Below are 72,089 nucleotides of genomic sequence, written 5' to 3' on the forward strand. Positions count from 1 at the left end.
CATGTCTGGTGTTATCAGGGCCAGAGTAAACTCGCGGGCTATATAAAACCTATAAAGGAATGCTAATTCAAAGGGATCAGGACATTTTGCGGTAAGAATTTGCAGCATCCGTGCACGCACAACAATTTCACATATATATACTTTCTACCTGTATAGTAAATATATATGTATATATTCATTCGACCGTGACACTGCATACAGTGTGTGGTTTTGAGAGGAGGCGTGGTAAGCTTACTGTTAAACACAACACGGTGAAATTTCATTACACATATGCAACACGAGCGGTGAACTATATCTATCCCTTCCTCTGTCACACATCGACGTACTTTCAGCAGTGGCAGTGGTTCGCCTGTAAACCAGAGGTATGTCAAGTTACAAGAATATAGATGGTGTCTTTGCAGCGAACATCTCGGACAGGGAGAGAATAGACCGTTATTCTCACGTAGCTTCTAACTATGAACAGGTAGGTACACACATGTAGTATTTTTAACCTTTCACGCATAACACACGCTACCACGGACATGTACGTGTGTAATGCAGTGCATGTCGATGTGTGTGTTGATACAATGCAGATGTATGTGTGTGTAAGCGTAAGGTCGTAAAATGTACACGTGTTCTTGTTTACGATTCTGAAAAAAACAAATCCTGTGCAAAACATGGACGTTCCACATGAGTGGTGGACATCGAAGTGGGTCATTTGGAGCTGGCCGTTCCGTCCTGTACCACTAGCTTATAGTGCATTTGATAGGGGAACCAAGAATTATCTGGGAATTTGCGGGTGATTATACGTATATGCATTACTCTGAAATGTAAATTGAAATTGAATACAGGTGTATTTATTTGACATTGGTCGCGTCGTATGTTTTATGTTGGTTGTAAGTGTGTTTAATACATGTGTATGGATTTGTGAGTGAAAGTGTTCACATGTGTTACGGCGTAGATAGATCAGGCATTGACCGTTTGAGGAGTCTTACCTGAGCTATACGGAGCGCAGGTATCGCTGTTATTTCCCTTTTTTAGCCCACCATCATCAGATGGTGGGCTATTCAAATCGCCCTGCGTCCGTGGTCCGTGGTCCGTCCGTCCGTCCGTCCGTCCCTCCGTAAACAATTCTTGTTATCGCTAATCCTCAGAAAGTACTGAAGGGATCTTTCTCAAATTTCATATGTGGGTTCCCCTTGGTGCTTAGTTATGCATATTGCATATTGCATTTTGAGACCAATCGGAAAACAACATGGCCGACAGGCAGCCATCTTGGATTTTGACAATTGAAGTTTGTTATCGCTATTTCTGAGAAAGTACTGAAGGGATCTTTCTCAAATTTCATATGTGGGTTCCCCTTGGTGCCTAGTTATGCATATTGCATTTTGAGACCAATCGGAAAACAACATGGCCGACAGGCAGCCATCTTGGATTTTGACAATTGAAGTTTGTTATCGCTATTTCTGAGAAAGTACTGAAGGGATCTTTCTCAAGTTTCATATGTAGGTTCCCCTTGGTACCTAGTTATGCATATTGCATTTTGGGACCAATCGGAAAACAACATGGCCGACAGGCAGCCATCTTGGATTTTGACAATTGAAGTTTGTTATCGCTATTTCTGAGAAAGTACCGAAGGGATCTTTCTCAAATTTCATATGTAGATTCCCCTTGGTGCCTAGTTATGCATATTGCATTTTGAGACTAATCGGAAAACAACATGGCCGACAGGCAGCCATCTTGGATTTTGACAATTGAAGTTTGTTATCGCTATTTCTGAGAAAGTACTGAAGGGATCTTTCTCAAATTTCATATGTAGGTTTCCCTTGGTGCCTAGTTATGCATATTGCATTTTGAGACCTATCGGAAAACAACATGGCCAACAGGCAGCCATCTTGGATTTTGACAATTGAAGTTTGTTATCGCTATTTTTCAGAAAGTACTGAAGGGATCGTTCTCAAACATTTTTGTAAGTTCCCCTTGGTCTGTAGTTCTGCATATTGCATCTTGGGACCAATCGGAAAACAACATGGCCGACAGGCAGCCATCTTGGATTTTGACAATTGAAGTTTGTTATCGCTATTTATCAGAAATTGCTGAAGGGATCGTTCTGAAATTTCATTTGTAGGTTGCCCTCTGTGCCTAGTTATGCATATTGGATTTTGAGACCAGTCAGAAAACAACCTGCCCAACAGGCAGCCATCTTGTATTTTGACAATTGAAGTTTGTTATCGCTATTTTACAGAAGGTACTGAAGGGATCTTTCTCAAATTTCATATGTAGGTTCCCCTTGGTCCCTGGTGTTGCATTTTGGGACCAATCTGAAAACAACAGACAGCCATTATCGCTAAATCTTAAATTTTATATATAGGTTCCCCTTGTTTGAAAAGTACTAGAGGGCTGTTTCTGAATTTACACAGATTAGTAAGACTTAGAGGAAGGGAAAAGTAGAGAAAAGATCAATCTGACATGGAACCTATAAAGATCATTCAATGGTGGGCGCCAAGATCCCTCTGGGATCTCTTGTTTGTAATTAGGACATGTATGCCAAATTAGAAATGTATACATTGCAAACTATTATTGTTCATACCAGAGACGTAATTAAGTGATACATTTGTATATAGGCTCTGTTCATATCCTACTATGACAAAAGGGGGCGCGATGGCCGAGTGGTTAAGCTGTCCCGACACTTTATACTAGCCCTCCAACTCCGGGTTGTGAGTTCGAAACCTACGTGGGGCAGTTGCCAGGTACTGACCGTAGGTCGGTAGTTTTACTCCGGGTACTCCGGCTTTCCTCCACCTCCAAAACCTGGCACGTCCTTAAATGACCCTGGCTGTTAATAGGACAATAAACCAATAAACTAAACTCTGACAAAAATGAAAGATTTAGTTTCTCTGTGTTATATTCGTGTGCTCTCAAAAGTTTGTTGAAAGACTTGAACAAATTCTAAATAGTGTATAAGATTTGTTATGTTCCGTCATTTGTAAAATCTTTTGCTTTTTACGTGGGACTTCTTTTACAGACATGTATATTTATTTGAGAGAACAATAAAAAAAATCTGAAATCTGATGAACCTCGGGGCCTGTAGAGAATATACATGTTACTTAATACGCCTTACGAACTCTCATTAATTAAAAAGAGACCGTGCATATGTATACATTAAGTGATGACACTTGTTTTAGGTCAATGCCAAGGTGAGGTTATTTGTATTTATAAATATACATATTTTATTTGCTCCAAAAGAACAAAGTACAGGTAGATAGTGACAAATTGAACAACAATGTTAATGGTTTAAAAACAGTATTAGATGTGAATTTTAACGTGATTGTCATAACACCACACCGTATTCCTGGTACAAGTCACTTTATTATACGTCGATCATGGTCATACAAACGCTTAGCATAGTAGGACAGTATTGCTATAGTATACAAACATGTGAGCGACTTCCTTTATACTAATTGACCTACAGTATGGACAATAGACAATAGCGACAATTACCGACTGGTAAAATACATACATGACAGTGATGACCACCAGACGCTTTACCTAATTTCAAAATCTTCACCATCGTAAATACTAATACTGTCACGTACATATTGGACTATACTGAGTTGCTATCACCAACGTCTGTTATTGACCAAAATATAGACCTAAAATACATGTTTTATCGTGATTTAAATAAAAAAAATGTATATATTATGCGATATGGAGGTCATGTAACGAAGGAATGGTTTGTAGAGCCAGCTGAAGTTTATTTCGAACACTTTATATATTTAAATGAAAAATAGACAACTCGTTTGACCTGGGTTCGATTCGACATCCATGTTGATGAGCAAAAGAATAAATAATATTAAAGAAACCTAGATATGAAGTGCTTCATAATTCACGAAAAAAAAGGTATTGCTTAAGAAACAAACTCTAAAGTAACCAAAATTTGCCAACATTTTAGTTGGATTTTTACTAAAAACGACAAAAATGATTTAGGAAATCATCTGCTATAGACTTTTGTGTAAAATGTCCTAATCGCCACCCTATGACTTAAGTAGTCACTACCTTTATCAAAAGTGAATAAATAAAAACATATTGGGAAGCGAACGGTAATATCTGCAACTTTGAAATATGCAATTCAGCAGTTTGAAACAGTATACAGAAGGAAAAAAGAACAAAATTCAACTTACGTAAGAATAAAAAAATGTACACGGGTGAGATTCGCCTTAATAAACGTATCTCGATTTGATTTATATATGTAGGAGGAACAAGTGTGAGAGAGAAGAAATGTTTAAATCAAGACTTTTTACATTTGAATACTTACCAGAAGTATAGACTGTATTTAATACCATGCGAACACACAAACAACATTCATAAGTCTCTGAGTCAGTGCAAGTTTCCAAGTCGGTGGAAAACTGCTATAGTAACACCTTTATTCAAAAAAGGTGAACGTTTCTTATCCTCTAATTACAGACCTATTTCTCTTCTTAGTACTGTTAGTAAGGTGTTTGAGCGAGTAATCTACAAACATTTATATAATTTTGTCATCGATAACAATCTTTTATACAAATATCAGTCCGGTTTTATTTTAGGTCATTCAACTGTTACACAATTGCTAGAAATACATCATAACATTTGTTTATTTATCTTTAGAAAACAAAAAAGAAACCTGTATGGTATTTTTTGACATTTCAAAGGCTTTTGATAGAGATTGGCATGACGATGAAAGTTAAAGCATATGGTTTTAAAGGGAATATTTTTAATTGGTTGAAAGCTTACCTTAGGGGTAGAAATCAAATTGTTTATATATGCAATGCAGTTTCTTATACAGGATACATAAAGTCTGCTGTACCACAAGGTTCTATATTAGGTCCGTTTTTGTTTCTGTTATATATCAATGATATTTGTGAAAATTTATTTTCAATGCCAAGAATGTTTGCTGATGACACTTCGCTGGCATATTCTTCCAATAACAACGCAGATATTGAAAATTATATGAACTGTTATTTAGCCGTTATTGAGTATTGGTCGAAGAAATGGAATGTAAATTTTAATCCGAATAAAACAGACGTAGTTATTTTTAATGGTTCTCTAGAACAGCTTGATATTCGGTTGACTTTTAATAATACAACACTGACAAAGAGTGCTACACATAAACACTTAGGAGTAACTTTAAACGAAAATGGAAAGTGGGGAAACACATATTATCTAATATTGTCAGATCAGCCTCTAAGCATTTGTCTGTTTTACGAAAGTTGAAATTTACTGTTAAAAAAGAAATTTTATCTAAATTATATATTGTATTCATTAGACCTATTTTAGAATATGCTAGTGAAGTGTGGGATGGTTGTACCATTGTAGATATTGATAAGATAGAAAAAATACAGCTGGAAGCGGCCAGAATAGTAACAGGTTTGCCTTTATTTGCTAGTAGACAGTCCTTGTATGATGAAACTGGTTGGGAAAAACTCGAAGACAGACGAAAACAGAAAAAGTTGTTATTGTTGTACAAAATGCATAATAAGCTAGCTCCTTCTGATTTAAATGATATTTTACCCAGTAGAGTAAATGACAATAGTAGATATAATATAAGAAATGGCCAAGATTATGTACTACCCAAGTGTCGATATGTTTTGTATGAAAAATCCTTTATACCCAGTACTCTGAAAATGTGGAATTCGCTAGATATATCTACCAGAACTAAAGAATCGGTACACAAATTCAAAAACAGTGTTTCTCGGAAAGGCAAACCTGTTACTAAACTGTCTGTTGGCAATAGAAAACTTGATATTATACACACTAGACTCAGGCACGGCTGTAGCACGTTAAATGCAGATCTTTTCAAATGTAACTTAGTATTATCACCAGAATGTAATTGTTCTTATCCATTAGAAAATCAATTTCATTATTTTTTTCAGTGTAACGTATACAACAACTGCCGTGATATACTTTTTAGAAAATTGTTTAACTGTTGATTTAAATGTTTTGTTGAATGGTTCTATTAATCTGGACAGGTATGATAATGATAATATACGATTGTTTGTACAAGAATATATTAAGAATACCAATCGTTTTCCATAAACTGTCAAAGCTAAAAATAACTGTAAAATACTATGTATAGTAAAATTAGAAGTGATTAATTTACAATTTGCATACAATAACTTATTTATTCAATGTTTTGTACTTAATGATTACGGTACATTAATTATTCTTTGTATTCACTTTATTAAGTTTTACAAGTACTAGATACAAACTAATTTAATTCTATGCCATACTAAGTTAGTGTTATTTATGTATATATATGTTAAATATCAAATGAATAACTAGTGCTGATATAGGAATTAAGGATTGTGAATCTACACCAGAGTATGATAATGTTAAGTTTTTTGCTCTATCTAAATATATGTATATATCAAATTTCTACATAAAATGCTGCCATGTATTTACCATTGTATAATAGTTTATGAAAAAGGACGTTACTAAGTTGTATAACTTGTGTCCAATTTCATTTGAATTTTTCAAATAAAATATGTTTCAACTAAACTAGAAGGACCGTCAGACATAGACTGACTGACAGACATACATACTACAGATATATCTCTCATATACAACAACTGGAGGAATGAAATATGAGAAAAATGTCTAATCACGTTTTCTGGATGGGGGTGTGATCTTTCCCTACCCATGCGGTTAAGGACTGGCTAATCATTATTCAAAACATTCAACTGTTACAGGATGAGTTTATGTCGTGGTTCGCTGTTAGTCAGGCTTCAACCTTTAATTTCCTTTTAAAAACCAACTTCTCAAAAAAAAAGAAGAAAAAAAAGGCTCAGATTCAATATGTTTATCATGTTTGTTCCTGGGTTGAAGCCACACAAAGTTTGATGTAAGAAATGGTCCATTTCAAGGTCAGAGGGACCAAATTGGTAAGATACTTAAACGACTTCTTTTCAATAACCAAACATTCTAGAATCAAGATATTATGCTGGTAGGTTCCATGGAATTCTGATTAAAAGACCTATAATTGAAAAAAATTACTTGTAGGTTCCTGGTATAATGCCAAACAAAATTTGCTTTTGAAATTTACCAAAAATCCTTCAATAGATATGTTTAACAAAATGCTCCCTTGTGTGAAGTCCAGCATAGTTTGCGAAAAGAAATTATTTTGATCCATAGTCGATGTTACAGGAGTCTTTTTTGCTGAAGTTGAAAGTGAAAAGCCTTGTGTCATCAAATCAGTTAAAAACAGACGTGCCCACTAAGGTACATGGGACAACTGATGATAGAATGTTTAAGTTAAATATAGCTTGTATATGTATACATGTACATTGTACAGTGGAACCTCTATAAACCGAACATGCATGGGACAGGGATATTTGTTCGGTTTACAGAAGTTTCGGTCTGGAGAAGTTGATCGAAAAATGACCGGTCGAATTCCGGATATAATTGGTCGGGACGATGTTTTATTAGAATGTACCCAATTACAAACCGGCACGTACGTACGTAGACAATTTGGTTTGTCTGAATAATATGAATATTATGAAAGTTAATCAATGTACAATGTATATATTGCAGATTATATAAGAAAGACAAATAAGTATAACTGTAGATTTAAACAGTATTTTTACATTTATTAGGATTTATTAGGATAATTAATGGATGCAGGCTGGAAGCCTCTATATCCATATCAACAATATATGTACATAAAATAAATGAATGATTGATTTCCAGTATATCAATGGCTATGTTTCCTCAATATATCTAAAATGTTAAACTTTAAAATGAATATTTTTCCAGTGTTTATCTAGCATTACTTCAAAGTTGTATACAGTATCTGCATCTATAATATGTTGCGGCAAATTATTCCATACATCTATTATTCTGTTACTGAAGAAATTCTTTCTTAATTCTAGATTACAACGTTTCTTAAAATTTTACTCAGAGTGACCTCTTGTCCTACTAGAACTGTCCATTTGGAAAAAGTTCTCAGTTACTCTATAATCATAAAGTTTTTTTAACTATTTTAAAAACATTGATAATGTCCCCTCTAGTTCTCCGATGTTGTAAAGTTGGAAGATTTAGTCTCTCTAGGCGTTCCTCATATGTAAGGTTTTTGAGTCCCGGAATAAGTTTTGATGCCCTTCTTTGAACGTTCTCGATCAGGTCGATATCTGCTACTCGATATGGGTTCCATACACTTGCCGCGTATTCCAGGTGTGGTCTGACGAGAGCTTTAAATAATAACTTGAACATTGACTCATCAGGATATACAAACGATCTTCGTATCAGTCCAACTATGCTGTTCGCTTTGTTTACAATGTTATGCAGGTGAGTTTTGAAATTCAGGTCCTCATCGATGGTAACCCCAATGTCCTTTTCGTGTGTGATGTTTTCCAGCTGAATCCTCTCTCCTTCCTGTCCATTCATATAGTAATGTCTTTTCTTGGAAGCTTTTATTGATATTACTTTACATTTGTTAGGGTGGAATTTGAGTAACCATTTGTTCGACCAAATTTGGAGTTTATCCAGGTCCTCCTGGAGGATTCTCACATCTTCCTCGTTCCTAATCCGTCTGTATAACTTTGTGTCATCTGCAAATAGCGGCGACGAAGATGTTGGTATTTCAGGAAGATCGTTTATATATACTACAAATAAGATTGGGCCCAGTACACTGCCTTGCGGGATGCCGCTGATTACGGGGTATGTTTCTGACATCTCACCATTAACAATAACACGCTGACATCTATTACTCAGGAAATCCTCTATCCAATTTACTACTGTTTGGCTTACGCCATATCCTATCAATTTCTTTAAGAGGCGTTTATGCGGGACTTTATCAAATGCCTTCATAAAATCCATATAAATTACATCTATTTCTCCTCCATTATCTATAATTGCAGTCCAATCTTCTAAAACATTCAGCAACTGAAGTTGGGTTGATCGTCCCGAGATAAATCCAAAATGTTTAGAGCTTAAAAGATTATTCTTATCCATGTGATTAACTATACTGTTTCTAACTAACTTCTCTAGTGTCTTTACAACAATACTTGTGAGGCTGACAGGTCTATAATTTCCTGGGTCCGACTTCGATCCTTTCTTGTATATGGCAGTGATGTTAGCTTCTTTCCATTCTTGAGGTAGTTTTCCATCTTCCAATGACCGGGTGTACTGATAAAATGTCTCAATTCCTTAAGAACTTTCGGGTGAATACATGTACAACTGCACTTTACGATTGAACTACATTTTGTTACATCCTATGAAGCGGTGTACCATCTGTATACATGTATAACGATGCTGTTGTTTTTTTTTACGAACGATTGATACATGAATTACCGTTTTTCAAACTTATGTGTCTACGGGTGTGTTGATGAATGCATGCGGGTATATATATACGATGCGTGTAGATGTGTATGGATGGAAGCGAATGTGTTTGTATACGAAAGACATGACTTTTACATTTGTTACCGACATTCGTGTAGCTGAGTACATCCGTATTCGAGGGCGTGTTGGTGTGTTTACGGGATGCTTGCGTACCTATTTGGCACGTGATGATCTATAAATGAAATGATTGGTGAGCACTTTGGATGAACGTATTGAACGGAAACCGTGTTGTAGACAATGAAGAATTTGTTTTGTAAATGTTTTAGCCCATCATCAGATGATGGGCTATTCAAATCGCCATGCGCCCGTGATCCGTCGTCCGTCCGTAAACAATTCTTGTTATCGCTATTACTCAGAAAGAAGCAAAGGGATCATTCTCAAATCTCAGATTTAGGTTCCCCTTGGTTCTTAGTTGTGCATTTTGTATTTTGGGACAAATCGAAAAACAACATGGCAGACAGGCAGCCATCTTGGAGTTTGACAATTAAAGGGATCTTTCTTAAATGTTATATGTAAGTTTCCCTAGGTCCCTAGTTATGCATATTACATTTTGAGACTGATCGAAAAACAACATGGCAGACAGGCAGCCATCTTGGATTTTGACAATTGAAGTTTGTTATCGCTCACAAGATCCTAAAGGGATCTTACTCATATTTCATATGTAAGTTCCTTTTATCGCTAGTCGTGCATATTGCATTTTGGGACCGATCAGAAAACAATATGGCTGACAGGCAGCCATCTTTGATTTTGACAATTGCAGGTTGCTTCTGCTATATATCGTGTTGTACAATGTATCACATTTTTTGAAAGAAGAGTTCAAGAAGGGAAAAGAATAGAAAGACCAGTCTTTCATTTGACAGATAAGGATCATTCAATGGTAGACGCTAAGATCCCTTTGGGATCTCTTGTTTATTGTGCTAGTTAAAGGAGTTTGAATCGTCAGTGATGAGTGAGAATCAAAAGCTTGGACAAGGAGATCATTTTGAAAAATCTTCAGAAGTGGGATGCTCGGACCCGCTGATCTAATCAATTATTAAGTTTCGGATGTTCTGTAATTCTAAAACAACATGAATTATGTGTTTTCTGGATATTCAGATGGTAGAACATTACAGCCTCGATGCCTACAGATATGGCTTTCTTTTGGTTTTAGGATGTGATCGAGGAGGGATACACAGCCCACGTGACCACTGCCGGGGCCATTGGAGAAGTGTTTCCGGACGGGAGGGATACCAAAGAGATCCTGGATATTGCCGCTGGTACCGGACTCGTCGCTGAAGAGGTAAACGGTTCTCGCCTCATTTCTACTGGTTTAAAGTTCGTCACATAATCTACAGGGTTTTAAATGTTTTAAATGCAATGCTTAATTAATCAGAAAATGATAATCGAGGAGGTTGTTTTGAAATAAGATTTATAACTACTGAATGTCATATATAGAACATAGGCATTAATAACACCAAATAAAAACACAGTCATTGGTAGTTTCGATGTTTCACTTTGAATCTGTTTTAATGTTGCTAAAACTTTAAAGCGATCTTTCAAGATTTCTTGGCAAAACAGCAACGTTGCCAAAACGTCTAAATATCCCAACGGCAAATCGTACTTTTGAATATGGACGAAGGGAGTTCATATGCACACAAATAAAAACAAGACTTATTCATTGGTCAAATGTTAAATTTCTTAAATTTTCTTGTTTTTTTGTTTTGTTTTTGTTTTTTGTTTTTTTGCTTTATTATTTTTTTCATTAACTATCATCGCTTATATATTATTTCATCGTAATCAATGCAGCATATAATTAATTTTGACTTTTCCTACCAGCCATGGAGCATATGTGCTTACATAATTACTTAAATCTTTAGCTGAAGAAACTAGGTTTTCGCGTGATGGACGCCTTGGAACCTTCTGAGGGAATGATAGAGTTGGCTACAAAGAAAGGGTTATACCGGAAGTTATATAACATGGGACTCTCCGCGGAACCTATCCCATTTCCTTCCGGTAAGTATATATTTGTCAACTTCCGGTAAACGTATTGTTACCTGTCTGTTCCATCAGCAACCTTTTACTTGCAATTTTTCATAAATTAGCATTGCAGAATTTAGGGGGAAGTACCTTAATTTATATCTGCCCTTACTTCAAATAATAATTTCCCATGAGGAAAACACTTTAATGATTTTTCCCCGTTTTGAATGTTGATGAAACAGGGTCTGGTCACAAAACTACATGTACGGTAAGTCTACTTTACCGCATTCTGTTGATCAACATGGCGTTTAATTGTGCACAGTGTCATGCCATATGCTATCTTACCCGGTAAGGATAACGGGATAGTCACACATTAGAACTGCTTCTCTTAAAGTAAAGACATTCTACTGATATCGTCGTTTTGAAGCCACGGTGGTTGTTTGTCTGAGAAGTAAATCAAAGTTTATTTACGTAGAACTCTCAATTCCGTTTCAGATAAATATGACGCCATTACTATCTGTGGTTGGCATGGCAGCGCCGCCCCCCTAGCGGCTGCATTACCGGAGATGGTCAGGATCGTCAAGCCAGGTAAACCGTAGAATGAGTTAAACCACGGTAGATATGCCTTCTAAAAGCCAGCGTAATTGTGTTTTCTAATAGTCAGAGCCAGAGTAGGTATGCTTTATAAAAATCAGAAGCAGGCTATAAATGTTTCTAATAGTCAGAGCCAGAGAATAGCCAGAGCCAGAGAAGGTATGCTTTCTTAAAATCAGAAGCAGGCTATCAATGTTTCTAATAGTCAGAGCCAGAGAAGGTATGCTTTCTTAAAATCAGGAGCAGGCTATCAATGTTTCTAATAGTCAGAGCCAGAGAAGGTATGCTTTCTTAAAATCAGGAGCAGGCTATCAATGTTTCTAATAGTCAGAGCCAGAGAAGGTATGCTTTCTTAAAATCAGGAGCAGGCTATCAATGTTGCTAATAGTCAGAGCCAGAGAAGGTATGCTTTCTTAAAATCAGGAGCAGGCTATCAATGTTGCTAATAGTCAGAGCCAGATTAGTTTTGCTTTCGAAGAGTCAGAGCCAGAGTAGATGCTTTCTAATGCTCAGAGCCAGGGTAGCTACATGTATGTTTTCAAGTAGTCAGAGCCAGGGTAGCTATGTTTTCTAATAATCAGAGCCAGATAAAGTTTGCTCTCAAAGAGTCAGAGCCAGAGTGGATGCTTTTTAATGCTTAGAGCCAGGATAGCTATGTTTAAGAATAGTCAGAGCCAGGATAGCTATGTTTTCTAATAGTCAGAGCCAGGGTAGCTATGTTTTCTAATGCTCAGAGCCAGGGAAGCTCTGTTTTCTAATAGTCAGAGCCAGGGTAGGTATACTTTCTAAGAATTGGGGGCAAAGTCATCTAAACTCGGAGATAAAAAGGGTTGGATAGTAAAAAGTATGAGCGAATCCAATAATATACAGTTTGTTTAAAATCCGCCACGATGCATAGATCGGCCATTTTCATGTAGGGGGTCAGGACATTTTCATATTTTAAGAAGTTGATTATACATCCTGATTATTGACATGATATTTCTTTGTGTGTTCAGGTTTTTATCATTTCTATATGATTGCGCGAAAAATATGTTGTATTTCCAGGGTTTTCGAAAGGGAGGGGGGTCCAGTAAGTTAGTGATAATGCGAGCGAATTTTTTTTTTTTTGGCGAGGGGTCTGGGGGCCGCCAAGGCATTTTTAAGGCTATAAGAAATGTCCTCCTCCGAAAAAGGGTGGGGGTGGGGTGGGGGTGGGGGGATCCGCCAGTGTATAATACATATTTGTAAGACAATGTAATGACACTACCTTCCATCAATACTAATGTATTTGGATTCCAGGTGGCTACATCTGTATCGTGACCAGGATGCATTATATCAAGGAATTGCCAGACTACAAAGAAACATTTTTAACCCAATGTACCAAGCTGAAGGAGGACCTCAAGTGGAAGGAAAAGGAGAGTACAGGGTTCCAGGGCTATCCCTTCAACAATGAGGGCGTTAAAATGGTGTTTGAAGTCTGCTGAACGAAATCGCTATGATATATTTTCAGGTTATTTTCGATAATAAGTAAATCTCATTTGGCATATCATATTGTAATTTAACACTAGTGGGTTTTTTTTTGTTTTTTTTTCTTGTAACATCAACGAGGAGTTAAAATGGTGAAGTTTGTTGAATGAAATCGATACATCGCTAGGAATATATACACATGTACATGTTAATTTCATGTAACATATTTTGTATAACATCTTGTAATTTTACACGTTTTTTTTTCATTCCAACATTCACGAGGATACCTGTCCACATTTTATTTGTAAGAAAGTGATATGAATGTATAATTGAAGTGAAGGCGTTAAACGCTGTGAAATGTTAAATTTGATTTTCCTTTTGAAATAACCATACAGGAGTGTGGTATTTTAGTACATTATTCTAACAACGTTAACTCTATCCATTGTTTTAGGGGTCAAATGTCAGCTGCAATTCTAAATTACATATCAAATGTACATTATGTTATGTTAATCTGATCATAGGTAATAATTTGTCTAGAGAATAGTGCTATATATATATGACATTTAGTGCATACGCAGATGTACTTTTGAGGGTATGTTTCATATATTTACCTAGTGTTTACTCAGAATACAGTGTAAAATCATTCCGTGATGTCATTATGTTTCTGTACTCAAGTCTTACAAACAATTGTACCTCCAATCTACAACGACTAAGTAAGATCCGCATGTATCCTGGAACATTTCCTGATGGAAGTCCTAACGCAACCAATATGATAAATCAGAGATTTATTTTTACTATCTCGTCACACTGTTTTCAAATTCGATGTCAATATATAGGACCACGATAGAGACGAAACATCCTAAAAAAGTCGGTCGAGTCTATGACCATCTCGGTCACTAATATGCCACTGCTGGTACGCTTCACATTTGACATTAGTCTGATGAAAGTGACAGTGTAGTCATATTGGTTGTGTTATATAATGTTCCTTTAGCAATATGACATGCGGTTGTCTTTCCAAATACTCTGTTTTTAATCAACCTACAATGTATATTTATACATGTATGTATTCATATACCACTCGGTGTAAGAATAAATTGTGCTTGAACTGATGACCAATTATTGGCAAAGTTATCTAGCTTTAGAGGACAAGCTATTAATCAATTGTAGGAAGCCACCAACATTGTATAATATTACAGAGAGTGTGTTGAAAACGTCTTTTTACCAATAAAAAACCATTAAAGTGATTTTAATTTTAAACGTTATTTAATTAAAATGTCATCAGGCGTAATATTTGTCAAAAATACATCATAAAGCTAAGACTTTCCCTTTCTTAAACAAAAAGTGTCCACAACCAAGTTTTGTAAAAACCTATATCAGTGCAAAGCAATAACATAACAATTCAGTAGATCCTACAAGGATATATACGTTACTTCTTGTAAGCAGAACGCTGCGCGGACTCGTCACTTGTATTAAGGTGAACCATTTCTGGCTTTCTCCGTGTATCTCCGGCTTTCTCCGGCTTTCTACGTGTAGTATTGCTTACATACAATGTACATGAATCGAGGTAGTAATTGGTTTAAAACCCGAAAACTTTAGGGAAACAATGTTCATTAGTGAACATATGTATGCACTGGTGAGTTGATATTAACGTCTAAATTAACGAAAACTGTAGTTTGGTTAATCTTGAACATCCGTTGATGAAAACGTCTTTATTATCAGAATATTTCTTTTTTATCACTACCATACCCAATTCCAGACTTCATAAGAAAACCTTTCATAAGACAAAGCTACATGACAACGCTACATTAGACAAAGCTACATAAGACACACCTCCATTAGACAAAGCTACATGTACATAAGACAAAGCTACATAAGACAGAGCTACATAAGACAAACCTCCATTAGACAAGGCTACATAAGACAAAACTGCATTAGACAAGGCTACATTAGACAAAGCTACATTAGACAAAGCTACATAAGACAAAGCTACACTAGACAAAGCTACATAAGACAAAACTGCATTAGACAAGGCTACATTAGATAAAGCTACATTAGACAACGCTACATAAGACAAAGCTACATAAGACAGAGCTACATAAGCAAAGCTACATTAGACAAAGCTACATAAGACAAAGCTACATAAGGCAAAGCTACATTAGACAAAGCTACATTAGACAAAGCTACATAAGACAAAACTGCATTAGACAAGGCTACATTAGACAAAGCTACATAAGACAGAGCTACATTAGACAAAGCTACATAAGGCAAAGCTACACTAGACAAAGCTACATAAGGCAAAGCTACATAAGACAAAGCTACATAAGACAAAACTGCATTAGACAAGGCTACATAAGACAAAGCTACACTAGACAAAGCTACATCAGGCAAAGCTACATAAGGCAAAGCTACATAAGACAGAGCTACATTAGACAAAGCTACATAAGACAACGCTACATAAGACAAAGCTACACTAGACAAAGCTACATTAGACAAAGCTACATAATACAGAGCTACATTAGACAAAGCTACATAAGGCAAACCTCCATTAGACAAAGCTACATAAGACAAAGCTACATTAGACAAACCTCCATAAGACAAACCTCCATTAGACAAGGCTACATAAGACAAAGCTACATTAGACAAAGCTACATAAGGCAAAGCTACATAAGACAAAGCTACATAAGACAAAGCTACATTAGACAAAGCTACATTAGACAAAGCTACATAAGACAGAGCTACATTAGACAAAGCTACATAAGGCAAACCTCCATTAGACAAAGCTACATAAGACAAAGCTACATAAGGCAAAGCGACATAAGACAAAGCTACATAAGACAAAGCTACATTAGACAAAGCTACATTAGACAAACCTCCATTAGGCAAAGCTACATTAGACAACGCTACATAAGACAACGCTACATAAGACAAAGCTACATAAGACAAAGCTACATTAGACAAAGCTACATAATACAAAACTGCATTAGACAATGCTACATTAGACAAAGCTCCATAAGACAAAGCTACATTAGACAAGGCTACATAAGACAAAACTGCATTAGACAAAGCTACATTAGACAAACCTCCATTAGACAAAGCTACATTAGACAACGCTACATAAGACAACGCTACATAAGACAAAGCTACATAAGACAAAGCTACATAAGAAAAAGCTACATAAGATAGAGCTACATTAGACAAAGCTACATAAGGCAAACCTCCATTAGACAAAGCTACATAAGACAAAGCTACATAAGGCAAAGCTACATAAGACAAAGCTACATAAGACAAAGCTACATTAGACAAAGCTACATTAGACAAACCTCCATTAGACAAAGCTACATTAGACAACGCTACATAAGACAACGCTACATAAGACAAAGCTACATAAGACAAAGCTACATTAGAAAAAGCTACATAAGACAAAACTGCATTAGACAAGGCTACATTAGACAAAGCTCCATAAGACAAAGCTACATTAGACAAGGCTACATTAGACAAGCCTACATAAGACGAAGCTACATTAGACAAGGCTACATAAGACAAAGCTACACTAGACAAAGCTACATTAGACAGAGCTACATAAGACAAAGCTACATAAGACAAAGCTACATTAGACAAAGCTACATAAGACAAAGCTACACTAGACAAAGCTACATTAGACAAAGCTACATAAGACAAAACTGCATTAGACAAAACTGCATTAGACAAGGCTACATAAGACAAAGCTACATTAGACAAAGCTACATAAGACAGAGCTACATAAGACAAAGCTACATAAGACAAAGCTACATTAGACAAAGCTACATAAGACAGAGCTACATTGGACAAAGCTACATAAGACAAAACTGCATTAGACAAGGCTACATTAGACAAAGCTACATAAGACAAGGCTACATAAGAAAATCTTTCATAAGACAAAGCTCCATTAATCAAGGCTACATGTACAAGCTATATAAGACAAAGCTACCTAAACTTCATCACGCGTGAGACCGGGGCACCATTAATTGGTAGGTGAACACTTGATTAGGAATTCATTAAACATCACTGCAATTATGTCCAGGATTTAAAATGAAATGCAATTGTAAGCTACATATATCACTCAGGGCATACTTATCCACTTCGGGCATGTCAATCCTCCCAGGGAATGCCAATCCTTCCAGGGCATGTCAATCCACTCCGGGCATGCCAATCCACCCAGGACATGTCAATCCTCCCAGGACATACTCACCCACTCCGGGCATGCCAATCCTCCCAGGACATACTCACCCACTCCGGGCATGTCAATCCTCCCAGGACATACTCACCCACTCCGGGCATGTCAATCCTCCCAGGGAATGTCAATCCACTCCGGGCATGCCAATCCACCAAAGGCATGCCAACCCACCCAGGACATACTCATCCACTCAGAGCATGTCAATCCACCCAGGGCATGCCAACCCACCCAGGACATACTCATCCACCCAGAGCATGTCAATCCACCCAGGGCATGCCAATCCAGTCCGGGCATGCCAATCCACCCAGGGCATGCTAATCCACTCCGGGCATGCCAATCCACCCCGGGCATGCCAATCCACCCAGGGCATACCAATCCAGTCCGGGCATGTCAATCCACTCCGGGCATGTCAATCCACCAAGGGCATACTAATCCAGTCCGGGCATGTCAATCCAGTCCGGGCATGTCAATCCAGTCCGGGCATGTCAATCCACCAAGGGCATACTAATCCACTCCGGGCATGTCAATCCAGTCCGGGCATGCCAATCCAGTCCGGGCATGTCAATCCACCAAGGGCATACTAATCCAGTCCGGGCATGCCAATCCAGTCCGGGCATGCCAATCCAGTCCGGGCATGCCAATCCAGTCCGGGCATGTCAATCCAGTCCGGGCATGCCAATCCAGTCCGGTCATGCCAATCCACTCCGCGCATGTCAATCCACCAAGGGCATGCCAATCCACCCAGGGCATGTCAATCCAGTCCGGGCATGCCAATCCACCCAGGGCATGTCAATCCAGTCCGGGCATGTCAATCCAGTCCGGAAATATCAATCCAGGTTAGTACAATGCAAAACAAATATTGATAGATCATTTTGTTGGTAATTAAAAATTGTTTGAAATTAGATGATACATTTTTGCACGTCAGTATCTTCTATACGATAGTACTTCAAAGCAAAATCATATTAAACTTATAAGTTTTTATAGCAAAATATAATATTTATGAATTAAGCCAAGATTTTACAAAATTTACATTTGAACGTGCATATGTTCCTGGTATCTGTGTATCGTGACGAGGATGTGCTTTATCAAGTACATGCACAATTATAAGATATTCTTATATCCAAGTGTGTGAAGTTGAAGGTAGACGGAAAATGGAAACAAAAGGAATTCTCTGGTTTCCAGGGATACCTCGATAATGGCGGGGCGTCAAGATAATGTTTAATCTGCTGCAGGAAATGTAACAAGATGGTGTTCAGTATGAAATATTACAAGATGGTGTTCAATATGAAATATTACAAGATGGTGTTCAGTATGAAATATTACAAGATGGTGTTCAGTATGAAATATTACAAGATGGTATTCAGTATGAAATATTACCAGATGGTGTTCAGTATGAAATATTACAAGATGGTGTTCAGCATGAAATATTACAAGATGCTGTTCAGTCCGTTGAAGAAACTTTATGATGTTCAGTGTGCTGAGCGAAATATCTAAAAATGACATGAAAAATAAATTTAAAAAAAAAAAAGTTCAACAAAATTATTAAGTGTTGGTATGGGGCACATACGAGTTATCTCTCTTTGTACAGTTCTCTTAGCTCGAGAGATTGTACAAGTCATTTAAAAAAATTCCACGACTACAATTACATGTATATGCCATACGTCATCACATTGCCATACGTCATCACATGTAGCCAAACTTCTAACAAAATACTAGAGAGATGTTTACGGTCATTTCAACGAGTATAACGTTTAACAGCCATTACCCCCACTAAGACAAAGCTGCTTACTTAGACCGCATTCGTTTCCTTTGTCTCAGATTATCCCTCTTGTCAGAGCCATGACCAATATGGACCAGAGCAATTCGCAGACAAGATTCTATCTGATCTTGGTTTAAGTCATGTTTGGAGACGACTTGGTGAACTTGCCATCAATCACATGTAGGATATTCTTGGCCGAATGCTCCAACGTCGGCATTCTCGAGCTCGTCCCTACTCTGTACACAGCCCGAGTTTCCTCTGGCCCTGACACCATGTCTGCTAACATGGTGTCAGGGCCAGAGGAAACTCGGGCTACTCTGGTAAGAAACTTTGGCTTGTGATGTAGAACAAAACCCCAACCTATTGACAAGGCAGCACTTGTCATCCTTGAGGGATATATAGAGTGGGGGTACGTAATTTCGCACACTTTCGGTATGCATTTAAATACATTTCCATCAAATCAATTTCAAATCAGGAAAGAATACCTCACATTGTTAGATGTACAAATGCTTCGTAACATACAAGTGTATAACCTGATATGCGCACACGTATCACTGCGCATGGGAGCTGTCGTTAACTTGTGTTTATTGCTGGGTTTGAAGACGATCGGGAACGTAATTTCGCACACCCATCTAACTTCTTTAATTCTGTTGGTAAAAATAGTTGTCAGCCATTTTGTATACAAACAACATCCTAAACTAAGATTAAGCACAATGCCATGATTAAAAAAATCTTTAAAAACAAAATAATGTGAAATTGTAAAGTGTTAATTTACCGCCATTTTTGCTTTAAATAATGACCGCTCCCTACGGAGGTAATGTAAACAAGGCGGTGAAAATAACGGGGTGTCTGCAGGTCAGCGCTGTTATTAGTTATACTTAGTGGATTTGTATTCAGTTTTGTTTATAATCTGATCAAATGATATTTTCCCTAAATATTTGCAAATTCACATGCCAATCAACAACTGTGATTATTTTAAATAAAATATTGAATCATCCGGTATCAATTTTATCGGAAAAGAGTCGTATCAGTTAAAATTTGTTTTCAAAACGAACTGTATCTGAAAGGATGTACTTAAAATAGCAAATGTTCCACTAAGGTTGGCATTAGTCAACATATAAACGAAAAAGCACAGTCCTCGACCACTTGGAGGAAAAACGCAAAAAATCGTCAGGTGTGCGAATTTACGTACTGTGCGAAATTACGTACCCTTGCTCTACCAAATGCGGCCCCTAATATCATTGAGGAGTTCCAGACGACAATACAGCACAGGCGTCTGAAGTTCTGACAGTAAACTGAGATGTAATACCATATAAGAAATAAGAGTATCTACTATAAAAAAAGATAGTAGATACTCTTATTTTTTATATGGTATTATATCTCAGTTTAGTGTCAGAACTTCAGACGCCTGTGAATACAGCCTCTATCATCACTGATGAGTCCCAGAGGACAATTCGGCCCCTAACAGTACTGCATGACGAGTCCCAGAGGACAATTCGGGCCCTAACAGTACTGCATGACGAGTCCCAGAGGACAATTCGGACCCTAACATTACTGCATGACGAGTCCCAGAGGACAATGAATGGCCCCTAACATTACCGCATGACGCGTACGAGTCCCAGAAGACAATGCGGCCCCTAACATCACTGACGAGTCCCAGAGGACAATTATTTTAAGCCTAAGGTGCCGCTCACTTCTGATTTTTGTAGAATCCTTCCAAACCCCAAAAGATGCAATATAATGAGCATGGTTATGTACATTGTATGTGGGTAGGAGAAAACTTAATTATATTTGGATGTCTTTGATGTTTTGGAGTTATATATATAAAACAAAAAAAGTGCACTCTTATTATAAATTGAAGTGGTTTATGAAGAAAGTGCACCCTGAATTTTTAAGTTACATCTCCATATAACATCAAATATAATTATATTCAAGCTTATACATACAGGCATGTACTTATAACTTGATTTACTATACATACTCCCCGTGGAAATTAAATCTGCTTTTATTGATATACTCTTATATCTTAAGAAATTATTACACACTGTATCAAAAGGCGATTTTTAAGCCAATAAAAATGCTTGTTACATGCAATGTACATTTAAGATTATATTATTCAATCTACCGAGGTGGTAAATTAAAATGGAATGATTGAACTAACAAGAGATTCCAGAGGGATCTTGGCGCCCACCATTGAATGATCTTTATAGGTTCCATGTCAGATTGATCGTCTCTCTATTTTCCCCTTCCTATTACTAATCTGTGTAAATTGAGAAAAATCCCTCCAGTACTTCTCAAACAAGGGGAACCTATATATGAAATTTGAGATTTAGCGACAATGGCTGTCTGTCGTTTATGCTGTTTTCAGATTGGTCCCAAAATGCAATACGATGGACCAAGGGGAACCTACATATGAAATTTGAGAAAGATTCCTTCTGTACCTTCTGTAAAATAGTTATAACAAACTTCAATTGTCAAAATCAAAGATGGCTGCCTGTCGGCCATGCTGTTTTCAGAGTGGTTCTAAAATGCAATATGCATAACTAGCGACCAAGGGCGACCGATATATTAAATTATAGAAATATCCTCTTTAGTGCTTTCTGAGAAATAACGATAACAATATTCAATGGTCAAAATCCAAGATGGCTGCCTATCGGCCATGTTGTTTTTCAACTGGTCCCAAAATGCAATATGCATAATTAAGGACCTAGGGAAACCTACATTTGAAATTTCAGAAAGATCCCTTCAGTACTTTCTGAGAAATAGCGATAACAACCTTCAATTGTCAAAATCCAAGATGGCTGTCTGTTGGCCATATTGTTTTCCGACTGGTTCTTAAATGCAATATGCATAACTAAGGACCAAGGGGAACCTACTTATAAAATTTGAGAAAGATACATTCAGTACCCTCCAAGAAATAGCGATAAAAAACTTCAATTGTCAAAATCCAAGATGGCTGCTTGTCGGCCATGTTGTTTTCCAATCGGTCCCAAAATGGTATATGCACAACTAAGGATCAAGGGGAACCTGCATGTGCAATTTGAGAAAGATCCCTTCAGTACTTTCTGAGATTTAGTGATGACAAACTTCCAATGTCAAAATCCAAGATGGCTGCCTGTCGGCCATGTTCTTTTCCAATCGCTGCAAAAATGGAATGTGCACAAGGGACCAAGAGAAAGGTGCATGTGAAATTTTGTAATGATCCCTTCAATACTTTCTGGGCAATAGCCCACCATCATTAGATGGTGGGCTAAAAATGAAAACTAATACAATATTCATCATCCTTTATTTTATTAAAACGTTACATTTAACATACACATGTACATTCTTGATTTCTGTTGAACAGATTTTTTTTTACATCATACAGGTTCATGTACTTTCATTTACTGTGTGAAGTAGTACACATTTAATCAAAATTTGAAATCAGACCTTTGGTGTATGTAAGATTTCCAAAACAGGTGCCCTTAACTATTCCCTAGGCTAATTAATTAAAACTTTTTCCAAAAAGGACAATTACAGGACAAATAACCACAGGATAAGAGCACAGATACATTAAATGTTGTACATTAAATATGTAACAAATCAAATCCAGTGTCAACTCAAATGTCAATCAATATGTTGATATCGTTTGGGTTTCTGTTTCAAGATTGTAGCAAGTTTCAAGTAAATATTGTATGTAGTAATTTAGTCTCCCCATGATATTGGGACCGAATTCCAGGAATAATATGTGAAAATTCAATTTAACACAGCCAGCAACAACATTGCTTTATACATGTATGCCTGAACCGTTTATAGATTTCCGGGTAGTATATATATATATATATATATATATGATATGTTTAACGACTATTTTAAAATGTTCGGATTAATTTAGAGCCAATAATGCTGATAATGATACAGGATTTATATTGTATTCTAGTAGAGTATTCTACCAGACCATTTCATACCAGTACACTGACCACCAATCCCTGAAATGTATAATCTATAACTAATTAATTAACGATATGTTTGGCCATTACAGTATAATATACGGAAATCTTGGTCAGATTACGGCCAGAGAACATTAATGTATAACTTAAGCTTACAAACATGTACATAAAATATTGTACAAGATTTAATATAAGTATTTTTTCTAATGAAATTTCTGATAAAATATCTGAATATTTGTCTTTTTAAATAAAAATATCCATCTTCACTGGATACATAAGAAGTGTTATATGTTAAAATCATTTTTGATATATACTGACAAAATAGAAACATTCACTGCATTATAAATGCTGCAGATTTTAATTTTCTAAAACGCCACACAGTACATGTACACAATACAGCTGGTTTTGGTATACAAAAAATGTATTTCAATATCAATGCCATTCAAGTCATATTATGAACTACTACCAATTATTTGACATGGATTATTCCCCAGATTTCAAAGACAATTAAGAGGCCCATGTACCATAACAGTCGTCCAATTGCAATTTGACCCATTTTGGCCCTGCCCATCAGCCCCTGATGGTCAGTCTGGGCCAATTTGCATGTGCATACCATAAAACTGTCATCCCATACTGATAATCCTTACCAAGTTTTCAGAAAGATTTTCCATGGCAATACAACAAATGCTGCTCAAAAAGGTGACTTCAGCAAACTACAGGCAAGCTTTCCCGTCTCCAGGGAGAAACGCGAGACCGCAGGCTCATGAAATTAACAATTTCTGTAAAAACACCTTTTTAAGGCCCTTCCAAAGAGCATTATATTTGATTCTACCTTATATTTTGGTCGGAGAAGATTTTTGAAATTTCAGTCAATTTGACCCCATTTTGCCATGTCTCTTTATTAGGCACCCGAGAGGTACATGTTTATATAGGGACCATGCATATATAATTCACAATTTTGGTTGAAGTTTGGCCATGTTATAGGGTTCTGCAAAGTTTCATTGAAATTGCTTGGTTCTGGAGTTTCTAAGAAGAAGTCGAAAATGTGAATTGTTTACAGATGTATGCTAAATGACAATGGACAAAAGGTGATTAGAATGACCTAAGAATGTCATTTGACCTCTGAAATGTTAAATGTCAATTCAAGGTCACCTAGCTAGCAAAAAGCCTTGGGATGACATGAAAAATAAAATAAACTCTCGCACTCAATGACTCATGTATACAATTACAATCAATACAGGATTTCAAATGAACACAATTAACATCAAAACAATGACAAATCAAAACAAACATTATAAATAAAAGCAAATTCTGGTGTAATAGCAATATCATCATTGTTTTGTGCACCAAGAACAGGTTAATAAAACAGATTACCAAGCAAATATCTTGTTCATGTACATGTCATTAATATACACACTGAAAGTAATTAAGCTTCAAATAAAACTCCACTTCTAAATTAGAAGTTTAGGCCACAGTTGTGTTTTTTTCAGTTTTGCATCCTTTGAGATTTCAAAAACCACCAGCTAGCTAGCTATAGGTGAAAAAAAAAACACAAAAATAAAAACACAAAATTTTTATTGAGGATGTTTGCATTCTGTGACACACTTTAAATATGTATGTAATTGGGAAGAAAACATACAATGTACTAAAATTATAAATAAAAGCAAATTCTGGTGTAATAGCAATATCATCATTGTTTTGTGCACCAAGAACAGGTTAATAAAACAGATTACCAAGCAAATATCTTGTTCATGTACATGTCATTAATATACACACTGAAAGTAATTAAGCTTCAAATAAAACTCCACTTCTAAATTAGAAGTTTAGGCCACAGTTGTGTTTTTTTCAGTTTTGCATCCTTTGAGATTTCAAAAACCACCAGCTAGCTAGCTATAGGTGAAAAAAAAAACACAAAAATAAAAACACAAAATTTTTATTGAGGATGTTTGCATTCTGTGACACACTTTAAATATGTATGTAATTGGGAAGAAAACATACAATGTACTTGAAAATAAATAAATAAAATAACTTAAGCACCTTCAGGAACTGACTTTGAGCTGTTAAATTCAGGTTTGGTTTATTTTACTAAATGTCCTATTAACAGCCGGCTGGGTTATTTAAGGATGTGCCTGGTTTTGGAGGTGGAGGACAGCCGGAGTACCCTGAGAAACTTTAAACTGTTGAATATGGTTGTTTGGCCATGCATATATGGTAATAAGTGTTCTGGTCGACTGGTGGTTCATATGGGTACAGTTTGATGGAGTAAATTTTACCGATATACTTCTACTAAATTGTGAAACTCAGTTTGTGTTTGTTTTTGGTGAAATTGTCCAAAAACCACCCAGCACGCAGAGGCAAAACTGGAAACAAGAGATCCCAGAGGGATCTTGGCGCCCACCATTGAATGATCTTCATAGGTTCCATGTCAGATTGATCTTTTCTCTACTTTTCCCTTCTTCTAAGTCTTACTAATCTGTGTAAATTCAGAAACAGCCCTCTATAGCTAGTACTTTCCAAACAAGGGGAAGCTATATATAAAATTTAAGATTTAGCGATAATGGCTGTCTGTCGACCATGTTGTTTTTGGATTGGTCCCAATATGCAAAACTAGGCACTGAGGGGAACCTACATATGAAATTTGAGAAAGATCCCCTGAGAAATAGCGATAACAAACTTCAATTGTCAAAATCCAAGATGGCTGCCTGTCGGCCATGTTGTTTTCTGATTAGTTTCAAAATGCAATTTGCATAACAAGGCACCAAGGGGAACCTACATATGAAATTTGAGAAAGATCCCTTCAGTACTTTCTGAGAAATAGCGATAAAAAACTTCAATTGTCAATATCCAAGATGGCTACCTGTCAGCCATGTTGTTTTCTGATTGGTCTCAAAATGCAATATGCATAACAAGGCACTGAGGGGAACGTATGTATGAAATTTGAGAAAGATCCCTTCATTACTTTCTGAGAAATAGCGATAACAAACTTCAATTGTCAAAATCCAAGATGGCTGCCTGTCGGCCATGTTGTTTTCCGATTGGTCTCAAAATGCAATATGCCTAACTAGGCAACAAGAGGAACCTACGTATGAAATTTGAGAAAGATCCCTTCATCACTTTCTGAGAAATAGCGATAACAAACTTCAATTGTCAAAATCCAAGATGGCTGTCTGTCGGCCATGTTGTTTTCCGATTGGTCTCAAAATGCAATATGCATAACAAGGCACCAAGGGGAACCTACATATGAAATTTGAGAAAGATCCCTTCAGTACTTTCTGAGAAAAAGCGATAACAAACTTCAATTGTCAAAATCCAAGATGGCTGCCTGTCGGCCATGTTGTTTTCCGATTGGTCCCAAAATGCAATATGCATAACTAGGCACCAAGTGGAACCTAGATATGAAATTTGAGAGAGATCCCTTCAGTACTTTCTGAGAAATAGCGATAACAAACTTCAATTGTCAAAATCCAAGATGGCTGCCTGTCGGCCATGTTGTTTTCCGATTGGTCTCAAAATGCAATATGCATAACAAGGTACCAAGTGGAACCTACATATGAAATTTGAGAGAGATCCCTTCAGTACTTTCTGAGAAATAGCGATAACAAACTTCAATTGTCAAAATCCAAGATGGCTACCTGTCAGCCATGTTGTTTTCCGATTGGTCTCAAAATGCAATATGCATAACAAGGCAACAAGAGGAACCTACGTATGAAATTTGAGAAAGATCCCTTCATCACTTTCTGAGAAATAGCGATAACAAACTTCAATTGACAACAAGAGATCCCAGAGGGATCTTGGCGCCCACCATTGAATGATCTTCATAGGTTCCATGTCAGATTGATCTTTTCTCTACTTTTCCCTTCTTCTAAGTCTTACTAATTTGTGTAAATTCAGAAACAGCCCTCTATAGCTAGTACTTTTCAAACAAGGGGAAGCTATATATAAAATTTAAGATTTAGCTATAATGGCTGTCTGTCGACCATGTTGTTTTTGGATTGGTCCCAATATGCAAAACTAGGCACTGAGGGGAACCTACATATGAAATTTGAGAAAGATCCCTTGAGTGCTTTCTGAGAAATAGCGATAACAAACTTCAATTGTCAAAATCCAAGATGGCTGCCTGTCGGCCATGTTGTTTTCTGATTAGTTTCAAAATGCAATATGCATAACTAGGCACCACGGGGAACCTACATATGAAATTTGAGAAAGATCCCTTCAGTACTTTCTGAGAAATAGCGATAACAAACTTCAATTGTCAATATCCAAGATGGCTACCTGTCAGCCATGTTGTTTTCTGATTGGTCTCAAAATGCAATATGCATAACAAGGCACTGAGGGGAACGTATGTATGAAATTTGAGAAAGATCCCTTCATTACTTTCTGAGAAATAGCGATAACAAACTTCAATTGTCAAAATCCAAGATGGCTGCCTGTCGGCCAGGTTGTTTTCCGATTGGTCTCAAAATGCAATATGCATAACTAGGCAACAAGAGGAACCTACGTATGAAATTTGAGAAAGATCCCTTGATCACTTTCTGAGAAATAGCGATAACAAACTTCAATTGTCAAAATCCAAGATGGCTGTCTGTCGGCCATGTTGTTTTCCGATTGGTCTCAAAATGCAATATGCATAACAAGGCACCAAGGGGAACCTACATATGAAATTTGAGAAAGATCCCTTCAGTACTTTCTGAGAAAAAGCGATAACAAACTTCAATTGTCAAAATCCAAGATGGCTGCCTGTCGGCCATGTTGTTTTCCGATTGGTCCCAAAATGCAATATGCATAACTAGGCACCAAGTGGAACCTAGATATGAAATTTGAGAGAGATCCCTTCAGTACTTTCTGAGAAATAGCGATAACAAACTTCAATTGTCAAAATCCAAGATGGCTGCCTGTCGGCCATGTTGTTTTCCGATTGGTCTCAAAATGCAATATGCATAACAAGGTACCAAGTGGAACCTACATATGAAATTTGAGAGAGATCCCTTCAGTACTTTCTGAGAAATAGCGATAACAAACTTCAATTGTCAAAATCCAAGATGGCTACCTGTCAGCCATGTTGTTTTCCGATTGGTCTCAAAATGCAATATGCATAACAAGGCAACAAGAGGAACCTACGTATGAAATTTGAGAAAGATCCCTTCATCACTTTCTGAGAAATAGCGATAACAAACTTCAATTGACAACAAGAGATCCCAGAGGGATCTTGGCGCCCACCATTGAATGATCTTCATAGGTTCCATGTCAGATTGATCTTTTCTCTACTTTTCCCTTCTTCTAAGTCTTACTAATTTGTGTAAATTCAGAAACAGCCCTCTATAGCTAGTACTTTTCAAACAAGGGGAAGCTATATATAAAATTTAAGATTTAGCTATAATGGCTGTCTGTCGACCATGTTGTTTTTGGATTGGTCCCAATATGCAAAACTAGGCACTGAGGGGAACCTACATATGAAATTTGAGAAAGATCCCTTGAGTGCTTTCTGAGAAATAGCGATAACAAACTTCAATTGTCAAAATCCAAGATGGCTGCCTGTCGGCCATGTTGTTTTCTGATTAGTTTCAAAATGCAATATGCATAACTAGGCACCACGGGGAACCTACATATGAAATTTGAGAAAGATCCCTTCAGTACTTTCTGAGAAATAGCGATAACAAACTTCAATTGTCAATATCCAAGATGGCTACCTGTCAGCCATGTTGTTTTCTGATTGGTCTCAAAATGCAATATGCATAACAAGGCACTGAGGGGAACGTATGTATGAAATTTGAGAAAGATCCCTTCATTACTTTCTGAGAAATAGCGATAACAAACTTCAATTGTCAAAATCCAAGATGGCTGCCTGTCGGCCAGGTTGTTTTCCGATTGGTCTCAAAATGCAATATGCATAACTAGGTAACAAGAGGAACATACGTATGAAATTTGAGAAAGATCCCTTCAGTACTTTCTGAGAAATAGCGATAACAAACTTCAATTGTCAAAATCCAAGATGGCTGCCTATCGGCCATGTTGTTTTCCGATTTGTCTCAAAATGCAATATGCATAACTAGGCACCAAGGGGAACCTACATATGAAATTTGAGAAAGATCCCTTCAGTGCTTTTTGAGAAATAGCGATAACAAACTTCAATTGTCAAAATCCAAGATGGCTGTCTGTCGGCCATGTTGTTTTCCGATTGGTCTCAAAATGCAATATGCATAACAAGGCACCAAGGGGAACCTACATATGAAATTTGAGAGAGATCCCTTCAGTACTTTCTGAGAAATAGTGATAACAAACTTCAATTGTCAAAATCCAAGATGGCTGCCTGTCAGCCATGTTGTTTTCCGATTTGTCTCAAAATGCAATATGCATAACTAGGCACCAAGGGGAACCTACATATGAAATTTGAGAAAGATCCCTTCAGTACTTTCTGAGAAATAGTGATAACAAACTTCAATTGTCAAAATCCAAGATGGCTGCCTGTCGGCCAGGTTGTTTTCCGATTGGTCTCAAAATGCAATATGCATAACTAGGCACCAAGGGGAACCTACATATGAAATTTGAGAAAGATCCCTTCAGTACTTTCTGAGGATTCGCGATAACAAGAATTGTTTACGGACGGACGGAGGGACGGACGGACGGACGGAGGGACGGACGGACGACGGACCACGGACGCAGGGCGATTTGAATAGCCCACCATCTGATGATGGTGGGCTAAAAACCAAGATGGCTGTCTGTCGGCCATGTTGTTTTCCGATTGGTCTCAAAATGCAATATGCATAACTAGGCACCAAGGGGAACCTACATATGAAATTTGAGAAAGATCCCTTCAGTACTTTCTGAGAAAAAGCGATAACAAACTTCAATTGTCAAAATCCAAGATGGCTGCCTGTCGGCCATGTTGTTTTCCGATTGGTCCCAAAATGCAATATGCATAACTAGGCACCAAGTGGAACCTAGATATGAAATTTGAGAGAGATCCCTTCAGTACTTTCTGAGAAATAGCGATAAAAAACTTCAATTGTCAATATCCAAGATGGCTACCTGTCAGCCATGTTGTTTTCTGATTGGTCTCAAAATGCAATATGCATAACAAGGCACTGAGGGGAACGTATGTATGAAATTTGAGAAAGATCCCTTCATTACTTTCTGAGAAATAGCGATAACAAACTTCAATTGTCAAAATCCAAGATGGCTGCCTGTCGGCCATGTTGTTTTCCGATTGGTCTCAAAATGCAATATGCCTAACTAGGCAACAAGAGGAACCTACGTATGAAATTTGAGAAAGATCCCTTCATCACTTTCTGAGAAATAGCGATAACAAACTTCAATTGTCAAAATCCAAGATGGCTGTCTGTCGGCCATGTTGTTTTCCGATTGGTCTCAAAATGCAATATGCATAACAAGGCACCAAGGGGAACCTACATATGAAATTTGAGAAAGATCCCTTCAGTACTTTCTGAGAAATAGCGATAACAAACTTCAATTGTCAAAATCCAAGATGGCTGCCTGTCGGCCATGTTGTTTTCCGATTGGTCCCAAAATGCAATATGCATAACTAGGCACCAAGTGGAACCTAGATATGAAATTTGAGAAAGATCCCTTCAGTACTTTCTGAGAAATAGCGATAACAAACTTCAATTGTCAAAATCCAAGATGGCTGCCTGTCGGCCATGTTGTTTTCCGATTGGTCTCAAAATGCAATATGCATAACAAGGTACCAAGTGGAACCTACATATGAAATTTGAGAGAGATCCTTTCAGTACTTTCTGAGAAATAGCGATAACAAACTTCAATTGTCAAAATCCAAGATGGCTGCCTGTCGGCCATGTTGTTTTCTGATTGGTCTCAAAATGCAATATGCATAACTAGGCACCAAGGGGAACCTACATATGAAATTTGAGAAAGATCCCTTCAGTACTTTCTGAGAAATAGCGATAACAAACTTCAATTGTCAAAATCCAAGATGGCTGCTTGTCGGCCATGTTGTTTTCCGATTGGTCTCAAAATGCAATATGCATAACTAGACACCAAGGGGAACCTACATATGAAATTTGAGAAAGATCCCTTCAGTGCTTTCTGACGATTAGCGATAACAAGAATTGTTTACGGACGGACGGAGGGACGGACGGACGGACGGACGGACGGACGACGGACCACGGACGCAGGGCGATTTGAATAGCCCACTATCTGATGATGGTGGGCTAAAAACACACAACTTTGGCCTTATGAAAACAAAGATTTTTTGAGCTATATATATGAATTACTATTGTTCATCAACTCCTGATTATAACTTTCCTGAATGTATCAGTATATAGTGAAAGTGGCATATTTATAGAATTAACGGGAATAACTGCTAGATTAATAATGACAACTAATATTTAAATTTAAGATGGCCTCAGGCTGCAATCAGCAAGACTTCACATTCTAGCTTACTGGATGATGATCATGACTGCCTAGATAATATCATATAACTTTTATCTGCAGCAGTGTCACCTACTTTTTTCCTTTAATGCCCATCGATATCACAACCAGGATAATAAAGGCCATCTAGCATGAACTACAATATAGATGTTATTTTAATTATATTTTGATTTAATTGAGTTGTATCTTTAATTTGTTGTCACATAAACTGCAATGTGTTCATTAATGATACAAAATGTACTTGCATACTTTTAACTCTTTACCACTTAGCACTCCCTATACTTTACCACCTAATGACGACATCTGACGCCCCTACCTGTATCCCTAATGACGACATATGACGACTTTTCAAATTTGCCACCTTTTTGTAGGGCTCGCTGACTTACCTGTAAATATGAGTTGAAGTGAAACTTTATTTTTGGATTTGCAAACTAAAATTCAATTCTGGAGACTCTCATGATTAATTTGGTGTATGACAATCATATCTTCAACAATAAATCCTTTTCTTCTCAGTGTTTTAAATCATTAATTAATTAAAATTTTTCAGTTAGCTATTAATCATTCTAGGGCTTCACCAAGTATAGCTTTTGGGGAAATAGCAGGGGCGTCATATGTCGTCATTAGGTGGTAAAGAGTTAAATTACAAATGTAGATGTACTTCTGCTTCAAACATATATACACAATTGATGCATCTTATTTTTTTTAAATTTAAGACATACAAAAATGTACATGTATTTATAAATTATAGGACATCTGTTTATACTATTGCTGAACTGAATATAATTAGGCAGGAAAAACACCACAAAGTAATTATAATAGTATCATTTATCTTCATAGAGGTTTACCAGACCAACATCTTTTGAAGCTGTCACAACCATTCGAAAAAAAAACACATTTACATAAATAATATATCCTGCAACGACCCCATGTCAGGGGGCCACAACTGGGGTGAACTTCTGAGAATTAAATGCATGGTCTTATTGCAGAGGTATACAGGATATGATAATTTATAAGAAGTTGAAGATGAAAATGATGGGTGGGCTTGATTAGCAGACATATGCATGTATATATACTGTTAAATAACTTAAATAAGAGTACACACCCCAGCACACACAATGTATGATAAGTACTGGATATTTTTTCTTGATCGTTTGACGTCAAAATACATACATGCATACATTCATCAAGTTCAAATTAAAGGCATATATATATAAACTTAAAACATATACATGTATACTGAATTGATATCATGTATACTGAATAGATCATGTATACATACTGAATAGATCATGTATACATACTGAATAGATCATGTATACATACTGAATAGATCATGTATACATACTGAATAGATCATGTATACATACTGAATAGATCATGTATACATACTGAATTTATCATGTATACATACTGAATAGATCATGTATACATACTGAATTTATCATGTATACATACTGAATAGATCATGTATACATACTGAATAGATCATGTATACATACTGAATTTATCATGTATTTATACTTCACACATCATCTACTCAATTGATCATGAAGTAAGTTATGAACATTTCAATGTAACTTTACTGAACTACAACCTATAAATTGTACATATAATCATAATGTTCAATCCTCATGAAATGCTCCATAATGTAATGTACTGTTTCCTCTACAAATTTTGACAATGATTTCAATAAATTAAACATTTCACTGTCATTCATGTTTGAACTTTGTAAATTAAGATATTTTCATTTCAAATTTAAAGGCACCATCTTTTCACTACATCACACATCAAGGGACATTCTATACTTGTACTTCCATCTGGACAGACAAAATATATTTTCTTACAATTTGTACAAAACTCATGACTGCAGCTAACTATGAATTACAGAAACACATATGTAGCTACATTGTAGCAGTGTCAACAAACATCACCTGAAGGGTGACATCATTTTTATTGATTTAAAAAACTTTACTAAATTTATTGCAAAAGTTGATGCATAACATAATAGCATGTAAATTGGACCTGTATAGGTAGAAGTAGCACTAGGATAAAGGGAGGTAACCTGAACAGAAATCTAATGCTAGGATATAATGACTAGATCCATATGCAGTGACCAATCCCTCCCCTCGGAGCTCCTGCATTTTGAAACTATATTAAAACTTGCATAACCATATTAAAATTTCTGAAGTGGCAGTATTTGTTTTTAGATATTTATTACAATCGGACAAACAATACAATAATATGTAGTATGGTTATTAAATTAAAATTTATATCCAAAGTATTTAAATGGATTGCTTGTGTGATTAAAAATCAACATTGTAAAAAAAAAAAAAAAAAAAAGTTTATCATTACTTAGCTAGGCAAACAATAAATAATTGATGGAGAACATTTTATATTTTTGTATTCAAGCTATATGAACCATTGATCTTACCAGTCAAACTTTTGCCAATCAACTTATAAAACTGTTGATTTAGAGGCCTAAAAAGGTCAGTTAACATTTCCATTACTCCCTCGTCTATGTCTGGGTGCTTACGCCCTTTACCTTTCGATAAACACTGTTCCTGCCTCGTCCCGTTAAAACCATCCATAGACATGCAATAGAAGCCTTTCTTGTCACTGAAGACAAATCTATCTTGTGTTATCAAATGAGGTAATCCAAGAAAGCTTTCCACAGCATAAACTTCCTCAAAAGGATTCCGCACTAAATTGTCCCCATCAACTATATGAATTTGTGAAAGAGGAAAGTATTTAAGCCAGCGTAGCATGTGTTTGTAATAGAATGAAGGACGAATTCCAGGATATCCTTCATTTATCCTTCCATTCTTTGGTCGAATTATTAACTCTTCAAAAGTTGGGGTTAAATCTATCGTGTTTTTATCCTTCAATTTCCGCTGGAGGTAGTCTGAAACTGCACGAGCTATAGGTTCTCGGACTATTAAAATCATTTTCATAGAACTGTTCATACTGTGCACACGCCATTCTGAGTCTTTGTTATGAAAATAATTTGAAGTTTTTTCCATGGTAATCTGTCCTTCATATGACGGTGGCATTAATGTTTTATAGTATTCAAATCCTAGCTTGAAATTTCGCTCATAGTCAAAGAAGTTGAGTTCTCTATCGGCGATCACAATGTCTGGGTGTAGTTTCAGATACTGAACCATTGCACCCTGTGCCCGCCTTTTTCACACCTATAATAAGACACTGTGGTAATCTTTGACGTAAATCTGTCTTTTTGTGAACTGGAATGTTGTTTTGAATGTCATGGTGGAGCCCGATACTGTTGCCCGGCCTGACCTTGTTAGCTGGGTCTATATAATCAGTAACCTTCGGCAGTATTCGTCTCCTAGCACCAGAATCTACCTTCTGGTTCATATCATAGTGAGGACTGCTGAGGGTCAACAAGAACAGGGCTAGGCCCACAAATACCAACAGTCCCAGCACCTTTGCCTTGGAGATCCGTCGGCAGCACAGTCCCTTGGCGCGGGGCAGGAGGCCCGCCTCTTCATGGTAGATATAATTGTTCAGCGACATGTTCATGTTGTCTTATTGGCCATCTGTAATGTAAAATTACCAACATTAAAACAAAACCATTTCAGGTAAACATTGTATGTACCTATTTATATGTTTATATAAACCCAGGACTACTGTAGTAGTTAGTCTACAGTGAGATATAGCAGGGATAGGGGCATCAGTAACTTCGGACCAGGTGAGCTAATAAAGTAACAGATTATGCAAGCTAGCACTCTTATCATGCTAATTTGGACATACAAAATCCACTTCCTGTACCAGTCATACAACAGAGAGAATATTTGAGACTCATCCATATAATTAAAATAGCTCTATAAGGTTATGACATACATTATAATGTCAGAAGAGCTAGCAATTGTCTCATTTTGTTTGGTTTAGGCCAAAAGTATTATGAAATGTGATGTTGCCTGTATGTGTTTGTAGTGCTAAATTAAAGCTTCTAATATCCACAATGCTTTGATCCCAACTAAATTCTTCAAAGGATTAGGCCTTGTCATCCACCAGGGAAAGCTGTCTAGTGTACATGTGATGAGTAATTGTAATAATTAGTCAGCATTGCGCTTGTTAATGCATGGCCATGATCATGGCATGAGTTGCTTAGCAATTAAAATCATTTAATTGCATCATGTACACAAGGATCGATGAATACCTACAATAACTGGGTAGATTACATACAGTTTATCAAGCAATCTCCAAATTAAATTCAGTATTTTCTAATTTAAGAACTAGTTCACAAAAAGAGAAAAGCACACTGTACGTGTATGCCTGATCAGTAATCGTTTTGAAGATCTGTCGTCTATAAATTACGGGATGTGAAAGCCTACAGCGATTGACCTTTATAACGCTTTAATATCTTTGAATATTTTCACTTTCTATTAAATGTTATTTTTATTTCATTTCAGAAATAAAAACAGTGACCATCAGAGTGGTAATGGTTGTAGGAATGAACCATTATGGGCGACAGGTACTGTCTGTTGGAGCCACCTATAATTATAAGTTGGTGGCAGAACTGCATTACATAGATACAGATGTAGTAATGGTGTGGCTGTAAATGATCGACCGAGAAAAGTTACCAATCTAAAACAAGAATTTGCAGTAGTACTGAAAGGTACTTTTGCCCTGAAAGTAAAGACAAAAGAGCTAGTATTGCATCTTCTTGGAAGACAAGAAGTTATGAATCGCAGGGTAGGGCCACAACTCTCGTGTGATATGACATTTTTTTTATAAAAGATGAGAACGTGAGTGTTCTCATAGACTTTGTCACTTTGCTAGTAGATTTGTGTGCCAGTTTGTGTTTATTTCCATTCTGTTAATTGAATAAATTCAATTATGATATAATCAGATAATAAAATAGGATCTCTTTTTCAAACATCCCAAAATGAGGAGTTAAAAGTCCATATTGACAACATTTGGACATCCATCATGACAATCTATAAATGGATACATTGACCCTGAGGCCGTCCCCCAGGCCTTACCCATATTACATTCAAATAATTCAATATCATAAAACTCAGGAAATGGAAAGAAATTGCAGTGGAGATTATTAGTATCAAATTATCAATTTAAGTTCATCAATTGTATGATACATAATTAAAGTTATCATATTTACGTAGGAGGACTTTATATTCCCTAGTGCAAGTTCTTCCTACGGAATAAACAATGAACTTAAATTGATAATTTGATACTAAATAATCTCACTTTCAATTTCATTTCATTTCCTGAGTCTGAAATATACATGGGATGGGAGCCCGGCTTGGTTTATGTACCAATAGCTATTTATCATGAGGATCAAAGTAATTTTACCCCTTACAGGTTGTATATTGTAACCAACTAAAACCACCAATTGGCAAGTTAATATTATTACACGTGCACTGTATAACCAATTAAAATAAACATATTACAGTAAACAATAAGTGTATATCATAAAATTTAATATACAGAGAGTGTCGGACCACACCTAGTGACTATAACAAAGTTCAAATTGGGGAATATCGAAAGGTTTGGTTTGTTTTGTTTACGTCCTATTAACAGCCAGGGTTATTTAAGGACGTGCCAGGGTTTATAGGTGGAGGAAAGCCGGAGTACCCGGAGAAAAACCACCGGCCTACAGTCAGTACCTGGCAACTGCCCACGTAGGTTTCGAACCCAGAGGTGGGAGGGCTAGTGATAAAGTGTTGGGACACCTTAACCACTTGGCCACCGCGGCCCCTTATATCGAAAGGGTCGGGTTGCGGACCTCAAATTCTGTAACTGCTCAAAAGAAATCACAGTTACTGTCATATGCATGCCATTATATCAATAATACAAAATTTATAATGAAATCAGGTGGGTGAGGTGATGGAGTTGGTGGGTCATTAATTAAGCACACAAATTCCCTTTAGATGTCAGTGTCATATATATGTTATTATATATTTGTATTGATTAAAAATTACTAACAGTTACTATAATTAATTATATTATGAGGAGCATTCTTAACTACTTCCTTTATAATCATATAATGAGTAACATACCTTGTCTATTGATTATATATATGGATCCCCGGATCCCGGAGCACCCTATGTATTAACTACCTGGTATATAACGCCCACTATAAAAGGATCCTCGGAACACCCTTTTGTATTATATAGGGAGCATTTGATTTTAACAGTTTGTAGGCTAACATTAACTAATTATTCCATAGATCTTGGAGCCGGAGTATAGAAACAATATTTGTACCTACATTTTTACTTTCTCAAAAACACCCTACATCCTGCTTTTATCAAAATTTAATTCCTTTAGATACCAACAGGGCTTAAACCCCCTACTGACCTGTAACTGTTTCTTAATCTTAACATAACAAAATGTATGTAACACATGTGGCAGTTAATTAAGCTACCATGATGTTATCAAATGATAAAAAGTTCAAATGCTATTTGTGTAAGTACTCAATGACACCCCTTTTGAGACATTCAAAATTCTTACTGAACAGTTCTCACAACTATGTTTAAACAAAAAGGCTCCATTGTAATCCCCAATTGAGATATTTTAAAAAATTTATAATTATATACACATGCAGATTTTCCCTAACGTCCACATACATGTATTTCCTCCCCCTGAAAAATGTGTGTGTGGTTAGGAGTTTGAGTGTGCGACAAAGAAAGAAAACATTCATGAAATATAATGATATTAATTAACATAATTTTACGACTGACTTGACAAACACTCTGGATCCCTTAAAGCTCATATACAATGCTGATTCACATAGGCCGTACAGTAAATACACAAATAAAATTATGTCAGGTAAGGTAGTAGGTCTTAAAACCAAAATTGGCAGTCCTAGTGCAAAAGGCATGTTACATTCATACCCTTGATATCGATTACATTAATTTATAATGCTTCATCAACAACATTCTATAAATGTATACACGGCATGTAAAGGGTTGTCGTATTAAGGAACAGAAGCTTTCAGGTCACCGGTTCACGTGGTACAAACGTGTGTATGATACACACATTCCATAGATATTATCATAACAAAAGAATACACATGTACATATCACGACATTATGAATATCAAACATCAATGAAGGTGTCGTAATTTTGTAATCCAAGTACGCCGTGTAGAGTATAGAACTGAAATAGAATCCCATGTACGTACACAATGTTTGTTACAGTCTATACCCCGGCCCACCTGGGGGTGTCTGTCTGCAGACAGGGAGCTCGCGATCGAGGCACAGCTGAATCAAAGTTGTTGGCAAAACACACATTCCTCGTTTTGAAGTGTATTTCTATCCTGATTCACATATCTGTAGGGTTTAAACATAACTTAACTTGTTGGTCACACATCGAGGAGACAACAGAATAGATATGTTTACGTTTTTATAAAATCCCATTCCCATCACGACTATGCAAGCCATGTACTAGCCAAGATGATGTTAGTCCTACATGTAAACAAAGCCAGAGTATAGGTACATCTGACCAGCCATCTGATCAAACCAAATTACACCCTTACCACAGGAATAGGCGATCATTTACGACGTCCGGCTTGTCCAGGTTTCATATCCTAGCTTAAAGCAACATTACACATGGTTATTATGACGGGACGAGGTCTCCTCGCATGCCTCTCACAACATGGAGTCACACAAGAGGAGCTATCCGTTATTTTCGTATGAGGCACACGAAGGGGTTTCGTTCTATGTTAATGTCATGCTACTCCTGTAAATGTGTAACAAAAAATCAGAAAAACATTCGTGTCATCTAATTATGCAATACTATTGGAAATTTTACAAGTTACTATCAGTCTAAATTTATTGACGTGGGCGTAGGTTTACAGAGATTTTACGTCGGCGCACCTCCCTGAATTTTGTAGTTAAATTGAAGACAGGTGCGCGACGAGGTTAAGTGTTCAATTAACCCAGACTGTGTTGTAACATTTTAAATGAATGTGTCACTGAACTGATTCAAGAGAGGATCTATAAAAACAAGACATTATCAAACCGTTAAAATAAGTGTCTGGTAACTTAAACAAACTCACTATCCAACGGAAGCTTTAAAACAAGAGGTAGACTTCTAGCATGCACTGTCCCCGATAATTGGATGTGACAGTAATCTTACTCCACACAATGGGACGTCTACATGCTTCCATGTCCCACACAGTATATCTTTATAATGCACATAGATATATACTATTTTATGTATTCATGTACATGTATATAGCCTTTGAAAATCTGATGTCAGGCCATACCAGATTTTTAAAAGACAAATAAAACATCAGAAACCGGATTAACATGTTATACATCAAAAAAGAAGGGGAGAGGTTTGAAACTACAGAAAACGCATTTAAGAAAACAATATTAAAGAAGTAGTATTTTTACGTTAATTAATAAGTATACTGAAAATAACCTTTGTTAAACTTAAGGTCTTAGTAAAACAAAATTATGATAAATATCTTTAGAAAACCAGAAAAAATACAGATCGCGATATGTTATCAACATGAAATAAAAAATCACTGATACTAAAACTTCACACGACTTAATCAGCCAAATGGCAGTTACGTATTAGGCTAATATATTATTTAAAAGGTGGAACACACGGTTTGAGTATAAATCGATGTACATATATATATAAATACGTATCAAAGCTAGGTAGACAAATTGCATGAGAATATTTATAAAAGCATTGTCTGAACATCTTAAAACCGGAGTCGTAAATCATACTACAGCGCGTACGTAATCTGCATCAAATATTCATAACAGCATCAGAGACCAGACTGCATGATTTCTACCAAAGGAATACAGAGCTCTGATCTCACACATAAATACGAGAAACAACGGACAGGTTTTACTGTCGATTTACCTATATCTAAGATTAATTTTATGATGTTATTAGCTACATGTTTCGGCTATTACTATATACACGCATTTTCTCTTGGTAATATTAGCGAAAGAGAACGAGAAAAACGTAATGAGGATTTAGAATAAAATTTCAGAAAGATTGCACCTAGACTAGCTGATCCATAATACTTTTTAAAGTTCTTCTAGTTAATATGAAAAGGAAGCTCGATTTGAAGCCTGGTGAAGGCATTGTTAAATGGAAAGGGGCGATGAGCAGAGGTGTGCGGGTGATAGTGGAGGGTGTGTGTGGGGGGGGGGGGGGGGGGGGGGGCAGCAGAGAAGGAGAAGGGCAATGAGGGAGAGGAAAATTTACATGGACACGGGCATTTGCAAGTACAAATAATATATAAAATAACATGCATAGATTTCAGGAGTGTTAACTACTATATCCGATAGGCCTACAGATAAAAAAAAAAACCCATTCATAATGGTCACTTATACCATTGATCAATCACTCGTGAATCAAAACATTGCTATTTTTAGAAATATAGAATCCACTTCCTATAGAATGACACCAAGGGAGAACATAATTCCTTTAACATATTACATTGTGACAAATTATCATTGATTTTTATATCCTCGTTATACCTACCCCCTGTATGTTATCATAGGCGAGGGTACTGGGAGTTCTTACTTAAACTCACGCGGATTAGTAATTAACGTAATTTTTAGATTTACTGCGGGTGATTTGCAGATGTAGGCTGATCTACAGTATTTTTTAATGTTCTTCTAGTAAATCGATTTGAAGATTAGTGTAGTATTGAAAAATTGACAGGACGACACTCGAAGTAACTCGAAATTTTGAAATCACATCTCCCCCACATCCCTCCTCACCATTATCGATCAATAGCATCAGCACGGACTTATATTAACCCTGTTGTCGTATCTTATCGATCTCGGAGCTCTGACCCTTGTTATCAAATGAAACTAAGGGAGATAACTCCACGTGTGACCATATCATTCATCTAATGCAAAGCTACACGACAGCTATACCACATATGTAAGTCTCTGTTTGCAATAAAAAAACGTTTTAAATGTAAAAATCTAAAATGCATTTGTATGCATCTAACTGTATTAAGGAACAATAAACATATTGTTTGGGGTGAAATGACACATGTCAAAGCTAGTTTGTTAAATCATTGAACAGATTTAACGAGAATCGACCTAAAGGCTACGGGTCCTGCCGGGTATGTACCACCCACCGAAGGGTTAATACACCCATCTCCAAACATTTTAGGATATTTAGCATTTTACAGTTTAGGTCAAAATGTAAGAAACAAATTTGATATTTTAAACTTTTGATCAAAAATATGAAATTCCGAAATGTTTAAGAATTTTGAAATGTTAAGTGTTACACGGACCATATCCCCTCCTTATTTATAGCTGAACGAACGTTATTATGCAAAGTTTAAAACCGAATTTATAATGCTATTACCAAAACCAAAAAGACAAACTTTTTCAATAAATAACTAAGACAAAATGCTTTGTTGAAATCAATCACTACAAGCATGTCTGGTATATCATTCACTTCAGTATACTGTATAATATCATATATTAATCTTGTATTGACTCCTATACCGACCTGAAAGAAAAACAATTTGATCATCATTTATCAATTTATGGAGGACAGTTTCAATCCTATTTGCTATAGTTTCTTGTGCAATTTTGAACATAATATTTCGAGCGATAATTTTCCCCAAAAGCATTTATAGAATTTTGTTATAAATCTATATGACCCTGTGATTTTATTATTTTTAATTAAATTTAAAGTGTTTCCTGTCTCTTTGTATGTTATTTCCGCTTCATGATTATTCCGATAACATGCCTAATACATTCTTTGTTTTATTATCTGCGATGTTAGAGACACCATGGAGACTTTTATAAAATGAACAAATTTCCTGAATATCACTTCCTGTTTTGTTATTTTACTGTTGCTGTCAGTTTCTAATTTTGGTACAATCTAAGTATGAATTATTTCTATTGTCTATATATAATAAACATCTTGTATGCTGATCTTATGATGCTCTCTTTCATTTTATGTGAACTTATTTTCTATAAATCATATTTTTTTCATTCAACTCATCTATATCATTCCCTGTGCTTCAAGTTCTTGTATAGTCTAAGATTGTCTTCAAGAAGGTTTTATTTATTCTTATATAATGCATATGATATTGTTTTCCCTTGAATTTCCATGACTAATGTCTCCACAACTTACAGACAGGTCGCACACACGCCTACACGCCTACACTCTCATTCATATCCATTCAAGCACACACACTCCTTGCTATCAAACTCTCACGCGCTCAAATAAAAAAAAAATCAAACACGCGATAGTGTAAGTAATCACCTGTCAATAAAAGAAAAAGGACTTTCTTTGAAACATTTTATAGCAAAACAATCTAGGAAATGAACAAATATTAGTCATTGTGCCCTGTTACAATGATAATGATGTGGATTTAGATAGTTATTATCCCATTGCTCGATAGGCGCAAAGGGACGTAGCGGATGACATTCAGCCATAATAGAAGGATACTATCAGGCAAATCACGGGTTATACAGAGTAATATAGATACCGTCGGCCTGTATATAGGATCTTAAACGAGTTTAATTTCATATGAGATTTTATGGAGCGAGTTTTCGAAGATTTTATTTTTACCAGTCTTGTCGAGAAAAAAACCTAACTTCGAGACGAGTTTCATAAAGTGAAACAAATTTAAAATAAGAATTGTACTTTGTACCACAAAATTCTGAAAACTGATATTTACAAGATTTTACGTCGAGATGTCGAGAGATTAATCAAGCTCAGATGGTCACTTTGCTGTACCACTCACAAATTATGACGTCACATGCGATTTCTTACATTCACTGGATAACAAACATATTATGTGATAAATAAGGATTATGTTTTCGTTGAGTATATTTGATATCTGATCAGTTGTTATGATTTTGTATGAGCTTCCATGAGCAGTTTTTAGGAAAGGTGTCGTCTCGAGAAAGGTCATGTTTAAATTTATAATAACGGGGGTTACGGTACGTCTTCGCATAAGCCATTGTCATACAGTATGAGGACCTGTGTCAATGAGACACTATGAGGACAGATGTCAAGGAGACACCAACAGCCAGAATCATATGAGGACAGATGTCAAGGAGGCATCAACAGTCAGAATCATGAGGACAGATGTCAAGGAGACACCAACAGCCAGAATCATACGAGGACAGATGTCAAGGAGACACCAACAGCCAGAATCATATGAGGACAGATGTCAAGGAGACACCAACAGTCAGAATCATGAGGACAGATGTCAAGGAGACACCAACAGCCAGAATCATATGAGGACAGATGTCAAGGAGACACCAACAGTCACTGTCATAGGAGGACAGATGTCAAGGAGACACCAACAGCCAAGGTTATATGAGGACATGTATCAAAGAGACACCAAAAACTAGGATCATATAAGGACGGATATAGAGGAGAAACCGATAGTTGAAAACAAGCTCAGAAAGAGTGACAATAAAAAAGGACATCGCCTGATATATATAGTATTACTTCTAACGATACAATATACAACGTTCTTTAATGAGTAATGAAGGGTCGGGTATGTACCATCAGCTCACTACTGAGGACGTTATTTATTCGCTTACCCCATTACTCTCATACATTCATGATAAAGGGTTTATTTTAGCGGTAGCTTGTGTGAAATACGTTACTTCATTTCTGATACTTTTAATATAATGACAAGGAAACATTTCTATCAATTTGAACACAGAATGACGATCCGAAAGTACGTACTATGAAATAATAATACAGGAAACTGAAATTGACATGAAACTAGATTTCCTTCAAGTAGGGCATGATATCTGGCTTGTCAGGGAAAAAAATGTCTAATATTTCAAGTATTTCCGTCTAACACTATCATAACTGCAGTTTCTTTTATTTAAATTTTGTTTGCAAACTGTATGAATCCGCGTAGCGGATTCTTACAGAAGTTTGCAAACAAAATTTGTTTCAAACCCCGATGAAACTAAAAAATAATTGACATCAGCGCTTATAATTAATTTTTGAAAATGATTTTATAATTTAAAACATGTTTTATGTACAATTTTACTGGTTTTAAATGGGATTCTTTTTCTCAAATCAATACGCAACGTCAATTGTCGTATTGTGACGTCACATTTTTCGCGCCATTCTCGGAATTTCTTTCATAGAAGAATGAAAAGAATTTTTCGACCAATCACATTTGAGTATTTACCATGAAAACAAAGAAAAATTAATTATTGTATTTGCAAACAAGTACTGTGTTTACCATAGTTTGATGAATGAAGTCTATCTCCGGAAAATAATTCAATACACGATCAAAAATAGTATTAATCAAATTATGATTGCATGTAATTGGTAATTAAATATACTTGGAGATACGATTAACCCTGCAATAAGTCGTTTAAACTGTATTATCTGTAGCTTAACGTTAGATAGTACACCACAGCAGCGGCCAGTGTTTCTCTTTTTATACCCATTTTACACCATAACGCCAAACCAAGCGTCTGAAGGGGCCGCGGTGGCCGAGTGGTTAAGGTGTCCATACACTTTATCACTAGTCCTCCACCTCTGGGATGCGAGTTCGAAACCTACGTTGGGCAGTTGCCAGGTACTGACTGTAGGCCGGTGGTTTTTCTCCGGGTACTCCGGCTTTCCTCCACCTCCAAAACCTGGCACGTCCTTATATGACCCTGGCTGTTAATAGGACGTTAAACAAAACAAAACCAAACCAACTGAAGTGACATCTTCTCACTTCAAACATCAAAATGATGTACCACATACATATTTCAAACCTGTCATTTGTACGGTCATTCAAAGTAGATGGCAGCAACACTGGTCTCTCGAGACGAGCAACAAACTTTTTGAAGTACAACCGAAACTTAAAACATCCATCCCCAGTCGGAAATATCTTAGAGGGGAAGTTATCCACTCCGGCTCTGTTCCGGGCACACATATCTTACTTGTTCGTCCCTGTTAAGACGAAAGGATCCAACAATATGCCATGTATGTGACACTCAATTTAAAGTGGAACATTTTCCAAAAGAATATTCCAATTTTAAGCACATTCGTGTTAAATACTTTCGAGTCCCGGATATGAAAACTATTTTCCATTCCATGGATTCGAAAGCAGTATTCAGCTACAAATGTATTTGTATTTGAAAGACAGCGATTTATTATATAGCACTTGATGACCTTTTGAGTTATATATATATCACAAAGTTCACATCTGTTTGTTATATTTCTTCATTATTTTAACCCTCTTTCTATTTTATTAATCTAAATATACAATACGAATATTTTTATTAAATGAACATTTATATTCAAATCAAATACAACGATAGTATATTGTTTGGCCCTCTTTGACCCTAGCTGTTGATTGGTCATTAAACAAAAACCAACAAACATGGCGAGCAAAACTTCAACTTTGAGTCAAGTTTCATAAAATGTCATAAAAAGTATTAAATGAAAACAAATTTAAGATATATTTATCAGAAAACTCAAAAAAGTTAAATTATGAAAGGTTTTAAAGTAGATACGTGGAGGACTTACAGTAATCAAATGGAGTCAGCCATTTTGTTTTAAGTTTGGGATGGGTGTTCTAAATGGGATTATTGATTAATCTTTATTTATCTGATCAGATTGAGAATAACTTTCAGAGAGAAGATCCAGAAAAGAAAACAATTATTATGTAAGATGGATATATGCTTAAAGAAGAACTAAAGACAGCTACACAATCCCAAATTATCGACTTTCTGCTACAAACAAATCTTTCCTAGCTTCTACATTACATAACCAGAACTCTTTAGATGATAATATTGAACCTCTGCCTCTCCTATCTCTTAAACTAACTATATCCACACATATTCCCTCTAGTCAGCCTTGCTACTATAAGTATGAGGAAAGAAAAATAAATAATTCATACACGATTTAGACATCAATGTTAGCTCTCTTAAAGATGATCTCTTCCGTGTTAATTTAGCACAGGATTCTGGTTGTGTAAATTTTGGAAAACATTGTGAAAATACTTATCATTTCTTTTTTGAGTGCCAATTTTATTCAAATGCTCGTGCAGTAATGCTTCGAGCTGTTTATAACCTTTATATGCAAAAGATCAAATCTGTCACATTTGGCAACGAAAATCTGGATTTGGATGCATATTCTATGTATTCAAGCGTGTGCAAATCTTTCCTTAATTCCAGCAGAAGATTTAAAAAATATATATACATTATACATATATTACATTGTGCATGCATGTATTACAGTTTACATGTAATTGTGTAATTGACTTCTTTTCATTGTTGAATTCAAAATTAATTGTCTACGCCATCACCTGTATATATATGACATATCCTGTTGACAGGGGATGGCTTCAATCTGCTTTAGATTGTGTCAAATCCTTTGTACCAATATTGGGCAATAAAATATTTTGAAAGTCAACTAAACCTACGAAAACGAATCGGGAACATCAGTTATACTTAACGGCTAATGCAAGGATAACCATATCAATAACTACACATGCTCTGGAATTTAATAAAATCCATGTAAATTTATGTACAAAGAAATTTATAAACGACCCAAACGGGACATTATTCACACAGCATAAGCCTGGAGTTACAGTGTTATTATTTAATTAAAAATGCGTACGTGACATAAATAGGTCATGGCCATCCTGATAAAAATCTTCAAGGATTCTTAATGTTTATCTTCTTATTTTCAAATAAAACTTACTGAATAGTGTTTATACATCATTTTATGGTATATATTCTTATTAGTATGGTATTTTATGCTTTGAAATGCTTATTCATTTCCGATATGCGACACCGTAACCACTATTCAGTAATGTGTGTGTTGGTTTACAGAGAAGATCAGGGATGTACACTGGCACTATGGTGATTACTAGACATATCTGTGTTGCTATATCATTACTTGTACTAGCTTTAGTTTCATTAGTATTAATTTACTTTAAAAATTCACTGGAAAGCATTACAGAAATGTCTTTAACAAAGATTTGTTTAATCAAAACCTATACTATTTAGTTAAGAATTGTTCTATGATAAGGAATAGTGATTTAAATGAGGCCTGGACAAATTCATGGTTTCATGTCAAAATATCGATATACAATAAATAAACTCGAGATTTGAGATGAAAATGTTGCATTTTTACATAAAGAAGAAAAACTACATGCATCGTAAAATGTATCGTTATGAAATCATCCTTTTCAGACGGTGATGGTAAAGAAGATATGGAATGGAATTATATCTTAAACGCTACATATTGTAGAAAGCTTATGTTGACCGGAGATCAGTGCATCTACATCTATATGGTACTGATCAATTTCAACAATATGTATGAAAGAGAGAGGAGAGGAATGAAACTGGAGAAAGTTAATTTTGTTTTAGTTTTTTTTTTTTTTTTTTTTAATTTGTATTTAACATTTTTCAATACAATCTATAACTTGATAAAACCTTGATAAAATATTTACAAACAGTTGGAATCTCGGTATTAAATGAAGATAATCGGTATTAGCGTTGAATTTGAAATGCAGTTCACACAGACTCGTCATTATCTGTGTGATTATGAAATCATTGTCATCATAATATGTTGATGTTTTATGACAAAAATATCGCAGTACCACTGTAAAAGGACGAGCGTTGCCATCGTGGGTGAGCCTATCAGTGTCAGGGAATGTCTGACTGTGTTGTCATATATATCGTCGACTTTTGACGTAATTTGTGCAGCGAGGATTCCAATTCGGTTTCGCACGACATGTAATAACAACCTGGGAATAAGCTAGAATCTCAGAAGGTCTTGGCATCAAAGACAAATGTTCCCATATAGCGGGAAAGAAAGATTGCCGACGCATGCAAGAGTCATATTCCTATTTTCTAGCAGTGTTCACTCGGGGCTGTGTGTGTATGTTGTACCATTGTTATTGACGGATTCAATATATAACCATTTACGTTATTCTTTCAGAAGAAAGGGATTTTAATTTACAGGCTGATTGCATTTATCAAAACATGCACTTAAATCTGCCCTCAGAGCCTCGAAGTTGCTGTTTCAATTACAACGTCAGGGAATTCATTAGGACTATCACGGACAGGTGATCAAACATACCTAATATTGACAGGCCTTGTTCAACAGTGGATGTAGTTCGATACTCATTGTACCAGGAAGGAAAATCAACACTGTTGCCTTTAATAGCAGTTCGTTCCCATTAATTAAGAACCCACTTAAATAAATAGAATGATAAACGAAATACGCTGTGGCAGTCCCACCATGCACACCTTTGTATACACATCTTTGTTAGCCAAGCAGCTAATTGTACCAGCAGATTGCATTTTAACGATCTGAGAGGACATACGGGTCTTTCAACGACATAAAAAAAAACGTGCATGAAACAGTCGACGGTTCTTACCCTTCCAGAACATCTAGCTATTTTCTCCTTGTGCTCATATATCCTTGTGATATTATGATATACATGTACCTGTAGATAATGTAAATATACATTATAATATACCCGTATATGATGTAAATATATATTACCATATTCCTGTAGGTACTGTAAACGTATATTACACCTGTAGATGTAAATCTCGATTACGAAATACCTGCAGGCAATGTAATTTTATATTACAATATACCTGTAGATACTGTAAATGTATATTACAGTACACCTGTAAATAATGTAATTATACATTATAATATACCTGTAGATAATATACATAACAGTATAACTGTAGATACTATAGATATACATAACAATATACCTGTTGATAATATAAATATACATTACATCTGTAGATAATGTAAATCTCGATTACAAAAACAAAAACAAACAAAAAACCTGCAGACAATGTAATTTTATATTACAATATACCTGTAGTTAATGTAAACCTACATTAAAAAATACCTGTAGATAATATAAATCTAGATTACGAGATACCTGCAGATTATGTAAAACTATATTACAATATACCGGTCGATAATGTAAATCAAGACTTTGTTGATATTTTGCGCTTTTTTAATCTATTTAGGGATGAAACTAGAGCTGTCAGGAGGATGACTGACGAATACCCTCTCACCTATCCACTCTGATTCTAACTCCACACCAAACACATTCTGTCGGTATTCTCGACTTATTTAAACAGTCATGTAACTCTCTATAGGCCTAATAGTTGTAGCTCTGTAATGATAACACCAGTTGCCATAAAGCCTCACCCGGTTATCACCATATATTTGAACATACGTTATTTAGCTGACTTTCTTACTTAATTACACTGGCTCTGATAGTTACAATATATACATTTCCATGACATATTTACAGGCGTGTCATGGTGTTAATGAGCTAACCTGTTATAATTCCATCAAAATTGTCAAAATGTAAGTGTACGTTTACGGTAATCGCCGTGTCCTTTCACTGCCGACCGAAGAAGCTGAGTCGCAACAGCTAGATAATACTCCCCGGTGGTTATCCCCCCACAACATACCACCATAGACATTTACACGTACATAATTACAACTTGTTATCTAATAAGCAACCATAGTCATGCTGACGAATTCCTTTTCTGGAAACTTCAAATGATCTGTAGTCGGCAGACAATCTACTTTGTACACAGGTGGGAATAGCCAATTTAATAAACACTGTTCACTGTTTTTGCAAATAAGTCACCTGGAAGTAACGAACGAGCTATGATAAAACCCATTTACGTCATTAGGATGCGGAAGACGGGGTTTATCGATCAATATTCTTGTATAATATACATAATTATTAGACGTAATTTTAAGCAGCCTTTTATTATGTATTCTTAGCACAGAATTCTATAACATAAAACACAAAGGACGCGTATCACATGTTCTTCCGTTATTATTCATTACACAACTGGAAACAACATGATTGGCCTTTCTTCGACTGAAACTGACTTGTGAATAAACCAGGTTGATTGAGACAAGGTTGCATGTCATACCACCCGGTCACATTATCCTGACAACGGCCGAATCAGTCCTTACCGCCGACTCTAAAGCTGAATGGCAAGCAGAGCAGAATGTTATAGACCTTGGTTATTCTCGACCAGGGAAAAGAACAAATGTTACAGGCATTAGCTTTCTCGACCAGGACAGAGAATCAATGTTATAGGCCTAAGTTGTTATCGACCAGGGCAGAGAACAAATGTTATAGACCTAAGCTGTTCTCGACCAGGGCAGAGAACTAATGTTATAGACCTAAGCTGCTCTCGACCAGGGCAGAGAACTAATGTTATAGGCCTAAGCTGTTCTCGACAAGAGCAGAGAACCAATGTTATAGGCCTAAGCTGTTCTCGACCAGGGCAGAGAACCAACGTTATAGACCTAAGCTGTTCTCGACCAGAGCAGAGAACAAATGTTAAAGACATTGGCTTTTCTCAACCCCCGACCGCCTAAGTGAAATATAAGTGTGTTACCAAAATGTCACTCTACTATTCTACCCATTAAGAACCAATAATCTTCCTCATAAGAGTGAACGTTAAACAAATGGCCAACAGTAAGACTGGGTAAGGCGGGGGGGGGGGGGGGGGGGGGGGCATTATGCCGAAAAAAGTTGTTTAAAAAGAGAAGAAAATGGGATCCCAGTAGACCCTGCTTCATGCGATCGAATCTAGAGTGACGAAGAAGAGTCCTTTGCAGAATCGAGGCTGGGAGACATGACTGTGCTTGTCCAGTTGTAACACTTGTGCAATTTCTGTTTCCGCGCTTGTTCCATTGGACAGGCGAACTCGCATGACCATGGTTGAGCTAGAAAGTAACTTAACAAACTTTTCGTTCCTAATTTCGCGCTATATATAACCACGATACTAGCGTAAATTTTCTGCATTTTTCAGCATGGTTTATAGTTTCATAACGAAAAAAGGCCGAGCGTTGCCAGAACTTTCGGATCTACAAAGAATAACTAAGAAACAACAGCCTTATTTTAAAAGTTTGTATGGAGTTTTGCAAGCTTACCATTTTCCTTATTTAGTAACATTTTACCATTGTATTAAAGAACTTGTTTCTGAGAGTGATTGTTGTGTTGTTTTTGTTAGAGGCTAAGTCGATTCTATGAAATGTTTGACATCGTCAGATGATATAATGAAGCGATAATATTTGCGTGTACGATATGTAACGATCTTTTCTGATTGACATGTTTCGAGTTATTTAGAATTTAACATCAGTTTTAAGGACGGCCAACTCTGTCTGCGAGATGCAATTGTTAGGTTAAAGTGAGTGTGTTTGGGATGCTGCGGCACGTTCGTGTATGTCTCAATTGGTTGGGCTGACCAGATGCCGAATATAGAGTGCTACATTTATGTACCTTACTTAACACATGCACTACCAAGGGTTCGAGTTCGAAACCTACGTGGGGCAGTTGCCAGGTACTGACTGTAGGCCGGTGGTTTTTCTCCGGGTACTCCGGCTTTCCTCCACCTCCAAAACCTGGCACGTCCTTTAATGACCCTGGCTGTTAATAGGACGTTAAACAAAAACAAACAAACTACCAAGGAAACCCAACTCGGTCACATTATACTGACAACGGGAGTGTATGTGACTGAGGGTATGATTCTGTCCGAGGGCTTGTGATTCTGTCCGAGGGCATGTGACCCAGTCCGAGGGTATGTGACTCCGTCTGAGGGTATGTGATTCTGTCCGAGGGCATGTGACCCAGTCCGAGGGTACGTGACTCCGTCTGTGGGTAAGACACTTTACAGAGGAAGTTAATAAAACCAGATAGGATGCTTTTGTGCGATAACAGTATATATATATATATATGTATTTACATTCTGAGTGTTATTCTTTATATGAGCATACCAAGAGAAAGCAACAAACACTGACTATGGAAACACATAATGAATACAGTATGAAAACATCGTTCCACGTACTGATTTTCCACGAAATACAATCAGTTAAATATTAATACGCCAGAAAATTAGACCCCGTAAATTGTGTTATATATGCCATTTATTCGCGTAAAATAAATTTAACACGAACTATTATATTTGATGTCTTCTTGTTTTGAAGAAAAAGAAAAAGAAAAAAATGACTGGAAACTGGGGAAGGACGCGCTAAACGAGGAGATGGTGCATAACTGGGATCACTAGCTGTTCCATTAATCTAATCTTTTCATATATACATGTAGCTATCTAAAGTTAAAAGATTGAAAATGTTCTCATCCTAATGTAAATACATAAATTGAATGGGTTTTTTTTCATTTTCATTGCGGCTATAAATAGCAGTAGTTATCTACATATTTTCTGAGGTGCGCTAACGCGCACCACGGGATATATGTAGATAACTACTGCTATTCATAGCCGCAATAAAATTGAAAAAAAAATCAAGTCAATCCCTATATGAAGTAAATGTGAACACGTAATTTTCATTTCAGAATTTTAACGGCTCCGTGACCTTTAAGAACTGACACCAGTTTCTCTCCCATCATTTCTGTAATGACATGCTGCCGAGTTTCAGCAACGTCATAACCTTTGTGAGCTTGGCAGCCCCATAATCTTTGTGACCGGCCCATACATTCTTGAGTTTAATGATCCAGTTATACCTACGATTCCTGCTGTTCACCACTTAGAATTGGGCGTGTGGTAAATGTATGAATTTCAAAGTTTGCTCCTTTTCAACACTTGCCCACCATTGACCGATATTTACGTCCTTTAGTATCCAGGAGCATGCTTTGCTGATTTGCTTCGTGGTCCATGGTCTGTACTTTTACATTATCAGCACGCCACCTGGCATGTCTATTGATTCTTTTTTTTCTAATTTCGTCTCCATACCTAAAAACAGGATGATTTCAGCAGAAAAATAACCCGTTTCTGTAAAAGTAACTCATGACAAACACGTCTGTTTTAGGTTTGTGCGGCTGGCGGCAACTCATATAAATACCAAAAATAACTCGTGTATGTCGGTCTGATTATATTGAACAATATTTTCACAATTACATGACATGGTCTTAGAGCCGTAAAACTATCAAGTCAGGGTTCAAAGATCCATTTTGTTTCCTGGATCGGATGAAATGGTTGATGTGGTTACATGCCATTGTGGCGTAATGTTGAGAGCGATCAGACAGGTTTACACCGACCTATGGTTAGCCTGGGATTGTCCACCGGGGACATTCCCAGACAAGACCACCACTGATCTTTCCCCCGGAGTTTAGATATATGACAACCAGAATGATAAATAACAGCTATTTCCTATAATATTAAACACGTATAATATGTCCAGTGTTAATGTATCTAACGCCAAACAAATCAAATTGACCGAATAATCCTGTACCGATCGCATTTTATCTCAACATGGCAAATCTTACAACATTATGGAAGCTTCTGAATATTACCTCAAAAACTTTCCATCTTTCGTCATAACATGATCAACAGTGCCGTATTTATCCGTACGAAGAGTCAAACTTGTGTCACACCCTCCAGTATTTACATTTGCATTTTATTAACTCTAGACGAAGCTTAATAAACCAAATATGTGAAATTATCAATGTTTCCGTGTAATGATTAAGCTTGTTTAAGTAATAGAACGCATGATTAATTGAATTTAAATCATTGTCTCAGCTAGGTATCGAACCCGGGACCTCTGGCTTACTAGTCTAACGCTCAACCGATCGAGCTAAATAGGATATCTCTCTAGCCTAGCGGTATATTGCGGCTAGTATTTACCAGGGTAACTTACATAAATGTCAACATAACTACAAACAAATGTCGCTAGTTTTTACCAATAACATTCTCTGAAATCACACTGTCACAATTCCATCTGCAATATCCTGCTACCATACTTTCAAACATGGCTAGTGTCAAGCCAGCGGTCTTATCCAACCCAACACGTTTACTTTCGACAAAATGAGCTAGGCCTAATCAGTGCAAAATGACGCGAGACTTTTCCCGCTCTTCCGACCAGCTGATCAAGCGGTCTCTCCTCACCACTTCCACAGTGTGTAGTTGAGCAATGCTCATATTATCTGCGGTGTATTTAATGTCCAAAATTAAAATACAACCCACAATCACATCAAAATTAATAATAAAAAAACAACCTAAAAACACATTGTTTTCATTAGATTCTCTTCGAACTATTTTCTTGAGTGTTGTCGTCATATACACTCCTTTGGCACCACCTAGCGCTTCCTCTGTAATCTGGACAGTCTGTTATACCAAGCGATGTTCCCACGATCTGTATAAATAGAGGTTACACAACGAGTGGTTGTTGGATATGGAATTTATTTCACTCGAGTAAGTTTTTTTTAAGGTACAAAAGACACGAGCTTTAGCAATAACTTACGAGTGCGAAATACATTCCATATAAAAAAAATCACGAGTCGTGTGACCTGTTTCTACCACAATGTTATGGGCTTGAATCAAATGGGAACGTGGCCAAGTCTAATTTCGCGTATGCAAATAAGGTGTACAAGTGACGGCCGGGACCCGATGATGTGACGTCATTTGATTATTGATGACGTTAATAACAACTGCAGTTCGGGTCAAAGGTCACCCGGTCAATTAATCAAAACGCGTTTAGGGTTTATTCCACGTGTGCTATAAACTGAATGTTCTTCAACAGTTGCAATGATTATTTCATGCCTTGGGAGTTGAATAACACCAACCTATTGTGGTAGAAGGTAATTTAATTTTAGAAATGTTTTGTGAAAACCCATGGTTACTAATGTAAATAGAAGGCTTGCTTTTTACATTCCCTTTACAGAATACATATCTTACTTGGTGCGCATTGAAAACTCTAAATAATTCAATATCTGTCTTGTTATAGTCATACTAGAGAAGAGAGAGCAATACGGTTTTGTAATGTCTTACGGGCGTTCGACAAAAACGCTTGTAAACAACACGAAAAGAAAAAGGTGAAATGAAGGCTGAATGAAGAATGACCTCCTAGCAAACTTGTTGCAAAGCACATTTGTCTTATGAAAAAGTCAACGTAAACAAGCATGCTAGGTAATGCTAAAGCAATACATGTGTCCTACCGGCCCCTTTAAAAATAGTAACAGTCACCTTGACCTGGATCCAAAATCCATGAAACGCGAACTTGATCTGTATCTACTCATGCTGAAGTTACAAACCATTTTTCACCAACATACCTTGAAGCATGACTGATAAAAGTGCAGAAAATGATTGGACGGACGGACAGACAGACAGGGAGGAGACCTATAGTCCCCCCGGTTTCACCAGTATTGGACTAATAACAAGACATTATACAAAATTTGTATCAAATACATGTAAGTAATTCATGGATAGAACAATCAACTGTGTAAATTTACCAGCCAAGTCAACCAATTATTACATCTAGAATGTTAAAAAAATGAATGTACAAACACTTCATGATAATTTTCATGACAATATTGATTGTCTTATTTGTTATCCGATACCGAGTTATATTCAAACCATTCCTAATTAAATCAACCGATACACACCGACACCTACCCCAGTGGATCCTTTTACTGATAATACAGTAACTTGATGTGAAGGTCGCGCTTTATTTAATAACGGATCCTGTAGAATAACACGCGACAAGAACACTGAATTCCTTGTTATTGAGACAAAAACTGATAAACCAAATTAGCTCTACGAGAGCAAATTCTTCCGAAACACTTGACGTACCGACGGTCGGTCAGGTCTGAAGAGGTTTGCTCTGCAAGACTTGGCTGAGCACGGGATGTACCACTACATCGATAAACTCCTCGTTTATACTGCCGTCTTTATCTGTACTGCTGGTAAATGATAGTCAATGTTGTATCTGTAAAAATCTTTATTACTCTGACCAATACTTCTCTTGGTCTATCTTATATACGGCCAACTGCTGGTATCATAATGTAAAGAGTATTTTCATGCTATTTTACAATCATTTTATTCTCGTATGTCAGATGGTTATCAAAAATTTACATGTACAATCCCTAGAATCGCTAGCCATCGGTAGCTTTGCTGTTGGGTTTGACGGGAGGGTTCAAATTAATTCACATGGCTAGTTTGGATGGTAATCACTTCAACGTCGTTAGGAAGCTTTTTAAATTCTCCTATGTGATAAATTAAATTCGGACACCACATTTTGCATCTTGGACCCTGGTTTTCTGATTCTGCTTATATCACTTTGTCGTCCGTTCGCTGATAAAGATTTATTTCATGTATATTGCTTTTAATGTCATCATCTTTATGCTTTCTAAGCAAGAAATCTATACAAGAGACTCGAAATACCTTGTCTAAACGCAAGGCATGTTTTGCTGTCAAGCACAAATGTGATGTACATGTATTATTGATAAAAAAATCAGTCGATGAAATGTAGATTTAGAATTTTAATGGGGGTTGTTTTTAAATTAAGTGTAAAATGATGGAAAGTGTTATCAACACTTTTTGTCGAATCATGATGAACGTTTAACAGTTTATAAAGCATTCAAAACCAGTTCTAAAATATTATAGTTGAATGGTATGGGATAGTTCTTAAAATATTTGAATCCGTGAAGTCGGTGTATTAATGATAGTTGAGTTAAATGGCAATATAATGCGGCTCTTCATAGGACCATTCAGGTATGAAGCTTATAGCGTTGATAGAACATGACACAACGGCCAACCTAATCAGAGAGAATCCTTTATCATAACTAGATATTACCATTGCTTAAACACTGAAACATGTACATATATCACATTTATCAACGGAAATGACGACAACGCCAACTAAGATACATAACCAGAGAACCTGTCTTCTGTCGCCCTGCATTAAACGCAATAATCGCTACCTATCACGAAACATCAACGACCACACGATTCCTTTAGTTAGACTCTCCAGATAACAAAAACATACTCTCTACATTTCATACTTGAAATGCCATAGATAATGTAGTACGATTATAAACTTCATCCAGAGCCTTACTTACGTCACATATTCAGCAGTTATGCTGATCCATTTACGATTAGGAGGTCGTAAGATTGAATATTTGGCAAACAAACCTCAGACACAAGCTCAATTTCGTTATTCGCCGCACCTCAGAGAAATCCTGTCGTTGATGCAACTTGAAGCTGCGAACAACTATTATATCTTCATGTTTGAGATCATACAATATTTCGCAATACAGACTTTTATCCAAGTAATTTTCAAGGGTCTCTATGTAAATCTATTTGTTGCAGTCAGTTTAATTGATTTTGAGTTATACCTACGATGTCGATTGAATGTCGGTATTCTTCGCTTAGACATATGCAGATATTTATCAGATGAAGAAATAGAGAGTTTGTTTAGTATTTATAGTGATTACCCTTACATTGTTCTATTATAAAAAATGATGTTAGGAGAAGGCTATAGATAAGTTGTTTTTGTTATACCTCATTTATATAACAACGCATTTTATTGGATTATGTTGATCACGTGTATGGCTGACGAAACATCGTGTCGCCCGCTCACGATCAAATCATGCCATTGTGTCGCCCTTATTCGGAGACTCTATAACATGACTGTAGGAGTTGTCAGTTTTGTTTTTTGCTGTTTTTTTTTTTTGTGAGAGTTCCAAGTAAAATCAGACGACAACAAACAAATGGCGGCCTGCATATTTCTCTTTCAAAAAGAGTGTTGTGTGGGAATGTTAATTAAAATTCCGAGTATTTTCTTATACATAAAGTATAATAAACAATCTATTGCCCTTGTTTTGGGAAGACATAAATATTGTTTATTCTCGACATGTCATGTTCGCCTCGGCCTGAACAAAAATTCATGTCTTCCAAAAGCAAGGCCAATACATTTTACATGTATAATAACCTGCGCCAAATCTCGTGCCATAGATTTAAGCTATAATACTACCTAATGTCTGACATAACTGTATAGGTGTCACGGTGTTTCTTTGTCTGATAACCATGGATACAAATCGTATGAATTGTCTCTCTGATGACTACGTAATGCGGGTAATATTTGTGTCCGTGACAGTCTGTATAGCATTGCTTCATACGCTGTTGTTAAAACCGTTACTTTCACCTGGAATTTTAGGTGTCATTTTGGGCGGTTCTCTTTTTCTACACTCCTCTGTCATTGATATTTGCATGTACCACATTGCCGCTCTATAACCTTATAACACACTATTGATATAATTATTTTGCCCTGAGAAAAAAAGAAAAGATTTTACAGACCAATAGCATATTTTCGCATCGGGTTTCTAAGCCATAACAGTGCTGTCTTCGGTTCTTTTGTGACCTACATATGGGAAATGTCATTTCAGTGGTAGGTAAACGACAATTCAGACTAGAGTTTAATATCATGAGCTCATACTTAACTTAAAAAACAGGTGTAAATGTCGGTATTTGAGTGAATAGTCCTCAGTACACGAGACATGAGGAAACGAAGCATTTTATATATTAAAATAGGCAAATAAACACAAAGGTCATGTGATTATTTATTTATTTATTTGATTATTCATTTATTTTAATTCATTTTGGGCCACAAGAAACGCATCTACGGATGATAACACAAGAGTTCCGAGCATCCAACGTCCTATTGAAATGGTGTCAATCAAAATTTTGATTCTATGAACACACGTCAAACAAAGAATATCAAGGTGTCGATCGGCTACCAATAGTCACCAGACCAGTGGATTAGTTGTTTTTATCTTCTTCGTTCGTGACGGCGGTGGAAAATCAAAATAAGACTAGACTATTCCATTGTGAAGACGACACAACGTCACCGCTTTATTCCGTACCAAGAAGTCTTGCTTAGTTGCCATCAGATTGAGACTTTCCAAACCGGAGATAGAATGGTAGTAGTCTCATGATAGCCATGCCTTTGACGCGTCCTCGTCACTGCTCTCCCTGGATACACCACACTAGTGACAGGACGTACGGCGGTGATATGATATCGTGTGGAAATGCTTGACAGGCATATCAACTCGTATTTGACATTACATTGTCGCATTCAATAATTGTTGCCTGGCATTAAGGTTGATCAACGTGCGCGAGAATGTCTGGTAGAGATATATAATTTGTATACGTTACAAGAGTTATCAAAGCATCTCCTGTCGATCGGGAATTATGTCCGACTAGGGACTGGACAATAGCTGGGCATCAAACAATAGCTGATATCGTTCGTTTCACTGGAAAAAAAGTATGACAAACTAATGGTTCATCGAGTCCGAAAACGTTTTTTCTTTGTCAAAATCGTTTCCTTTTAGACTCTTCCAGCTGTATACATGCAGTATACCAAATTCGCCCCGTGTGAAAAACATTGAGCGTAAAATGGTACATATCTGTCCTATTAATCTATGAGGAATGGTATTTTGTATATTTTCTGTTAGCGCATGCGTACTGTAGTGGTATGACAACATCAACAGAAAACTATGAAAACGAGTTATATTACATAAACGCGGCACGAAATTGTCGGTCTTCACTTCCAACCATCTTCTATGCCCTTATCGACTGAACGTTGTGTTGGCATACATGTGTCTAATTTAGGATACATGCTTTTCATCATACGTTCTCCAAATTAAAAATATATACGCTTCTTCTAGAGACAGGGACATGTTTAATGTGAGTTTCTAGAATGGCTATCAAAATTGGAAACACCGGAATTGGTCCACGGAGACCCATCAATACTTTATACACAGATCAGAAAATAGATATTACACAACGCATTCTCATTTATTCTACAGTTTCTCATATTTTCTGAGCTAAATCTTTCTCAAATACATCTGCATCCATTATTTAGATAAGATGTGTTTTCGCACGAAGCCTATGATATCAGAGTATCAATACACCCAGCGCTGTACCTAGGGTACTATCAAACACTTGCCGTGTAAAAGCAGGGGATTGTTCACGTATATTATTGCATGTCTTGTGTTGTACAGAAGGACATTCATATTCCATCTCTGAGATATTTAATATCACACGTTCCTGTTTCATTGGTAGTTCTTATTGTGTTACTATCGATATTCATTAAATAGATATCATATCTTAAATATTCATACGCTATAAATTATAAAAGTAGTCCGATTCAATTTAACAGCAACATAATGGCGTTTCATACCGGCATACATACACATCTCATATTCAACTTTCAAATTACTTCTCAGTAATATCAGTCTACATCAGATTATATTTCAATTTCTACTCAAGTTGGACTCAATGAAACTACCAAACTTAATCTGTTTCATTTGCTCATGAATTTGACCAGATTAACACTGATCAGTGCGTATGAATACATGGTTAAAATCCTTCCGCGAAACGATTTCACTTTTTCTACATTGTTGTTATAAACATAGAATAATTATTAAAATTATCAAATTTATAATGCATTCTTGTATTTTATGAAAGACCAGATATGCTAAATACTTCTATTTCGACAAATTAATGCTGTTTTTAATCCTAATATTGCGGACTATTTTACTCGACCGACTAGACATGCACAATCCGGAACTCCTCGGGCTTTTCCGCAATTGGACTTGCACAAGCTTCCAGACATTAATATCTAGACCGACTTTTTTCTTCGAAAAAAAAAAAACAATTGAAATATAAGGATTGAATCTTGATTTGGTCGATTTCATGGGATCATGAATTGAGTTGCTCTTGAGACAAATTCAACATGAACTGCTTCGCAGTTCATTAAATTTGTCTCAAGAGCAACTCAATTCATGACCCCATGAAATCGACCAAATCAAGAAACAATCCTTAAATGTGACACTGAATAGAGGAAACAAAGGATATTGTCAAATACAATCTTAAAATAAAAGTCTACATCAGATTATGTGACACTGAATAGAGGAAACAAAGGATATTGTCAAATACAATCTTAAAATAAAAGTCTACATCAGATTATGTGACACTGAATAGAGGAAACAAAGGATATTGTCAAATACAATCTTAAAATAAAAGTCTACATCAGATTATGTGACACTGAATAGAGGAAACAAAGGATATTGTCAAATACAATCTTAAAATAAAAGTCTACATCAGTTTATGTGACACTGAATAGAGGAAACAAAGGATATTGTCAAATACAATCTTAAAATAAAAGTCTACATCAGATTATGTGACACTGAATAGAGGAAACAAGGGATATTGTCAAATACAATCTTAAAATAAAAGTCTACATCAGTTTCGAGCTGTTAAAAGGAGACAAACACGAACATACTGCAGCCTTAAAAGACACACATGCATCTCGCTCACTGCTGAAGCCGTTCTGAAATTACCATAGCTGTTGATACACTGTAGGATGTAAAACAATACAAAACGAAACCATCATATTGTCTCGCCTGCGACGAATTCGCGAAGCCAGATCATGGTGTTATTTCCTATGGCGACGGCAACGGAGGCGTCGACAATATTTACATTTAAAAGTTTTGAGTTTAGTTTCGTAGCTCAAGACGTATAAGTTCAAACGTGGTATATAGATAGATGATATAGTGGCCATCTTAACACATCCTTCATTTGCAGAATATCGTCCAGAGTTTATGGTCCAGTGACTCTGGAAATTAAAGATGATTAGACGCTGGACATAAAAGTTTTGTTTTTAGCTCAGTTTCTGAAAAAGCATCAATGTTATTCCTAATAAACCTGAACTATAGATATATTTTAGTATTGGCATCTCAACACACCCTACTGATAACATTAATTTCCTTGTTATTTTTCAATTTATATTTAGGGTTTAAAACCTTAGATTTTGATAATTTGATATGTAATCTGCTTCTCCAATGGATTGACAAATGTGTGTGTTTTTGGCTATAACGCCCTTGCAACAGCTCGGGTCATATTAGGACGTTTGTCACGGAGATATGTACATTAAAAACACATCTCAGAAAGATAGAGCAGTGGGAAAAGAAAGCAGAGATTTAAGATCCCTCTCTTCATAATGTCCCCTGAATAGAAGATATCGAAGGAAATCTCCGATTCTTCAGGGGAGGGGGGGGGGGGGGGGGGGGTGATGCAGTGGAATACGGCGGGCCTGTATTGCTTTTATTTTTAATATATCAAATTATTTATCCGGGTAGTTTGTTCTGTTTTGGCAATGTTTACATTCTATTAGCATCTTTTCAGGATAGCGTCCACGGATGATGGGCAATTGGCGGACGCTGTTAGAGTGTCATTGCACTGAAATGTCACATCTGGGCACTTTAGCATAGTACTTTACCTGGTCACATAAGACTGGCAATGCTCGGCAAGGACAGGGCTGACGGACATTTTTATAGCGAGATCCCACTGAAATACTTTAGAATAGCACCCCATCCGGTCGCAATGCTCAGTAAGGACAAAAGAGAATTGGATAGAAGAAATTAGCACTTTTAAATATTGTTAATACATGGACCAAACATATTGATGAAGGTCTTTTAACTGGAGTTGTATTTTTAGATTTGTTCAAGGAATTTGGCTTAGTGAACCACAATGATTTTATTGATTAGTTGAAATTATACAGATGTGTCCCAAATAAAGTGGCATGGTTTACATCTTACCTCACAAATAGGTCACAGAAAGTGTCTATTGCAAGGAGTTTATCAGAGGCAATAAATATAACACCCGGTGTTCATCAAGGTTCAATACTAGGTCATTCGATGTTTTTAATTTTTTTATAAACGATCTACCTTTGTCAATGAAATCACAAACTGACATGGATGCAAATGACTCTAGTTAAACAGCATCTGACGTTTCCATACAAAATGTCCGGTCACAACTTCAACACGATTTATCTAACGTTGAAATTTGGTAAAATGAAAATAAAATGACTGTAAATGCAAGTAAAACCACATGTATGTTAGTTGCTTCGTAGCAAAAATGCTAAGTGTATGAAAGATGTTCCTTTGGAGCAGACATGCCAGGAAAGCTTTTAGATGTAAATAATGATGAGTGTCTTTCATTCCATGGAAATATTTCATGCGTTGTTACCAAAATCATAGCGTTTACGACTACTACATATAATTCGTAAATATCTCCCAATTAGTGGGAGAATAAAGTTTTACAACTCTTGTATATTTCCAAATTTCATATATTGTAGCACAGTTTGGTCAGGGTGTATTGCGAAATTAATCAACTATCAATGGCTCAAACAAAGGCAGCCAGAAGTGTTCTTGAAAGTTCCATATGACAAGCCATCCAAGGATATGTTGACAATCTTGAAATGGATGCCTACTGAAAAATATCTGAAATTCAGAATATTTTGTTTGATTTTTAAATGCCTACATGGAACTATACATGAACACTTATCAGATATTGTTTTTGAGTACAAAATGTCTGTTCTAGACACACAAGGTTTTCGGAGGCAAATAGCATCAGTTTTCCGACACAAACAACATTTTATTCAAAACAGATTTTTCTTGCTGGTATCCAACTTTAATAAAATTAAAATCTGGATGGTCATTCTCACTGCGTTACATGAACATCTAACAACATCCCATAAGGGGTCACTTCGGAATGGCCTTTGGATAAGCCAATCAAATGACTACTTCCAGAATCTTGGGATTGAATTGTATATGTCCGAATTAGCAGGACTAGAGTGCATAGCTTGTATAATATGTCAATTAGTTTCAAGAGGTCACCAGAACGTGACCCCTAATGGGATGTTGTTAGATGTTCATGTAACGTATTGAGAATGACCATCTAGATTTTGATTAGATTGATCCTACTTTGGAATGGATTCATTTTAAAATAGTCTCTTAATCTGATTACAATTATTTTAGATCATGCTATGTAAGTATAAAACTAGGTCAAATGTTATGTTTTGCTATGTTAGCGTGTATGTATATTGGACAATAGCCTTTTTACTGATGAAACCACCTTGCATGACAAGTGTGCATTCAGTGATATTTTAAAGTAATATTTGCTGTGTTATTAGGTTTTAGGTTATATTTTCTTATATGATTGTGAAACCATTTTGTTAGTGTGTGTACTGTCTTTATAATTTAATTTAGCAACTAACGTCTGTATTGTACTAACAAGAGGACCATGTTGTAGATTATCCATTGGCTAAACATGTTTTATCCTCAATAAAGAATGTTAATTATTAATTAATAATATGGGAATATTGAGAATATGACATAAAGGCAAGATAAAGGTGCTGACGAAAGAACGTAAAGAGCAAAACAAAAGAGAAAAAAAGTCAATATAATGTATCGGAACTTAATACAGATAGATATGATCAAACGAAACAATTAAGGACAAACACTCAAAAGAGTGGTAAACAGTATGCTAAAAGACGAGATCAGAACACCGACGTCAGAACGAATAAGACCATGTGTTCCTAAAGGCTAAGCGCTTCTGCTTCATTGACGGTATACTCTCTGTAAATACCTCAAATGTGAGACACATTGTACGTGATCAAATCAATATATGCTTATAGAGGTAGACTTGGGTCGGATTAAGATTATCGAGGCTAAAATCACATCAAGTAATCAGTGATCGTAAATACGGACCAGGATAACATTGAACATACCGTCGATATTGCTAGAGCAGACTACCACAGGAACAACTTATAAGTACTACATAGGCAGGTTACATAACTGATTCTCACTCATAGTCTCGATAAACATAATAATCTGTAAAACAAATTGCCATGAAAACATATCAGACTATCGCTACAGCTGAACACTATTGAAATATTTTATCTCTAAAACAGATCACAGCTCGCTAACACAGACTACCGTTCGAACAACATATCTAAATCTAAACATTATATCTTAAACGTATTGTAGCTTAAATCTATTACCCATTAACAAATTATTTGCTGACACGTGTCACTGTTACAATATGTACAATGACGTCCAGAATTCATGATTAAAACAGCACTGATTTATTTCGCTGAAAAAATAGCTCCTGTAATCCAAAGACAATATATAAAACCAGCAATATTATGATGTTTTGATACGGAGTTTAACATTTTTCGTATCAGTCGAAATCACATATGAGGACCGGTGTATAGGGGACACCAAGAGAAGAAACTAAAGCACAGACACACATTAAAGGGAGAAAAAACATCAGGAGCCTACGTGTTGAGGACGCAGTTTTTATCATTGTTTCAAGTTAAAAGTCCTGTAAAACAATTCTTACCAAGATAAGTGTCACCAACATGTAATACGAATCTAACAAGATACGTTTAACATTTTAGTACCTTTACCGGAAATACGGAGTAATATTGGTTTGTAAAGTAGTTAGTGACAAAAATACGGTGAACTTTTAACATTTTGTGACCCAAATACGGATTAACATTGAATATATGTGACGTAAATATAGACGAACTTTTAACATTGCCACGGCCCCTTTCGTACTACTCTACAATCGACATCATCTCGACGGACAAATTGTGTACAGATTAACTTACCTGTAGTCGGCTAATAGGTTTCTTCAGAGTCCGTTTTCAAACCACAGAGAAGCAGATCAGAGTGGATACATGAACGTTTACAACTTACTAATGATTCGCTCTCTCTACATACCACACTCTCCTGGTGACACCACGGATAACGCTATAACATTGCGGTTCTCTCAGCCACTGTACCAAACCATTCGCACAGCGGCGTGAACACCACTAGTCTGATGGGAAATAACGAACATCATCAGGTACAATACAACAAAGGTCGATTGTATATATAGTTTAGTATGACATTTCAATCGTAGAATATGTTACATTTTCAGTAAACAAACATATTTACAACAAAGGGCAATGATAGGTCATAACATGAAGCATAAGATATATTTCGTTTCTAGCCGTTCTTTATTGTCACTCGAGAACATACCAATCTAATTAAAATCTAGATGGTCATTCTCACTACGTTACATGATATAACATAGTGAGAATGACTATCTAGTGTTTAATGATATTGAGAACATACCACAAATCATATCACACAAAATATCATAATATTCTTCAATGCCAATTGTTTTACTTTACTGCTGTTGGTGCAATGAGTATTTTACGAACATTGTAATATCACCGCTGTCTACTTTCATTGTCAGACTACCCTTTTCTGTTGTGAGATAATGCCAACCCCATAGCATGACTGCGCCTGTCAATTTCACAACCATATTACCAAAACAGGTTGGACAGTCTGGTGCTCAACCACATTTCCTTTAATAGGCAACACAATTCCGTTACAAGGGATGGTCATTGGAAGATATCACTTTCCATTGATAGAGATCACTCCACAAGAGGGATGGGTCAAGAGCACGTTAGGATACTGTAACGTAAATCTGTTTCTATTTCGGAATTTTTTTTCGCTGAAAAAAATGAAGTCTTTCATTCAATTTGGTCATTTATTTCACTGAATAGAATTACACTGGTATGGGCTCTTCCTCTTCAAAGCCGCGCTGGCCGAGTGGTCAAGGTGTCCAACACGTAATTACTAGCCCTCCTCCTCTGGGTCGCGAGTTCGAAACCCACATGGGACAGTTGCCTCGTTCTGACCGTAGGCCGGCGGTTCATCCGGGTACTCCGGCTTTCGTCCACCTCCAAGACCTGACACGTCCTTAATTGACCCTGACTGTTAATAGGACGTAAAGCAAAATAAACCAAACCAAATCCTCTACCAATGAAGCTTGTCAAGTTAATTTTGTTGAGCAATTCACATTACATATACACATTTTCCAGGTACAGTGTCTGTCTTGTAAAAACAACATTAAAGTAGATAATTTTCTCTTCCGATTCAGGGATATATGTTCAACACTCTGAATCCTTATTATAGCAATATGGATACACATCGAAAGCCCTGACGTGCCTGGTTTCTTGGTGCGTTGTTTTATCTCAGTATATATATATATAATGCTAATAGAAGTTTTCAGTGCTCGAACTCTCCATTAATTTGCCCACAACAGGGTGCAACACTCATATTGTATAATAATGTATACATTTTACTTAGTGAAATGTCTCGATTGCTATGCTAGACAGTTTATATCTTATTGGGAGGAACATTGTAACAGATTCTTATTTTTTTTAACTCGTTATATGTATGTTATAATTAAACATGCTGACGTCACAGTCTATAATGTGATTACCAGGTCAAGTCCCGGCGGAGTTATAAGGATATCTAAATTAACAAAGGCAGAAACAAGGAGAAATCGCATATTTTAAACGGAAATAAAACAAATGTCGTCATTTTGGTTATAACGAAGAGTCTACACCTGTAAACAAAGATGGCTACCTTCAGTAGGAACCACATAATACCACAGAGATTCAAAAGTTATCGAATAAACACGCGAGGATTGTGAGCTTGTTACGTTGTGATGTACAATGTACATCTATTCATTCATGAGAGCAGTTTTTTGTTATTTTTTTTCCTAACCTTTAATTACAAGTCGCAATGAGAATTTCACGTATACTAACTAGATTTCACTGGTGTTGAAGTTTGATGTTTTGCCAGCCAATAAAGCCAATCTGACCTATAGTTAAAAGTTCGATATAGCAGTTGTATACTGCCGATAAATCCCTCAGGGATCCTTACACCACAGATGCTGTTTTTGTATTTCTCCGCCATTTAATCCCGAAGTACATCCTCATCTACGGAAAGTGTCAATAGAAGTCGATGTAACAAATGCATTGACAAACCTGTTGATCACCTTGGTGTTGCAAAGCCTTGGTAATGGGTCTCTTTGCTATTATACTGTCTGGTAAGTTGTGCTATTCTTTGTGTTCCATGTCCAGCATCCCTCGAGTCTGTTATTCCTCTATTATCTATCATACTGTGTCATTCGTCGTTCTTAAGGGTAAATCTATTTAGGAAAACACTGTTGAATGTTCAAATCGAAGAGATATCAGCAAATTGGCACAAAACAAGTCATGAAATATACCAAAATGTTGGTCTGGACCGGATTCGATTTTGTTTACGTATGAACACCGATTTTATTTTTAAACTGAAACGCAAATTGTGTTTGTGCATATATGGCATACGAGAGGCATTTCAATTCATACAAAATGCTTCCATTGGATATCTGATGATAGTAAGAAGGCTGTTTCAAGACAAATATTTAAATTGTAGAGTGTTTGTTTTTAACGCTTACATTATGCATTTTTTATCTCAAACTCAGCAGTTGGACAATTTTTCATAATAAAACAGTCTTTTTGTCATGTTCAGAGTTGTGAGTTAACGACATGGTCATTTTGTGAATTAAATGTGGTACACATGAGCTAATTGTGCATTTTTCGCATGCTTTGTCGAAATTTAAATAGCGTATGTAACATTACATGCCAACAGCAATGTCCATGATTAGCCTTGATACCTACTAACAATTGATCAATTCTGTTAAATTGCACCACAGTAGTGATTTATAGACTTGTAAAATATCACACTAGATTTGTTATTTAGATGACCCTTAAAGCCGACCAAGCGTTAAAAACTATTAACAATCCAACGATCGGTGTTGGAAAGTGTTCGTTCTTTGAAATGTCAGTTCCGCAATGAACGTTTTTTTTTCTTCTTACTTTTAGTTTTGTTAAGAGTTTACGTTTTCGAGGAAGATGTTAAATGTTCTCCAGATCTGTATAGATTACGTCATATATTACGTCATATATTACGTCATATATTACACTTACACCGTCATTGTTTATGTTTGTTATCAAGTAACATAAACCCTTTCTCTACTGACGTCACTGCCAGGGAACTGATCTGTGTTCTGAATAAATTCCAATTTAAGTTGAAAGTTAATTACCTGTTGTGTTATAATGATTGAACATTTCATACCTTTCTATTTTTGTACTGTGCATTCCATTACTAGAATTATTTGAAATTTATTTTTTGGCCAAAATATTAGATATTACACGTAGATTACATTTTGTATATTACCCCATTAACCTAGCTATAGAAAAATCAGAACAAAACAGCTAAGGTCATTTAAGGACGGACTCTCGTGCGTGCAATATGCATGCGTGTGGTGGTTGGCGTATGTGTGTTTTTAGGCTGACCCCTGTATCTAGAATATCCAAATCATAAATAAAATTTAGCTGTATTGTTTTGGCATCTAGGATATGTCTTATTCCAAAGTTTTAATCTAGGGCGAGATAGTCTAGAATCCGAATTCATCTTAGGAAATTAAATGACGGACGGAGGGGCTGGTGTCTATTCACAAACGTACAATGTCGCGTCATTTTGTTTGCGTTCATGTAAATTCTACATATAATTTATAGAAATTTACACAAACTTTATATGATTTAATCACCAAACTCACACGTGGTGTAAGCATGAAGACTATGTCATACTTATCAGCTGCACTCAAGCGGTACTAACGGTTGCTATGACAACAGGGCCGACAACTATATATATAACTTCATATAACCGCTTATCGCCTGTATTATCAAAAGAGAAATATCACCAGTGACTCAAAGCGAGATAAAATGTGTCGTTTTTGGTCGATTAAAAAGGCTAATAGTATACTGGTTAACAAATTACTTGAATATTTGTTAATAACGTTGTTTTTGAAAATGTTCCTTGAAGATGAAGATGGAAGATGATATCAGCTTTCCACATCGAGTTAACTGCTTCTCCGAGCTGATAATATTATGGGTAACGATATCAAACCTTTTTTTATAATATTTTTGCTGAAGAATTCCCCTTGACTTCTCCACTGACCCTAAATATCCGGATTTTAAAAGATACCTACACCTGTAAAACATTACACACATTGGCACATTGTTCTCCGTAAATAAATCCCTATAAAACATTCTCCACGTCTCGCCATCCCCCTTCTCATTTCCCACACTCCATCATCTTCTCCCTCTAATTTTCCTCATCCGTTTCACCCTTCTAACATCCGTTTGTAATTACCATATGGCCGGGGCTAAGGAGGGGGTTAAAACAGTAGACCATTGAATCAGTCAGAACGTGTAATGAAGTGCTGAAATCTACACGTGTAGTTTGTAAATTGAATTAACGCCGTTCTCGCTGCTCGCATACCGTTTGTAGATCTGGTGTTTCCTTCATGGAGAATTCCGCTTATTTTATTTTAATTAGGATACGATATCACATATCAAACTGTGTAAGTTTTACATATACATTTTTCCTCTGATAGGAAATGGCTTGCATATTTGCCAAGTAGTAGTTCTAAAACACACTTATCACATGTGTTTAAAGACGTGATTGTGTACTGACATAAATAATTGTTGATAAGACTGTAACTAATCGGAAGGTATATATTTTAATCTAACATACACGCAAGTTGTTTCATGAGGGTGATATTGAACACAGCTCAGGAGTTATCTCCCCTGATTTGGGTCGTTGTATAGGGTCGACCATATCAATTAATTAAAGGGGCATATGAACAGCAAATCCAGTCAAAACAGTGATATTTTACAAGCTGATACATTCCTACTATGGTCCATTTTAACACGAGTAACTTGATCATCTTTTAGTATGCCTCATCGCAAACTGTGGGACTTGCTGTTGACATGTAATTTGTCATGCGTTTGTTAATTTCAACAAAACATGCGAAAAATGCATGTTTCAGGGGGACATAATTAGCTCATTTGTATCGCATGTATTGCACAAAATAGCTATGTCGTTTTTTTCTAAAGCACAAAATAGGAGCATTGGTTTTACCAGATTTAACTTAATAATATGTATAAACATTGTTTTTATTTTGACCTTGAAATGTAAATAGCAGTTGCGAATTATATCACACAATTATGGCATATAAGGAGGTATTTCAAACATCAAAAATGCTCTTATGATACACTACACAAGAGCATAACAATGTTTTTACATATTATTAAGTCAAATCTGGTAAAACCAATGCTATAAGGAACTTTAGCTATGACAAGCAGAATGGTTTTAGGAAAAAATATTTAATCATTGAGTTTGGAGTAAAAGATGCATGTTTCTGAAAAAGACCCCAAACACACCAGTTAAACAATTTGTCTTTAAAATGTCTTTCTTACTTTGATCATATGACTTAAAATATTATATAGGAGCATTTTTATTGATTGAAATGCATCCTTTTATACCATGAAACTACATGTCCAAAGGAACATTTCGGTATATTACATGACTATTTTTGTGCACATTTCATGATATTCATTCGTGTTTGAAATTAAACATTATTCAACTATAACGTTGACCCTTAAGGTCAGGTCTTGGTTATATACTTATATTGTCTACCGTCGATGTCGTGCTTTACTTAGGGTTATTTAATATGATAAGTCTGATTGTCTTCCCGTTTCCGGTTGGCAAGAGGTATATGTACTGGTCGTTACATTTAATTTTGCAGCTCTATTATGAACACCTCAATACTTTCGTACATGTATCATCCTCAGTCAAACCCGTTACAATGTTACTTGTACCTGTGCTGGCAGTAGTATGAAAGAGGATCGGCAGCTCGCCTCCTGGCTCCAATGCATAATGTGGTTGAAGTTGAAGCTGCAGTGCAAGACATATACGGAGTTCTCTCCCTTAGTCGTTGAACTTTAGATGTTTTGGTAACAAATTTAAACAGACATTCTTAATTCCTAATTAGGAACGCAATAACAAACCCTATACGGTCTTGTTAGAAGCGGTTTGGTGTCGGGTACGTGACGATAAACTTGTTAAACAAGTGTGTCTAATTAGATT

At 36.3% G+C, this 72,089-nt stretch overlaps 2 protein-coding genes across 2 annotated transcripts; one reads left to right on the forward strand and one right to left on the reverse strand.

Annotated features, from left to right (window-relative positions):
- The first annotated feature begins 225 nt into the window (after positions 1-225).
- Positions 226-14,592, forward strand: LOC117343861 (methyltransferase-like protein 27). The gene is made up of 5 exons (XM_033906406.1): positions 226-463; positions 10,502-10,630; positions 11,208-11,343; positions 11,803-11,895; positions 13,180-14,592. The coding sequence occupies exons 1-5, from the start codon at positions 365-367 to the stop codon at positions 13,362-13,364; spliced, it is 642 nt and encodes a 213-aa protein (XP_033762297.1). The 5' UTR covers positions 226-364; the 3' UTR covers positions 13,365-14,592.
- A 17,144-nt stretch (positions 14,593-31,736) lies between these two features.
- On the reverse strand, positions 31,737-39,300 carry LOC117343574 (heparan sulfate glucosamine 3-O-sulfotransferase 1-like). Its single transcript, XM_033905999.1, is given in 3 exon segments — positions 31,737-34,821; positions 34,823-35,208; positions 39,171-39,300. Coding segments are annotated over 2 exon segments (1,146 nt in total). The 5' UTR covers positions 35,192-35,208; positions 39,171-39,300; the 3' UTR covers positions 31,737-34,044.
- Between the last annotated feature and the right edge of the window lie 32,789 nt (positions 39,301-72,089).

This window comes from Pecten maximus, chromosome 15, assembly GCF_902652985.1.
Source record: "Pecten maximus chromosome 15, xPecMax1.1, whole genome shotgun sequence".
Classification (NCBI taxonomy): domain Eukaryota; kingdom Metazoa; phylum Mollusca; class Bivalvia; order Pectinida; family Pectinidae; genus Pecten; species Pecten maximus.

Excerpts from the sequence above, each read along its gene's own strand:
- LOC117343861 (XM_033906406.1), top strand. The coding sequence starts at position 365 with ATGTCAAGTTACAAGAATATAGATGGTGTCTTTGCAGCGAACATCTCG. Across the intron at positions 10,631-11,207 it reads CCGGACTCGTCGCTGAAGAG|CTGAAGAAACTAGGTTTTCG; the intron begins GTAAACGGTTCT and ends TTAAATCTTTAG. Across the intron at positions 11,896-13,179 it reads GGTCAGGATCGTCAAGCCAG|GTGGCTACATCTGTATCGTG; the intron begins GTAAACCGTAGA and ends TTTGGATTCCAG.